This window comes from Vitis vinifera, chromosome 3 (genome assembly GCF_030704535.1).
Source record: "Vitis vinifera cultivar Pinot Noir 40024 chromosome 3, ASM3070453v1".
Lineage (NCBI taxonomy): Eukaryota > Viridiplantae > Streptophyta > Magnoliopsida > Vitales > Vitaceae > Vitis > Vitis vinifera.
The window spans coordinates 14,338,317-14,410,405 of record NC_081807.1 but is presented as its reverse complement, the minus strand read 5'-3'; the positions used below and the strand labels follow the sequence as shown (position 1 = coordinate 14,410,405).

At 41.5% G+C, this 72,089-nt stretch overlaps 1 protein-coding gene and 1 pseudogene across 1 annotated transcript; both read left to right on the top strand.

Annotated features, from left to right (window-relative positions):
- Window positions 1-40,645: 40,645 nt before the first annotated feature.
- LOC109122322 (GPCR-type G protein COLD1-like) lies at window positions 40,646-41,182 on the top strand (annotated as a pseudogene).
- A 10,710-nt stretch (window positions 41,183-51,892) lies between these two features.
- On the top strand, window positions 51,893-52,324 carry LOC100853321 (DNA-directed RNA polymerase II subunit RPB1-like). Its single transcript, XM_010649822.1, has one exon. It carries the CDS (start codon window positions 51,893-51,895, stop codon window positions 52,322-52,324), a length of 432 nt encoding a protein of 143 aa, XP_010648124.1.
- The last annotated feature ends 19,765 nt before the right edge of the window (window positions 52,325-72,089 follow it).

Genomic DNA, 72,089 nt, shown 5'->3' with positions numbered 1-72,089 from the left:
CTCTAGGATCGTTCACTGGGAAGGGTTTTCAACTTACAATTGATAATAATTCAAAGTTGAATTGATGGTTTTTCATTTCAAGGTTAGCTTTAAAAGAAAACATAATCCTTGGTTGAAAAAGGATTGGTTTTAAGCTAACCAAAACTAAGAGTAATTGAAATTACTAATAAAGAAAAGTGTTTCTTGGAGTTTTAGGCTCATTAGGGTCAGGCTCCTCATGCAAAAACAGAGTTCCGGTCACTTGAATCATTTCCTCGCATTAGAGAACTAACATATTGTTATTTCTCTAACCGGTGTTGTACAGATGCTTCCCTTTTATGGATTCAAACACTAAATCCCTCTCACTGATTCATCTTGCAATGGCTCATGCCTCTCACCTAGCATTTGCCATTCAAGGTGATTCTTAACCTTGGATTTCCCTTCTCAAGCTCGCAAGAGATAACTAATGGATTTCTCCTTAGAGTCCAAAAGCTTACCAAGTGTTGGCAATTCTAGTAAATCCTACCTTCAAGTCACCTTCCAAAGGCTTGCAAGAGGTAAACTAGTGCATCTCAATGGACGGAGATCATTTGCCTTACCAAGTGTTGGCCCAGGTGATTTAAAGGCGTTTTAAGTTAACTAAAAACATAGAAACCAATAACGGGTCACACTTTCTCTTCATTAACAGTTGAAACAACAAAACTACCAATTCTTGCACTCGGCACCTTACCCAGCTACCTTAGCTCCAAGAGACAAAAAGCCTAGCCACTCATTCTCTGAGGAAACATCCTCAGAGCTTGTTTGGCTAGTAAGAAAAATACAATCAAAGTAAGTAGGTAAGGCAAAGCAAAGCTCTGTATATTACTTCCTTCAAATCTATACAAAAAGTTGTCTCTGAGAACAAGCTCCTGAGATATGCTGTGTAAAGAAAATTACAAACTATATATAAGAGGTTATTCACCCTTTGTTCTTGCTTATTAAATAAGGAATCCTATGATTGGTGGATTATAAGGAGAAAATGGGGATTTAAACAACAAATATCTGAAGAAAAAATCTAAAAGTGTCGGTCGCAAATATCTGGAAGCACTTAGGAGGATTTCGCAAGCATACAAGGTGGGCTATGAAATTTCACAAGCTGAAGGTCTCCATTTCGTAGCCAAAGGCTTATTTCGTAGCGATCACCTTGTGATTTCGCAGCCAAAGGCTGATTTCGTAGCCTGCGAAATTGGCCTTTAGCTTGGTGTGATTGGCTTCCAATGGCTCTAACTTCTTCATTTCAACTTTGATTCATACACCATTTGAAGTGTTGGATTTCTAACTTCCCGAGCTTCAAAACGACATATAGTATGCATGAAATAGACTCCAAGAAGTGCTCAAAAAGTGTCCAATAGTTTTTGTCCTCTTGAATTTTTCATGTTAGATTTCTCTCTTTGCTTTCCCTCCTTGCATTCATGATTTGCTTATGGCAAAGGACCATAAAGCTTCAAAGCTTAGGTTCTTCATGTTAATGAGCTTCCAATTTCTTTGCCATGGATTCCATAGAACTCTCCTCAATCTTGGATTGCTTTGGTGATCAAAATACTATCAAAAACATCAAAACTTACACAATTTGATTAGAAACGATTGCAAAGGTACTTAATATGCTAATTGAGTTAAAAGGTAATAACTACTACTCAAAAGTGTTTAAAAGAGTTAATTACAAGGTACAAAATAACACTTTTTGAGTAGTAATCAGTTTGTGTTAATTACAGGGATCTTAACAAGGTCAATCCTAAGGATGATTTCCCCCTTCCACACATTGATATGTTGGTTGATAGCACTGCAGGGCATTCTATGTTATCATTTATGGATGGGTTTTCTAGGTATAATCATATTTTAATGGCTCTATAGGATATGGAGAAGACATCTTTCATCACTGAGTCAGGCACTTATTGCTATAGGGTCATGCCGTTTGGGTTGAAGAATGCAGGAGCCACTTATCAAAGTGTCGCCACTACTCTATTCCATGACATGATGCACAAAGATGTTGAGGTATATGTAGACGACATGATAGTGAAATCCTGAGATAGGGCAGATCACTTAACAACCCTATAGAGATTCTTTGAGAGGATCAGACAGTTCAGATTATGGTTAAATCCTAAGAAGTGCACCTTTAGGGTAACTTCTAGGAAGCTGCTAGGACATATAGTCAGCAAATGTGGTATAAAGGTTGATCCAGAGAAGATTAAAGTCATACTTGACATGCCTGCTCCGAGGACAAAGAGAGAGATAAGAGACTTTCTAGGTAGCTTACAACATATCAGTCGTTTCATTGCTAGATTGACAGACATATGCAAGCCTATCTTCCGTATTCTGAGAAAAAACCAACCTGCGATTTGGAATGATGATTGCCAGCACACTTTTGAGAAGATTGAGTGTATCATTTCTCCTCCAGTTTTAGTGCCTCCTACACCGGGGTGCCCTCTACTTCTATATTTGTCAATTTTAGACATGGCTTTAGGGTGCATGTTAGCTCAGCTAGACGACTCAGGGAAGGAGCCAACCATTTACTACCTGAGTAAGAGAATGCTTGAGTATGAGTGCAAATACATTATGATTGAGCGTCTCTTCTTAGCATTGGTTTGGGCCACCAAGAGATTGAGGCACTACATGACAGAGTACTCCATACGCTTGGTCTCGCGATTGGATCCATTGAGATATCTATTTGACAAGCCTATTATGACTGGTAGGCTCATGAGATGGTTGGTACTATTGACAGAGTTTGATATTCAGTACGTCATGTAGAAATCAGTGAAGGGTAGCATTGTCGCAAATCACTTAGCTTCATTATCGGTATCTGATGATAGGCCGATTGATGACGATTTCCCTGATGAGCAGTTTATTTCTATTGCTAGTATTGCAGGGTGGCGCTTGTACTTTGATGGTGCTGCCACTAATCAGTCGGGGTTTGGCATTGGCATCCTATTGATATCACCCCTAGGTGATCATATCCCTAGGTCGATTCGATTAGCATTTTCCAATCATCACTGGTTGACGAATAATGTTGTGGAGTATGAGGCATGCATCATAGTCCTAGAGACTGCACTTGATCTTGGGGTCAGATAGTTGGAGATCCACGGAGACTCCAACTTGGTGATACAGTAGATCCGAGGCATTTGGAGGACTCGAGATGAGAAGTTGAAACCCTACCATGCTTACTTGGACTTGTTGATTGATAGATTTGATGAGTTAAGGTATATATATTTGCCTAGGGTAGAGAATCAATTCACTGATGCATTAGCCACTTTGGCTTCTATGATTAAGATTCCTGTAGGGATGACTATGCGACCATTATTGATTGAGACCAAATTCGCACCAGCTTACTGTTGTTTGATTAGAGATATTGAGAACTAGGCTGAGCTACCATGGTATCACGATATTCACTAGTTTCTAGCATATGACGCTTATCATAAGTTAGCTACAGCCAAGGATAGGAGAGCATTGAGACAGTTGTCCACTAGATTTGTTATTTGTGGGGATGCCCTTTACAGGAGGTCATCAGATGGCGTGTTGTTGTTATGTATAGACCGAGCCACAGTAAATAGAGTGATGAGAGAGGTCCATGCTGGAGTCTGCAAGCCACACATGGGAGGTCACATGCTAGCATGTAAGATCATGAGGGCTGGCTACTTTTGGTTGACTATGGAGACGGATTGCTACCAGTTTGTACAAAGATGTCTAGAATGTCAGATGCACGAAGACTTGATACATGTACCTCCATCTGAGCTACATGCATTTGCATCCCCTTAGCCATTTTCAGCATGGGGTGTTGATGTGATCAGGAAGGTTTCTTCGAAATCCTCTAGTGGTCATGAGTACATCCTAATAGCTATTGATTATTTCACCAAATGGGTGGAGGCCACTTCTTATGCTAGCTTGATAGTGGCAAAGGTGGCCAAGTTCATCAAATCACATATTATCTGTCGATACGGGATTTCTCACAAGTTGATCTCAGATAGAGGGGTACATTTCAGAGGTAAGATGGATACACTAGTTCAGGAATATGGTATCTGGCACCATCGGTTGTCTACGTATGGGCCGTAACTAATGAGATAATTGAGGCCGTCAACAAGAATATCAAGAGGATTCTATGAAAGATGGTCTAGTGATTACTACCCAAAAAGTGCTATTTTACACCTTTAATTCAATATCTTTTAAGCACTTTTGTGTAGTAATTCTCCATCTTTATTCCAATTGGCATGTTAAGGACCTAGCAATGACTTCTAATCATATTTGTGGCTAGTTTTAGTGTTTTGACAGCCTTTTGGATCATTAAGAAAAGCCAAGTAAAGGAGAGAAGCAAAGAGGAAAAGCAAGCAAAGTGAAGAAAAGCAAAGAGGACAGCAGCTACAGTCTTCTTTCGCACTTTTGGAGCACTTTTTTAAGTCTATTTTTTACATGCTATATACCATTTCAAAGCTCAGGAAGTCAAGAATCCAACGCTTCAAACCCTGTACAATTTGGAGCAGAAATGAGGAAGATATGGCCTTCGGAAGACAACTGCTTCAGGCTTGTGCGAAAATTTCGCACGACACCTTGTGTTGTGCGAAATTCAAACAACACCTTCAAAATTCGCACAACCCATGCGTGGTGCGAATTTTGCTCTGTTTTTTCCGACTCCACTTTAGATATTTTCCTATGTATTTTTTGATGTAATTTCCTTTCTTATCCTTGTAACTAACCAATCACAAGCTTTTGCTTTTGTAAAGACTATATAAGGGGTGGAAATCACCTCTTGGAATATATAGAACATGCGTGTTACGTTTTACACTAAGTGATAAAGAGAGCTCTCTTGTTTTTATTTTCTCTTTACTATTTTATTTTCTTGGAAGCCAAACAACCTCTGAGGGCTTTTCCTCAGAGGATGATTGGCTAAAACTTTTAGTTTCTCAAAGTATGGATGTTATGTGATGACTTGGATGCAATCCCATGGAAATTTCTCGCACCTAGAAGGTAAGGTAGACGTTTTTCATTAAAGGTTCATTAAGGCAAAGTTTGGTTTTTTATTTCCTTTGGACAACTTCCAGCGGCCAATACTTGATAATCTTTTGGATTTCTATCCATTAGTTATCTCCTACGAGCTATTTGAAGGTGAGGTTTTCAATTCCAAGTTTTGCATTAATCCGTTAGAACCAATTTCAATGGCCATTGAAAGGTGAGTTTATCACCTGGAATGACTTTGAGTTGCCAATATTTGGTAAGCTTTTGGCTTTAGACCATTAGTTATCTCTTACGAGCCATTCAAAGGAAGTCTAAGGTGAATAACCATTGATGAAATTCACTACCATCTGTTTTGCCATTTTAAAGGATTAAAACTTGATTTGCTAAATCCATACCGGTTCGGGAAGCAAGCATCACCATAGTTGCAACCCCAACGAGATGAGCCTATCCTGAGATTTCCAATTTGCATAAGAGCCAGAGCATAGCTATCCCATCTTTGAGAAACTTGTTTTTACACCCTCTCATTTTAATCTTTAATGTTAGCTTAGATTAGTTTAAATCTTTCTAAAACATTTACATCTTCTTTTAAAGCTAACTTCCATAAGAAAATCACCTATTTTCCTAATTTGAATATCACTTGTGTTTGCGAAAACCCTTCCCAGTGAACAATCCTAGAACCACTATGCTATAGTAGCTTGGCTACTTTAGTAATAGTATTCAAGGTATAAATTTTGTTGATACGCCTTTAAAGCTAAGCTACCATGAGTCGAATCATCTAGACATCTCGAGATTGGTCAGAGAAACTCCTTTTTGCATTATGGGCATATCGCACATCCACAGGGGGTACTCTCTTTTTGTTGGTGTATGACATGGAAGTTGTCCTGCCTATTGAGATAGAGGTGGGTTCATTAAGAGTAGCTTTGGAGCATCAGATTACTGAGACGGATTGGCTACGAGCCAGATACAACCAGTTGAATTTACTTGATGAAAAGAGATTGAGAGTTGTAGATCACATGCATGCTTACCAGAGGAAAATGGCGCGTGCATTCAGGAAGAGGGTCAAGCCCAGAAAATTTAAAAAAGGTGACCTAGTCTTGAAGGTCCTCAAGGGATTGATCAGTGACCCTAGGGGCAAGTTTAGGCCAAGTTGGAATAGGCCTTATCTTATCCGAGAGTTAACTCAAGAGGGAGCTGCTTGGTTGACAGATTTGGACTGAAATTAGTTTTCAGAGCCCGTCAACGTGGATCAGCGGAAGAATTTTTATGCATGAGATCATGGTTGAATGATGGGTGGCCATCGTTATGAGTAGCCATATCCTTTTTGTGTATCCATACATTGATATATCCAGTTGCTAGCCCATTGAACCTCACATGGTACATTACGACCCTTTCGTTCATTTAACCCTGCATACCTTTTCTTGCCCAAGTTTGGAGGCTCTTATGGTGCACTTTATAGTTACTTTCTTGATCGGAGAGTATTGTGAGCACATTGTGTCATTGTTTGTTTGTTCCCTTTTGTAGGTCTTTCATGTTTTTTTTCCCTCCATTTGGCATTTTTGATTTATTAGTTTTTTAGTTAGGTTTTTATCATTTCATCTTGTGCTTCTTTTATTTTCCCATGTGTGATGATGATGCGCTCTCGTCCCAGTATTTCAGGTCAAGCATGTCACTCCCTTCATTCCACCATTAGGTTTTGATCTAAGAGTCTTAGTTTGGGGAAACCATTTGGGTTTGGGGTTTGAGAATCACTTGTTAGATTGTGCTAGTGTAGCCCTTAGCCTACTTGGTTTGCGGCATCATTGCAAAAAAAAAAAAAAAAAAAAAAAAAAATCTTGTTTGTTGTTCACTTCGTTAATGTTTGAGTTAACCTTGTTAGCCTTCAATATCATAGCTCAGTCATCAAATGTCATTTTGCATAAAAGGGATTTTATTTTTCTTCTGAGAGTGGGTGGGAGCATTGTATGATCTATTTCTGCATGAATCTGGGAGATACGTTGGGAATGAGGATTGGGTCCCCTTAGTGCTGGGTCCCCTGGATCATTATCTACATCACCATTCCCGCCTTACAGTGGCCTATTTCGACCTATCATCATTGGGGTGAGTTGTTTGTCGTTCTCATGTGTTATTATGTTTTATGTCCTGGTTGTTTTCACTATTTTCTTGTGCACCCCTTCATCATTCGTCTTGTCCCTTTTTGTTTTCTTCTACCCTCATCAATCGTTGTTTTACTTCTTGATCAGTGTGTCCTCTAGCGTTTATAACCCGTCAGTCGGCATTGTTCATTTGTATATAGGCTGAGTCATTAGGCTCACACGATTCTCCGATATCTGACATTGTGCACTCAGAGGCTTGCTATTATCTTTTGGGTATTTAGGCCTTGTTTCCCCATCGTTTCATTCACCATTTTACCCCCGACCTTCATTACGGTCCAAGTCGTAAGACCACCCTAAGGCCATGAGATCTTGCGTTCACTTCGACATATTTCATTCGGACAGACTCCGTTTATTGGTTGAAGTATAGGATGTTGGCCAACCTCCGTTTCTTGAGGATATCAAGGAATCGCATAATGCTTTCTCCATTCGGTTCCCTCCCTAGGGCCATGATCAGAGACAGATGATGCAAAGAGCTGGGACTATCGAGGACACCTTTACTTGCTACTTAGGCATGTTCATACTGGGGCATACCCCCTACCTTTGCATGATGACGTTAATTCATACATGTATGCATGCGGTCCATTTCACCTTAAGAGGTTTGGCATCGATGTTTGGGATATACTCCACATTCAACGTGGATTCTTCATACAATAGAGTGCTTTTGAGGCTTGCCCGAGATTAGATTCATCCATATTCATTGGCCTAGCAAGAGGGTACACTAGGGCATATCCTATGCATTGTCATGTTTGTGTCTTCTGACGGATGATGGTCTTCGGGTGGCATTTTTATAGTTGGTTCACCAGGACATACATATGTTAGATGTACATACACGGGCGTTCCCCTTAACAACTTTGTGGACACTAGATGTTGTGAAAAATAATGCATGATAGGTTATTGATTCGTGCCCAGCTAGTGTACTCTTATTCAATCCTCAGACGGGAGTTATCAACAAAAATTTATAAGCCTATTTCACCATATACTAGGGTAGCATAGCATAGTGCCTCTAGGATCGTTCACTGGGATAGGTTTTCATTTCACACCTGATATTAGTTTAAAGAATTGGTTTGGTGGTTTTTATTTTCTAAGTTAGCTTTAAAAGAAAACATAAACTTTGGTTTGAAAAGGTTGGTTTTAAGTTAACCAAAAATAGTAACTGATTTTTAATTACAAAGAAAAGGGTCTCTTGGATTTTCAAGTCACTAGGTTCAGGCCCCTTATACAAAAATGAAGATTCCGGATCTTTCCTCTCATTAGGGATTTAACCTATAGTTATCCTCCCAACTGGTGTGTTACAGTTGCTTCCCATTCATGGTTTCAACGCTAATTCCCTCTCACTAATGCATCTTGCAATGGCTCGTGCCTCTCACCTAGCATTTGCCATTCAAGGTGATCCTTAACCTTGGATTACCCTTCACAAGCTCGCAAGAGATAACTAATGGATGTCTCCTTAGAGTCCAAAAGCTTACCAAGTGTTTGCTATTCTAGAAAATCCTACCTTTAAATCACCTACCAGAGGCTCGTAAGAGATAAACTAGTGTAACTCAATGGACGGAGTCCACTTGCCTTACCAAGTGTTGGCCCAGGTGATTTTAAGGCGTTTTAAGTTAACTAAAAATATAAAAACCATTACCGGGTCACAACAAAAAGTCTAGCCACTCATCCTTTGAGAAAACATCTTCAAAGGTTGTTTGGCTAGAATGAAAAATACAATCAAAACGAGTAGGTAAGGCAGAGCAAAGCTCTGTATATTTCTTAGTAAAACATGTACAAGTGATCCCCACTCCATTGTCTTCCCCTCTTCAAAGAGACGAGAGATATGAGAGATGTCTAAGAGATGAGGGATAAAAATTACAAGGTGATAGCTTAGGATATTGATTACTACTCAAAAAGTGCTATTTGATAGCTTGTAATTAACTCTTTTAAACACTTTTGAGTAGTAGTTATTGCCTTTTAACCCAATTAACATGTTAAGGACCCTTGCAATCAATTCTAATCAATTTGTGTTAAGTTTTGGTGTTTTGATAGCTTTTTGATCACCAAAGCAATATGAGATTGAGGAAAGTTATTTGGAATCCATGGAAAAGCAATGGAAAGCTCAAAAACATGAAGAACTAAAGCTTTGAAGCCCTTTGCCATAAGCAAATCCGGAATGCAAGGAGGGGAAGCAAAGAGAAATCTGCCATGAAGCATTCTTGATGACAGTCATGTCAGCCACTTTTGGAGCATTTCCCGAAGTCCATTTTCTACATTCAATATACCATTTCAAAGCTCAGGAAGTCAAAAATCCAATGCTTCAAACAGTACATGATTCGGAGTTGAAACGAAGGAGTTACAGCCATTGCAAGCAGATCACTCCAAGCTGAAGGAAGATTTTTGCACGGCTGCGAAATCAGCCTTTTGTTGCGAGAATTTCGCAGCCATTTTGCACAGTGCACGGGTGTTCTCCTGAAGCTTCCCGATAATTGCGACCGACACTTTTGGATATTTTTCTTCAGATATTTTTGTATAAATTTCCATTCTTCTCCTTGTAACCCACCAACCATAAGATTTCTTAGCTAGGAAGGTTGGAAAAACTTCTCTATATATATTCCCTTGCATCCACTGTAAAAGATATAGATATATCATATATAGAATCAATGAACAGAGCACTTGCTCTGTTTTTCATATATATTCTTGTTTTCTGGTTAGTTTTCTTTCTAGCCAATCATTCTCTGAGGATTTTTCCTCAGAGGATGAGAGGCTAGGCTTTTCGTCTCTTGGAGTGAGGAAATCCGGATAAGTTTCCACATGCATAATTTGGAAGTTTTGTTGTTTTAGTTTTTAATGAAGAGAAAGTGTGACCCGTTAATGGTTTTTATCTTTTTAGTTAACTTAAAACGCCTTTAAATCACCTGGGCCAACACTTGGTAAGGCAAGTGATCTCCATCCATGGAGATTCACTAGTTTACCCCTTGCGAGCCTTTGGGAGGTGGTTTGAAGGTAGGATTTTCTAGAATAGCCAACACTTGGTAAGCTTTTGGACTCCAAGGAGACATCCATTAGTTATCTCTTGCGAGCTTTTGACCGGTAATCCAAGGTTAAAGATCATCTTGAATGGTAAGTGCTAGGTGAGAGGCATGAGCCATTGCAAGGTGCATCAGTGAGAGGGATTTAGTGTTTGAACCCATTAATTGGAAGCATCTATACAGCACCGGTTAGAGAATTAACTATATGTTAGTTCTCTAATACGAGGAAAAGAAACAAGTGATCGGAACTCCCTTTTTGTATGAGGAACCTGAGCCTAGTGATCTAAACTCCAAGAAACACTTTTCTTTGTAAGTAAAATCAGTTACTATTTTTTGTTAGTTTAAAACCAAACTTTTTTTCATTCAAAAATCTTTATGTTTTCTTTTAAAGCTAACCTTGAAATGAAAAGGCACCAATTCAGCTTTGAATTAATATCATTTGTAAAGTGAAAACCCATCCCAGTGAACGATCCTAGAGCCGCTATGCTATAGTAGCTTTTTCTTTGCTACTCTAGTATATGGTGTAATAGGTTATAAATTTTGTTGATTACTCCCTCAATCAAGGAGCACCAGCTAGACACGAATCAGCTGAGACACCAATTGGGCACGAATCAAATGGCGCCGTTGCCGGGGATGGTGCCACTTTATAGTGATATCACATTTTCAGAGTACTTGTGATCTTCATCGCAAGTTTGGTGACTTTTCTTTTCCTTTTACTAGCTCTTTTTATTTCTTTATTGTTCATATTTTAGTATACCTTTTATTTAGTTTTTAGTTTACCTTAATTTTCTTTCTTTGAATTGTTTTTCTTTTGTTTTCTTTTGTGTTCTCTGTTTTTAATTCACAAATTACTAGTTGTGCATGTCATGTTGAGTAAGAGATAGCAGAGGAAGCCATGAACTTCATGAGTTATGTGGCTGAAGTTTCAAGAGGATGGGATGAACCAAATGCTCGAGATATGGGGAGAATGAAGTCTCAACCTAATGCTAAGGGTGAGATGTATATTTTGAATGACAACATAGACAAGAAGGCAAAGATAGCAGCTATAGCAAGGAGATTGGAAGAGCTAGAAATGAAGAAGATGCAAGAAGTGCAAGCCATCTCTCAAACACCATTGCTACCTATGCGTTGTTCCATTTGTCGATCATATGAGCACTTGGTGGATGAGTGTCCTACCATTCCAGCCGAGAGGGAAATGTTTGGTGATTGCAATACCTACAATTCCAATTGGAGGGACCATCCAAATTTCTCTTGGAAACCACAACCACCTCAGTACAAGCAACATGTTCAAGCACTTCCGCAAGCCTCAAGCCTTGAACAAGCTATGGTGAATCTTAGCAAGTTCGTGGGAGACTTTGTTGGAGCTCAGAAATCCATCAATGCTCAACTCAGTCAAAGAATTGATAGTGTAGAGAGTTCATTGATTAAAAGGATGGATGAAGTGCAAAATGATCTATCTCAGAAGATAGATAATCTCCAAGATTCAATCTCAAGGTTTGCCAACCTCAACACAATGCAAGAGAAAGAAAACTCTCCTTCTCAACCTTATCAAAATTCCAAGGGCATCCATGTAGTGGAGGCTCAAGAGGAAGAATCTTCAATGGTGAAGGAAGTTAAAACGGTTATCACTTTGAGTGGTAAAGAGGTTGATCTACCCACATGCAAGCTAGAGCATAAGGTAGAGAGTGAAACAGAGAAAGAAAAGAGGGAGGAAATCAAAGGAAAGAAAAAGGGGAAAAGCATAGAGAATGATGGCTATGATGTTAATGTACAAAGAGAACCACAGAGGATAGTCATCAAGGAAGAATTGATGAAGAAACACATGCCTCCACCTTTTCTCCAAGCTTTGTATGGGAAAATCATACAAACCAAGTCTCAAGTGAAGGATGCAAACTTCAAATGGGATCCGGGCAAGCTAAATCAGGAGCAAATTTTTTGATGGACTTAGTCTTTTTAAAGACTAGCTAGTCCATATATTTTTGTTTTGTTAATTTCTTGTTTTAATTTTGATTTCAATGCTTTAATTCTGATTGTTTTGATGTAATATAGGTTTTTGGATGATCAAAAGCAGGAGGAATTGCAAAGAAATTGAAAGGAAGTCTTTCGGAGCAAAAACGGAGCAAAAACAGGGCAAAAACAGGGGTCTGCGAGATTTCGCAGCCTCTGCGAAATCGGCACTTTGCTGCGAAACCATTTCGCAGCTGCGAAACCAAGTTTGGCACATGAGTGCCACTTCGCAGCACAGGAGCCCCCATTTCGAAGCTGCGAAACGGCTGCGAAGCTCCAAAACATGAAAAACTCCCAATTTCGCAGCCAAAGCTCCATTCCACAGGGAGTTTTGCAGTTGCGAAACCAAATTTTGGCACACGAGTGCCATTTCGCAGCATAGTGACCCTTATTTCGCAGCTACAAAACGGCTGCGAAATGCCAAAGCGTAAAAACTCCCAATTTCGCAGCCAAAGCCCCATTCCGCAGGGAGTTTCTCAACTGCGAAGCCACTTTTTGGCACACGAGTGCCATTTCGCAGCATAGTGACCCTCATTTCGCAGCTGCGAAGCATGAAAAACTCCCAATTTCGCAGCCAAAGCCCCATTTCGCAGGGTGTTTTGTAGCTACGAAATGGCAGCGAAGCATAAAAACTCCCAATTTCGCAGCCAAAGCTCCATTTCGTAGGGTATTTCGCGATTGTGAAACCACTTTTTGGCACACGAGTGCCATTTTGTAGCCCTGTACACTCATTTTAGAGATGCGAAATCACTTTTGAGCAGCGAAATGGCTATGAAATGATCTCTAAGCTTCAAAATGGCTGCGAAATCACCTACAAGCTTCGAAATGGCCTTCAAATTGCGAAATTGACTTGCGAAATGGAGGAAGGTTTGCAAAAACACCTTGCAAAGCCAGGGGAAGTTGCTAAAATGCCAACAGAGCCCCGTGACCATGCATCTGAAGAGGAGAGCCCCGCACACCCTGGGATCACACACACCAAGCCTCTCACTCCATTTCTGACCTCCTTAAACCATCAGAGCCCATATTTCCAGCTGAAGAGACTATGCCAGCTAAGGAGACTACCTGAACAGAGGCCAAAGTTCTGACCCAACCCATTCAAGAGGCCACCACAGACGCATCAGCTCCACAGGACCCTACCATTACTTGATCATCTCTCTATTTTTTTGTCTTTACATATTATATTAGTATAGATAATTCCATATTTTGATGTCTTATATTATGGGATTGGATGTATTACTGATGATGCATCATATATAGACATCATTTTTGTTTAAACTTGGCATTTTTCTATTTTCTCTACTCACTAACTCTTATGTTTTTTTTAAAACATGTGGTTTCTCATATACGACTCAGACTCCATGTCACTCAGGAGGTACCACTTCCTCCCTATTTTTCAATCGTTTTTGTCACATTGAGGACAATGTTCAGCTTGGTTCGGGGGAGAGTTGAGGAAGTAAGTATTGTTAATAATGCTAAGTTATTTTGGTAATTTTGTTGCTTTTTGCTTAATTTAAAAATTTTTGAAAGTTTTTATTCTACTCTCCATGGTTATTAAGGAAAAATTTTCAAACTAAAAAGGGAGAAATTGAATTTTTGTATTTTTACTTGACTTAGAGTTTGTATTATGCTTACTAAAGTTGATGAATTGTTGAAACTTCTATTGAATTCAACATTAGTTCTTCCACTTTAAGCTATTCACACATTGTGCACAAGGCCAATGAGCTGGTACCTTTGACCTCATTTAATAGTGTTAGGACACCTTGTAAAAGGCCAATGAGCTTAAATTTGCATAATGACTTCTCTTTAAGAATTGTGATTAGACAAGTTATTTGATAACTCTTGTTGAAGTTTGAGTTTTATTTCTTTAATGTTCCATGTGAGAGTTAGATCATCATGCCACTTGAGAATTGTTTTTTGATCAGCATGATGTTGTAAATTATAGTATTGTTTATTTTTATTTTTCTCTCCTTCATTGCTAAGGGACTAGCAATATGTCGGTTGGGGGGAGTGATTACTACTCAAAAAGTGCTATTTGATAGCTTGTAATTAACTCTTTTAAACACTATTGATTAGTAGTTATTGCCTTTTAACCCAATTAACATGTTAAGGACCCTTGCAATCAATTCTAATCAATTTGTGTTAAGTTTTGGTGTTTTCATAACTTTTTAATCACCAAAGCAATATGAGATTGAGGAGAGTTATTTGGAATCCATGGCAAAGCAATGGAAAGCTCAAAAACATGAATAACCAAAGCTTTGAAGCCCTTTCCCATAAGCAAATCCGGAATGCAAGGAGGGGAAGCAAAGAGAAATCTGCCATGAAGTATTCTTGATGACAGTCATGTCAACCAATTTTGGAGTACTTCCCGAAGTCCATTTTCTACATTCTATATACCATTTCAAATCTCAGGAAGTTAACAATCCAATGCTTCAAACGGTGCATGATTCGGAGTTGAAACGAAGGAGTTACAGCCATTGCAAGCAGATCACTCCAAGCTGAAGGAAGATTTTTGCATGGCTGCGAAATCAGCCTTTTGTTGCGAGAATTTCGCAGCCATTTTGCACAGTGCACAGGTATTCTCCTGAAGCTTCCCGATAGTTGCGACCGACACTTTTGGATATTTTTCTTCAGATATTTTTGTATAAATTTCCATTCTTCTCCTTATAACCCACCAACCATAAGATTTCTTAGCTAGGAAGGTTGGAAAAACTTCTCTATATATATTCCCTTGCATCCACTGTAAAAGATATAGATATATCATATATAGAATCAATGAACAGAGCACTTGCTCTGTTTTTCATATATATTCTTGTTTTCTGGTTAGTTTTCTTTCTAGCCAATCATTCTCTGAGGATTTTTCCTCAGAGGATGAGAGGCTAGGCTTTTCGTCTCTTGGAGTGAGGAAATCCGGGTAAGTTTCCACATGCATAATTTGGAAGTTTTGTTGTTTTAGTTTTTAATGAAGAGAAAGTGTGACCCGTTAATGTTTTTTATCTTTTGAGTTAACTTAAAACGCATTTAAATCACCTGGGCCAACACTTGGTAAGGCAAGTGATCTCCATCCATGGAGATTCACTAGTTTACCCCTTGCGAGCCTTTGGGAGGTGGTTTGAAGGTAGGATTTTCTAGAATAGCCAACACTTGGTAAGCTTTTGGACTCCAAGGAGACATCCATTAGTTATCTCTTGCGAGCTTTTGACCGGTAATCCAAGGTTAAAGATCATCTTGAATGGTAAGTGCTATGTGAGAGGCATGAGCCATTGCAAGGTGCATCAGTGAGAGGGATTTAGTGTTTAAACCCATTAATTGGAAGCATCTGTACAGCACCGGTTAGAGAATTAACTATATGTTAATTCTCTAATACGAGGAAAAGAAACAAGTGACCGAAACTCCCTTTTTGTATGAGGAACCTGAGCCTAGTGATCTGAACTCCAAGAAACACTTTTCTTTGTAAGTAAAATCAGTTACTATTTTTGGTTAGTTTAAAACCAAACTTTTTTTCATTCAAAAATCTTTATGTTTTCTTTTAAAGCTAACCTTGAAATGAAAAGGCACCAATTCAGCTTTGAATTAATATCATTTGCAAAGTGAAAACCCATCCCAGTGAATGATCCTAGAGCCGCTATGCTATAGTAGCTTTTTCTTTGCTACCCTAGTATATGGTGTAATAGGTTATAAATTTTGTTGATTATTCCCTCAATCAAGGAGCACCAGCTGGACACAAATCAACTGAGACACCAATTGGGCATGAATCAGATATATAAAGAGAGATATTTTCAACCTCTTGATTAGATATCCTGAATATCTTAAAAGATCTTCAACTGATTACAAGGAGAGAATAGATAATTACACGAAATATCCTAAGGTAAAAATCTAATGGAGTCGGTGTAAAATATTTAACTATTATATTTTTGCATTGGAGAAAGTTGATGCGAAAATTTTTGCACTAGGTTTTCAGTGCAAAAATTTTCGCATCAGGGAATGTCAATGCAAAAATTTTCGCATGAGGAAATGTCAATGCGAAATTCCTTTTTAGCTTTGCGCAGTTGCCTTCAATTGGCCATAACTTCTTCATTTCAGCTCCAAATTGCACACCATTTGAAGCGTTAGACTCCTGACTTCCTGAGATTAGAAATGATATATAGAATGTAGACAATGGACTCTAAGAAGTTCTCCAAATTTTCCTTGCAACTGTTGTCCTTTGAATTTCGCATAACATGTGAAGATTTCGCATCACCATGCAAAATTACTTCATGATGGATTTCTTTCTCTGATCCTCTTCCTTGCATCTCTTAATTGGCTTGGAAGCTCATTCCCAAGGGTTGCACAAAATTCTTCCTCATTCTTGGCTTGCTTCAATGATAAAAAATCTACCAAAAACACTAAAACTAGCCAAAAATTGATTAAAATCATTAGCAAGGGTCCTTAATGTGCCAATTGAGTTAAAAGGTATTAATTACTACTCAAAAGTGTTTAAAAGAGTTTATAACAAGCTATAAAAGAGCACTTTTTGAGTAGTAATCACTTCCCCTAATCGACATATTGCTAGTCCCTTAGCAATGAAGGAGAGAAAAAAAAAATTAAGACAATAATATAATTTACAAAATCATGCTGATCACTCCAAAAAATCATAAGTGGCATGATTGTAAAACATACTCTCACATGGAACATTAAAGAATCAAAACTCATCCTTCAACAAGAGGGTATAAAAAATCTTACCTGATCATAATTCATAAAGAGTAGGCATTATGCAAATTTAAGTCATGATAGGATTTCCACTCTCCTAGGCTCAATCAATTCTCTTCCACAAAAATCTAAGTGTTATTTGTTAGCTTCCAAATATAGTACTCTGAACTAATCTCTCCCCCTAACCTAGTTCTTTCACAGACTTTAGCAAACTGACCACTTTCAATAGGCTAAGAACGCACTTCTTTTATTTCACAATTTTTTTTCTTATAGGAGTGCAATGCTAAAGGTATTATTTTCTAAAGTGTCCATGTAACGGGGGTCCATCGATGACTCCCAACCAATCAAGGTTTAGGGCATCAAGCTTTAAGGATCTTTCGACCACTAACTCCTCAAATTTTACCCCGGACTTTTGAGATTGAAATTTAATACCCAAGCACCTACAATATGTTAAACTCCACCTATTCACCCTTGTAATGAGCATTGAGGTCGGTGACTCCCAACCAATAAAGGCTTAGGGCACTGGGTTTTTAAGATTTTCACCATATACCCCTCAGACCTTGCTCGAGTTTTAAAGCAAGTGCAACACTTTGTTCTTTTTCTCTTTTTTTTTTTTTTTTTTTTAAGGCTCATTGGCCTTTTATAAGGTGTCCCAACACTATTAAAATGAGGTCAAAGGTACCAAGTCTAAATTTTCCTAAATTCAGGAGGTGAGATAGTTTATCATCTTATAATCAAAATCTAAAGTGCACAATGTGTGGTAAGATTAAAGTGGAAGAAATAAGGTTGAATTTAGTAGGAGTTTCAATAATTCATTAACCTCAATAAGCATAATACAACTCTACTATTCAAATAAAAAGGCAAGAATTCAATTTCTCTCATTTCATTTTGAGAATTTTTCCTTAATAACCATGTAGAGTAGAGTAAAACTTTTAAAATTAAGAAAAAATTTAAAAAATTTAAAAATTAAGTGAAAAGTACTAAATTAACAAGATAACTTAGCATTATTAACAACTTCCTTCCTTTACTCTCTCCCCAACTAAGATCAACATTGTCCTCAATGTGTCAAGAACGATTATAAATAAAGGGAGGAAGTGGTACCTCCTGAGTGACATGGAGTCTGCGTCGTATAGCAGAAACCACATGATTCAAAAAATAAAAGATTAATGAGTAAAGGAGATAGAAAAGAAAATGCCAAGTATAAACAAAAATGATATGTATATATTACTCTAAGAAAGTAAAATGAAATGATCATGTAATACATCCAATCCCAAAATATATAATATCAACTAATATACTAAGTAAATGCAATATAAATAAATGATCAAGGAATAGGGTTCTCCGGTGGACATGATGGCTCTGAGGCTGTCTCATGAGTTGCTTAGGGTGGAACATTAGTTGTGATGGTCTCCTCAGTTGGAATCATCTCCTCAGTTGGATCTCTCGGCTCTGATGGTCCAGGAATATAAGTCTGAGGTGGTGTAAGACCCAGATGTTGCTGTATTTGACTAAGGATAATAGTATGCTGGTCAAGAATAATAGAATGTTGATCCTGCTGAACTCGGATGTCTCTCATCTTCTGGAATAGAGCATCGTGTGTGGAATTGAGTGTCTTGAATAATAATACCATGCCACGAAACTCTGAGCCAGATATGGTGATAAAGCCTTGTGATGGAATAGGTGCAGTTGGTGGAACAGGTGGTGTAGTTGGAGGATCAGAAGAGGCGGCCTGAGGCATAGATAGTGCAGTAGGGGTAGATGGAATAAACTCTGTGGGATGCTCTTCCTGCTGTGCCTAGTCAGGCTGTGCTGGTACTAGAGGCACTGGCCTAAGTGGGGCTGCTTCAGGTGCTAATTCGGCTGAATTCCTCTCCACTAGCTGTGTCCATTGGTTGAGAGTGAAATGCTCTCGGCAATGGTGGCGGCACTCGAGATGGGGCTCAATAGGGTAGCTCATATGCTCCAATATATGGCAGAGTAGCCTCGAAAATAGTAATGGAATCGCGTCAGCTCGTTGTAGTTTCTTCCTATGTACTTTATCCTCGAAGTATAGGAGAGCGGCCATAATCAAATGGTGTGGCCCAAAATAGAAACCCATATATATCCTGTATAATGCATCCAAAATAGGTCCTCGCCTCTACATTGAATGCTGAAAAGGAAAAATGTTGGACCTCAATAATACATCTACTAGGAGCATCCCAGATGGAAGCTCCTTACGTAGCAGGCATGTATCTCTAGAAGTCCCTCGTGATAGAATGCGGACCATGTTTCTCTGAGATATGGTGGTCTACTGTTTGAACTGCTCTCGATCCTCTAGCTGAAATGGAATATGGAGAGCCTCAGCAATATGCCTAGCCTCTAAGATACCCTGACGTCCGTCTATGCTAAAACGAATGGATGTGGAACTCTGGACGCCCTGAGTAGTCATGGACTGATAGAAATCGGTCGCTACTCTGGGATAGAAAAACTCTCTGGGAGTCATCAGACGCTCGAGATGGTACCACTGGAGCAATCCAAATGAATCCCAAAGGTCCGGCTGTTGTCGCATAGCCTCCATGTTGAAGTAAAGCTCAGAATGAAATGGCTTAGCTCTACAATCTAAATTTCCCGGAATAGGTGGCACAGTAGCCATAGGCCTCTTGATGATGACTTCAGGAGCAATGCCTGAAGGTCTCTGAATATCTCCCAGGGCTTGAGAATTGGCTAGAGCCTAACTAGATGTCTCTCCAGGGCCTGAGGTCTTGGCTCTCTTTGGTGGAACATGGCATATTGATGGCTCTAGGATCGGAGATGTTGGTGGTTTCCGTGTCGAATACCGACGTTGAGGAGGGTTAGAAGGCACTCTATCCTCAGAAGATGGCACGATCAGGGCCTAAGAGGCCTAAGATGGATCCTGAGGAGCGGAGGCACTTAGCCGAGCCTCGCGAAATGCGGACGGGTCTGTATGGCCCCCTCTGGTGTGCACCATAGCTGATATGGACAAGAGGTGGATTGCTCTTCTTCTCCTTGATGGCCGTGGGGTGTGGAATGGTGAGGAATTTGCTTCACAAGGTGGCATTGAGTTCTTCGCAATAGAGGATGGTTGTGCGAAATGGTCAGCTAGAGGTCTTTAAATAGGAAATTTGAATGACTTTTGGCTTCCCTCCTGGCCGTTAGGTGACCATTGGCATTTCGCATGCGTTTCGCATGGCTAGTGGCTAATGCAAAATTTTTTGCATTAATGTTTGGTTGATGCGAAAGGGTGATTGCTGATGCGAAATTGGAATTTCTTATGCGAAATGGTGATGCGAAAATTTTCGCATTGAGAGTTATTGATGCGAAAAATTTTCACATTGAGAATTAGCGGTGCGAAAATTTTTGCAGTGAGAAAAGGTGATGCGAAATTTTTCACATTGAGTTCACACTGAGAATGGGTGATGCGAAATTTTTCACATTGCCTTTTTGTCTTGCGAAGTGCTCTGTTTTGGACTTCCCCTGTTTTTTATCATCAAAAATTAATTTAAGTCATAATAAAATAAAATTAAAGTTAGAAATTCTAATTTAAAAACATATATTAAAAACATATATCAAATCTATAAAACTTGAATTTTAAAAAATTAAAACAAAACAACAAACAAAAATAAAAAAATAAAAAAATATGGACTTAGTGTCTTCCGATAGACTAAGCCTATCTAACCATTTTTCCTTTAGGCTTGATGTGGTTCAAGGAGGTTGATTTCCTCCTTGTCTTTAGAAAATGGCTCCAGGAATGGCTTGAGATGATTACCATTGACTTTGAAAGTCCCGGTACTGCTCAGTAGCTCAACTATTCCAGTTGAATAGACTTCATGGATAGTAAACGAACCTATCCATCTTGATTTCAATTTTCCTGGGAAGATATAGAGCTTAGAGTCATAAGCAAGACTTTTTGTCCCTTCTGAAATTGTTTACGGGAGATTAATTGATCATGCCACCTTTTGCAATCTCTGTTTTGCAATGTTTGAATTGATATAGGCGTCATTTTTCAATTCCTCCATCTCATTAAGGTCTAGAAATCTCTTCACGTCAGCTCTATTCAAGTCCATGTTGAGTGTCTTGATTGCCTACCAAGCTTTGTATTGCACTTCAACTGGGAGATGACACACTTTGCCATAGACTAGGCGATAAGGAGACATTCCAAGAATGGTCTTATAAGCTGTCCTGTAAGCCCATAGTGAATCATGAAGCGTAACAGACCAATCTCTTTTGCTCGTATTCACCACTTTCATCAGTATGTTCTTTATCTCCCGATTGGCTAACTCAACTTGCCCAGAAGTCTAAAGATGGTAAGGTGTAGCTACCTTATGCTTCATCCCATACTTGGCTAAGAGAATTTCAAATGGTTTGTTACAAAAATGAGTACCCCCATCACTGATTATGGCTTTGGGTACTCCAAATCTGGAGAAGATGTTCTCTTTGAGAAATTTGAGAACAACTCTATGGTCATTTTTCTTGCACGGGATTACTTCAACCCATTTAGAAACATAATCCACTCCCACCAAGATATAAGAATAACCAAAGGACATAAGAAAAGGTCCCATGAAGCCAATGCCCCATACATAAAAAAGATCAACTATTAAAATGGGATTCAAAGGCATCATCTACTTACGCGTTAATTTCCCAAGCCTCTGACATCTATCACAGCTTCTACACATGGTGAGGGCATCTTTGAAGAGTGATGGCCAGCAAAAACTTGATTGCAACACTTTCATAGCTATCTTCTGAGAAGCAAAGTGGCCTCCACATGCGTTTTCGTGGCAATGACCGAGGATCCCCTGTTGCTCTTGCTCAGGGACGCACTTTCGGATTATTTGATCCGCACAATATTTAAATAGGAATGGTTTTTCCCAATAGTAAGTGATTCGACTCATGGTAGCTTAGCTTTAAAGGCGTATCAACAAAATTTATACCTTAAATACTATTACTAAAGTAGCCAAGCTACTATAGCATAGTGGTTCTAGGATCGTTCACTGGGAAGGGTTTTCGCAAACACTAGTGATATTCAAATTAGGAAAATAGGTGATTTTCTTATGGATGTTAGCTTTAAAAGAAGATGTAAATGTTTTAGAAAGATTTAAACTAATCTAAGCTAACATTAAAGACTAAAATGAAAGGGTGTAAAAACAAGTTTCTCAAAGATAGGATAGCTATGCTCTGGCTCTTATGCAAATTGGAAATCTCAGGATAGGCTCCTCGCGTTGGGGTTGCAACTATGGTGATGCTTGCTTCCCGAACCGGTATGGATTTAGCAAATCAAGTTTTAATCCTTTAAAATGGCAAAACAGATGGTAGTGAATTTCATCAATGGTTATTCACCTTAGACTTCCTTTGAATGGCTCGTAAGAGATAACTAATGGTCTAAAGCCAAAAGCTTACCAAATATTGGCAACTCAAAGTCATTCCAGGTGATAAACTCACCTTTCAATGGCCATTGAAATTGGTTCTAACGGATTAATGCAAAACTTGGAATTGAAAACCTCACCTTCCAATAGCTCGTAGGAGATAACTAATGGATAGAAATCCAAAAGCTTATCAAGTATTGGCCGTTGGAAGTTGTCTAAAGGAAATAAAAACCAAACTTTGCATTAATGAACCTTTAATGAAAAACGACTACCTTACCTTCCAGGTGCGAGAAATTTCCATGGGATTGCATCCAAGTCATCACATAACATCCATACTTTGAGAAACTAAAAGTTTTAGCCAATCATCCTCTGAGGAAAAGCCCTCAAAGGCTGTTTGGCTACTAAGAAAATAGAAATGGGGAAGAACAGGAGAAGAGAGAAAAATAGAGCAAGGCTCTGTATAGTCTATATATTTATATATTTCACATCTCCATCCGTCTCTCTATATCCGTCTATATATTTTACAATGGATGCATGGGAATATATATAGAGAAGTTTTTCCAACCTTCCTAGCTAAGAAATCTTATGATTGGTGGATTACAAGGAGAAGAAAGGAAATTTATACAAAAATATCTAAAAGAAAATATCTCGCGTGGAGTCGGCGGAACAGAGGAAAATTTGCACCACGCATGGGCTGTGAAAATGTTGTGCGAGTGTTGTGCGAGTTTCGCACAAGCTGAAGGTGTTGTGCGAGTTTCGCACAAGCTTCGCACAAGCTCGCACAAGCTGCGCACAAGCTCGCACAAGCTGAAGGTGTTGTGCGAATTTCGCACAAGCTTGGCGCAGTTGTCTTCCAAAGGCCATATCTTCCTCATTTCAGCTCCAAATCGTACACGGTTTGAAGCGTTGGATTCTTGACTTCCTGAGATTTAAAATGGTATATAGCATGTAGAAAATGGACTTCAGAAAGTGCTCCAAAAGTGTGAAGGAAGACTGCAGCTGCTGTCCTCTGTTTTCTTCATTTTCTCTTTGCTTCTCTTTGATTCTCTTTGCTTCTCTCCTTTTCTTGGCTTGTCTTAATGATCCGAAAAGCTATCAAAACACTAAAACTAGCCACAAATATGATTAGAAGTCATTGCTAGGTCCTTAACATGCCAATTGGAATAAAGATGGAGAATTACTACACAAAAGTGCTTAAAAGATATTGAATTAAAGGTATAAAATAGCACTTTTTGGGTAGTAATCAGTAAGCATGAATTTTTGCAAAGAAGTGCTTCTTATCTTGTGCTTTCCACTCACTTGGAACTTCTCCAATAACTAAATAGTTAGCAATATGAACATACCAAGGAGCGGCTTCTATCAACATGAGTGACTCCTCTGGAAAATCATCATTTATTGGCAAATTGTGGGAAGTATGTGCTATGGCTAGCCTCGACAAATGGTCGGCTACCACATTTTCCACTCCCTTCTTGTCTTTGATCTGAAGATTGAATTCTTGAAGCAAGAGAGTTCATTTGATCAACCTCGCTTTTGCATCTTGTTTAGTCAACAAATATTTCAAGGCTGAATGGTTAGTGAAAACCACAATGAAATACCCTACCAAGTAAGCGCGGAATTTGTCTAAGGCAAAAACTACAGCCAACAATTCTTTCTTTGCGGTTGTGTAGTTTCTTTGCTCTTCATTCAACGTTTTGCTTGCATAGTAGATCACATAGGGCTTTCCATCTTCTATTTTCCCAAGAACAACTCCTATAGCAAAGTCACCGGCATCGCACATCACTTCAAAGGGAAATTACTAGTTGGGAGCTCTCACTATTAGAGCGATTGTCAACAATAACTTCAATTCTTCAAAACTCCGTTGACATCGATCATCCCATACAAATTTAGCATCCTTCACCAATAGCTCACAAAGAGGTCTTGCATGTTTAGAGAAATCTTTAATGAACCTCCTATAAAACCCAACATGGCCAAGGAATTGCCTTACTCCTTTTGATAGTTGTTGGCGATGGCAATTTGAAAATCAGTGCAACTTTTGCTTTATCCACCTCAATGCCTTGGCTGGAGATAATATGCCCAAGGACGATCCCTTGGGGTACCATAAAATGGCATTTCTCCCAATTGAGCACCAAGTCTTTCTCAATGCATCGGTTCAGAACAGCTTCCAAATTGACTAAACATTAGTCAAATGCACTTCCATATACGGTGATATCATCCATAAAGACTTCCATAATACGCTCCACCATATCAATGAAAATGCTTAACATGCATCTTTGGAATGTTGCTGGTGCATTGCATAAGCCGAAAGACATTCGTTTGTATGCATAAATTTCGAATGGACAAGTGAAAGTGGTCTTCTCCTGATCTTCAATAGCTATTTCAATTTGAAAAATACCTGGAGTAGCCATCCAAGAAATAGTAGAATGGATGGCCTGAGACCCTCTCAAACACTTGATCAATAAATGGCAATGGGAAGTGGTCCTTTTTTGTTACAACATTTAATTTTCAATAATCAATACACACCCTTCAACCTGAAGTGAGGCGTGTAGAAACTTCCTCTCCCTTATCATTTTGCACCACTGTGATCCCTGATTTCTTTGGCACGACTTGTGTAGGACTCACCCATGGGCTATCTGATTTGGGGTAAATAATACCGGCTTGAAGTAGCTTATACACCTCAGCTCACAGCACCTCTTGCATGTGAGGATTCAACCTTCGTTAGGGTTGACGAACTGGCTTAGCTTCTTCTTCCATGTATATATGATGAGTACAAACTAAAGGGTTGATCCCTTTCAAATCAGAAATTTTCCACCCTATCGCCTTCTTGCATCTCTTGAGGATTTCAAGTAGACAACCCTCCTGAGTAGTGGGAAGAGATGAAGAAATAACAACAGGGCTTTGCTTATTTTAGTCCAGGTATGCATACTTCAACTATGTGGGTAATGGCTTCAGAATAAGCTTTGGGGGCTCCTCTTTAACGGCTTCTTGTGTCTCCTCCTCATTGAATAAAGGGAGAATTTCTTCCCTCATCTTCAAAGGATGCAGAGTAGCAAGCAAATCTAAGGGTTCAGGTAAACCTTCATCAAGATCCCCAAAATTCTCGTTCAGATCTTCTAGCATCTTCTGATCACAATGCTCCTCCACTAAGTTATCAATCATGCACACCTCTTCTAGTCCTTCTTCTTCTCTTGGATGGAATTATTTAATGCACATATAGAAGATATTGAGTTCCAACGTCATGTTGCCAAATGTAAGCTATATGACTCCATTCCTACAATTGATGATAGCATTTGAAGTAGTTAGGAATGGTCTTCCAAGTATGATAGGAATATAGTTAGTTCCTTTGGTGACCGGATCCATATCAAGAACAAAAAAATCCACTGGATAGTAGAACTTGTCAACTTGAACTAGGACATCTTTAATCATACCTCTTGGAATTTTCACAGATCTATCTACTAGAGATAGAGTGATTGATATTGGATTCAACTCTCCCAGTCCCAATTGCTTATAGACAGAGTAGGGTAGCAAATTCACACTTGCTCCTAAGTCCAACAAAGCTTTCTCCACACACGTCTCTCCAATCATCACTGATATGCTAGGACACCCCGAATCTTTATATTTCACTAGGGACTTACACTGTATAATGGAACTTACTTGCTCAGTTAAGAAGGCTTTCTTACTCACATTCAACCCTCTTTTGATAGTGTATAAGTCCTTCGGGAATTTTGCATAAGTCAGAACTTGTTTGATCACGTCTAGCAAAGGGATATTAACTTTCACTTGCCTCAACACTTAAAGAATTTTTGATGCGTTGTTAATTCCCCTCTTGCCATGCAAAGCTTGTGGAAAAGGTGGAGGCATGTGCTTCTTTATCACTTCTTCTTGATTGATGGTCCTCTCCAGTTTTTCATTCACCTTAGCTTCAAGGTCTGCCTTCTTTGTACTACTCCCTATCTTCTTTCCTTTGTTTTCCTCCCTCTTCTCATTCTCTACTTCAGTCTCTAGTTCTTGCTCTGGTTCTTGCTCTGGCTTTTGCTCTGGCTTGGGTGTATGTAGATCAACCTCTTTACCACTCCTTAGAGTGATCACTGCTTTGAATTCCCTCATCTGAGAAGATTCTCCCTCCTGAGCCTCCACTTCATGGATAGCCTTTGGATTCTGATGAGGTTGAGAAGGAAATTTTCCTTTCTCTTGCACTGTGTTGAGATTAGTAAGCCTTGAGATCTGGTACTGGAGATTATCTATCTTCTGAGATAGATCATTGTGCGTCCTATCCATCCTTCTATCTCGATTGGTCATTTCTTGCATGATAAGAGCATTCACTTTGCCTGAATTGGTCATTGATGGATTTCTGGTCTGCTACAAAGTCTCCCACAACCTTGTTAAGATTCAGAATGGATTGTTCAAGACTTGAGGCTTGCGGGGGTGCTTGGCCAGGTTGCGTGTATTGAGGTGCCCTTGGCTTCCAAGAGAAATTTGGATGGTTCCTCCAATTTGAATTGTAGGTGTTGCTATATGGAGCATTATTATTGGGCTTGAATTTTCCAATAAAATTTGCTTGATCCCCAAACATTTCTCTCACAGCTAGCATCGTAGGACACTCTTCCACCAAGTGCTCAAAAGATTGACAAATTGAACACGGCTTAGTTTGCATTGGTGTGTTTGAAATGACCTGCACTTCAAGTTCCTCCATTCTTCTTATTGCCATAGCTGTAAAGTTTGTTTTCGTATCAGTATCTTCATTCAAAGTATACATCCCAGCCTTAGCATTAGAAGCATTTGGTTGAGAATTCATTCTTCCCACTTCTCTGGCATTAGGCTCATCCCATCCTCTTGAAACTTCGGCTACATAACTCAAGAAATCCATGGCTTCCTCCGGATTCTTACTCATGAAGTCTCCTCCACACAGTGTTCTAAGAGTTGCTTCATTGAGGAAGACATACCATCATAAAAATAGCTCACCAATAGCCATGTATCAAAGCCATGGTGAGGAAAAGCATTGATAGCTTCCATGTATCTTTCCCAATATTCATAGAATTTCTCATTCTCTTTAGCTGAGAAGTTTGAGATTTGCCTTTTCAAGCCGTTGGTCCTATGAGTCGAGAAAAATTTCTTGAGAAATTCAGGTTGCAAATCATTCCAAGATCGGATACTCTTTGGCCTTAAAGAATTAAGCCAGACTTTGGCCTTGTCCTTTAAAGTGAAAGGAAATAACTTAAGTCTCATCAAGTCGATCGAAGCTCCTCCCTCTCGGAAAGTGTTACAAACTTCTTCAAATTCCTTGATATGCTGATAGGGATTCTCACGGTCCATCCCATGAAAAATAGGTAGAAATGGCACAATATGTGGTCGGATCACTAACTACTCTGTAGGTGGCACTATACATGATGGTGTACTCATATAGGGCGGATGCATCTGATCCCTCATGGATCGATATGCGTTGAGATTTTCAGCTAGAGCATGTTGACTATGCTAATCTTCAGGTATAGCTTCCATGACTTCCACTTCCAATTCCAACTCTGTTTCATGAAAATTTTTTATTTTCACAAGTCTTCCCTCACTGTCTTGTATCCAATATAGCATACACAACTAGCAATATCTGAAACAAAAATAAAAACAAAGAAAACACAAGAAAAACAATTCTAGAAAGAAAGAAAATTAAGGTTAAATAAAATCTAATTAAAAAGGTAAACTAAAAAAAAAGATAAATAAAAAGAAATAAAAAGTTAGTAAAAGAAAAGAAAAACTTGTGATGAAGATCACAAGTATTCTAAAAAAGATCATATCACTATGAAGTGGCACCATCCCCGACAATGACGCCATTTTGATTCGTTCCCAGCTAGTGTACTCTGATTCAGTCCTCAGAAGGGAGTTATTAACAAATTTTATAACCTATTTCACGATGTACTAGGATAGCCTCAGCTAGCATAGCATAATGGCTCTAGGATCGTTCACTGGGATGGGTTTTCATTTCACACCTGATATTAGTTTAAAGAATTGGATTGGTGGTTTTTTTTTTCTAAGTTAGCTTTAAAAGAAAACATAAACTTTGGTTTGAAAAGGTTGGTTTTAAAGTAACCAAAAATAGTAACTGATTTTTAATTACAAAGAAAAGGGTCTCTTGGATTTTCAGGTCACTAAGTTCAGGCCCCTTATACAAAAGTGGGATTCCGGATCTTTCCTCGCATTGGGGATTTAACCTATAGTTATCCTCCCAACCGGTGTGTTACAGTTGCTTCCCATTAATGGTTTCAACACTAATTCCCTCTCACTAATGCATCTTGCAATGGCTCGTGCCTCTCACCTAGCATTTGCTTATCAAGTGTTGGCTATTCTAGAAAATCCTACCTTTAAATCACCTACCAGAGGCTCGTAAGAGATAAACTAGTGTAACTCAATGGACGGAGTCCACTTGCCTTACCAAGTGTTGGCCCAGTTGATTTTAAGGTGTTTTAAGTTAACTAAAAATATAAAAACCATTAACGGGTCACAACTTCCTCTTCATTAAAAGTTGAAACAAGGAAAACTCCCACTTTTGTAGTCGGGTCCCTTGATTACTACCAAAAAGTGCTATTTTGTAGACCTAATTATAATGGTTTTAAGCACCTTTGAGTATTAATCATATTCATTTAACCCAATTAATTCATTAAGGTCCTTAGTAATTGGTTTTAACCATTTTGTGGCAAGTTTACATGTTTTTATCAGCTTATGAATCAATTCAAGCATGCCAAATGATGGAGGAGCTACTTGGACAAGTTATGGCAAAGATTTTGGAAGCTCAAATTCATGAAGAACCAAGCTTTGGAGCTCCATAGCCCTTTGCCAAAGTCGTTCAAAGTATGCAAGGAAAGAACAATGGAAAAGAGGAAAAGCAAGCAAAGTGAAGAGAAGCAAAGAGGACAGCAGCTGCAGTCTTATTTTGCACTTTTGGAGCACTTCCAGAAGTCCATTTTTTTCATTCTATATACCATTTCAAAGCTCAGGAAGTCAAGAATCCAACGATTCAAACTGTGTACGATTTGGAGCTGAAATGAGGAAGATATGGCCTTCGGAAGACAACTGTTCTAGGCTTGTGCGAAAATTTCGCACAACACCTTCCAAATTCGCACAGCCCATGCGTGGTGCGAATTTTCCTCTGTTTTTGCCGACTCCACTGTAATTTCCTTTCTTATTCTTGTAACTAACCAATCACAAGCTTTTGCTTTTGTAAAGACTATATAAGGGGTGGAAATCACCTCTTGGAAGATATAGAACATGCGTGTTACGTTTTACAGAGAGCTCTCTCGTCTCTCTTTTCTCTTTACTATTTTATTTTCTTAGTAGCCAAACAGCCTCTGAGGGCTTTTCCTCAGAGGATGATTGGCTAAAACTTTTAGTTTCTCAAAGTATGGATGTTATGTGATGACTTGGATGCAATCCCATGGAAATTTCTCGCACCCGGAAGGTAAGGTAGTCGTTTTTCATTAATGGTTCATTAATGCAAATTTTGGTTTTTATTTCCTTTGGACAACTTCCAATGGCCAATACTTGATAAGCTTTTGGATTTCTATCCATTAGTTATCTCCTACGAGCTATTGGAAGGTGAGGTTTTCAATTCCAAGTTTTGCATTAATCCGTTAGAACCAATTTCAATGGCCATTGAAAGGTGAGTTTATCACCTGGAATGACTTTGAGTTGCCAACATTTGGTAAGCTTTTGGCTTTAGACCATTAGTTATCTCTTACGAGTCATTCAAAGGAAGTCTAAGGTGAATAGCCATAGATGAAATTGACTACCATCTGTTTTGCCATTTTAAAGGATTAAAACTTGATTTGCTAAATCCATACCGGTTCGGGAAGCAAGCATCACCATAGTTGCAACCCCAACGCGAGGAGCCTGTCCTGAGATTTCCAATTTGCATAAGAGCGAGAGCATAGCTATCCTATCTTTGAGAAACTTGTTTTTACACCCTTTCATTTTAGTCTTTAATGTTAGCTTAGATTAGTTTAAATCTTTCTAAAACATTTACATCTTCTTTTAAAGCTAACATCCATAAGAAAATCACCTATTTTCCTAATTTGAATATCACTTGTGTTTGCAAAAACCCTTCCTAGTGAACGATCCTAGAACCACTATGCTATAGTAGCTTGGCTACTTTAGTAATAGTATTCAAGGTATAAATTTTGTTGATACGTCTTTAAAGCTAAGCTACCATGAGTCGAATCAAATGGCGCCGTTGCCGGGGAAGGTGCCACAAGCATAGTGAAGCAAGCATTAAGGGTAACTTGTGATCTTCATCACAAGTTTGGTGTGTTTTCTTATAATTTTTTTTAGTTTAGTTTTTATTTAGTTAAATTTTTTATTCTCTTTTCTTTTATTTTTGTTTAATTTCAATTTGTGCATTCCTTGTTGGATTCGAGACCAAGAGGGAACCCTGGTACAAGTTGAAGAAAAGAGCCTTAGTTGAATATCATTTTTTTTATAAATGGAAATTCCACATGAAGATCAAAGCTCTCATTATGATCATGAGAAGGACAAATTTGCATACTTATCCATGAGGGATCGGATTGAATTAGGGAAAAGGCAAGTTCAACAAAGCCAATGGGGTAGTAAGTATGTTTTGAATGAAGACATGAGCATGAAGGCAAAGCTAGCATCTATGGCTAGAAGGATAGAAGAGTTTGAATTGAGGAATGTGCATACTGAAGCACAACCACAAGCCATGCCAACTTCATTTGAGTATATAAACCATCCCAACTTTACAACCCAACCTCAACCTCAACCATCAATGAGTACATCTTCATTGGAGCAAGCCATTTTAAAGATAAGCAAAGTCATGGAGGACTTTGTAGGTGAGCAACAAAAGATCAACTCTCATTTTAATGAAAAGATTGATAATATGGAGAGTTCAATAAATGTAAGAATGGAGGGGGTTTATAATGATCTATCACTAAGGATAGAAAAAGTTCACGACTCCATTAAGAAGCTCACCAATCTCGACATAGTAAGGGCGAAAAGGAAGCTTCCTCCTCAACCCCACCATAACCTTCAAGGAACCAATGCAAAAAGATCAAGGAAAGTGTTGAAGATCGACACTTTGGTAGGGGATTGCTATGACAACTCTATGGACCAACTTTCCATTGAAAATCATAAGGTTCAAGATGATAAAGGGTTACTTGAACCCTTTAAAGCATCCACTTCTCCAGGGAAGAGAAGAGAAACGAATTCCCTTGGACCAAATGGGAAGGATGCCAATTTTGTTTGGGATCCAGGGGGAATTCAGCATGAAGTGGGTGTGTGAGTGAGGATGAGCTAAATAGTTCATCTTCTTTTTGGGGTACATGCTATCAGCTTCATTTAAATTCTATGCTTTCTTTAAATTTATGCATGTTTTAGTTTGAATTCTTAGCTTTAATTTAGTTTTACTATGTTTTTAAGATGAGTTTTGAAGTGATCATTGCAGGAGGGCTTGCAAAAATGATGAAAGGAAAGGAAGAGAAGAGAGAATTCTGGCCATTGGTTCTATTTCCATTTTGGGACATATTTGGAGCACTTCCTCTAGTCCATTTTATACATACTATATCTTGTTTCGAAGCTTGGGAAGTCAGAATTCCAACTCTTCAAACGGTGTCCAAATCGGAGTTGAAACGAAAAAGTTATGGTCATTGCAAGAAAACTGGACCGAGCTGAGCGGGAATTTCGCACACCTCAATCCAAGGTGCGAAACCACCTCCTGGCACACGAGTGCCATTTCGCACACCTCAAGCCAATTTTCTCACCGTGCGAAACAAGGTGCGAAAATTTCGCACACCACTATTCAAGGTGCAAAATTCATTCCAAGGTGCGAAAATCTCAGTTCAAGGTGCATCAATTTCGCACACCACAATTCAAGGTGCGAAATTCATTCCAAGGTGCGAATTCGAGTGCGAAAATTTCGCTACTGTTGGACACAATTTTGGAGCATTTTCTGGAGCTCAAATTATGTATATGATATGTCGTTTTGAAGCTTGGGAATTCAGGAATCCAGCGCTTCAAATGGTACATGATTTGGATTTGAAACGAAGAAGTTATGGCCGTTTGAAGACGACTATGCAAAGTTGAACGAAATGTTGCAGCCGCACCAAATTTCGCTACTGTTAGACACGTTTTTGGAGCACTTACTGGAGCTCAAATTATGCATACCATATATCATTTTGAAGCTTGGGAAGTCATAAATCCAGTGCTTCAAACGGTGCATGATTTGGATTTGAAACGAAGAAGTTATAGCCGTTTTAAGACAGATGGTGCAAAGTGCGAAAAATCCTTTCCAAGGTGCGAAATTTTTTTTTAAGTGCGAAAATGCTCCAAGCTTCAAGAATGGGCTGCAAAATTCCCATTTTGTTGACAAATGATTTTCCAAACTTCAAAATGGCTACAAAATGATTTCCAAGCTTCAAAATGGGCTGCTAAAATGTTTCTATTTTTCCATGGGATGCAAAAATGTTTTTCTTTTCCCTTTGGCTGCAAGACATGGCCTCCAAGCTATGAAATGGACTCCAAGCTACACTTGCATGGCCTCCAAGCTATGAAATGGCCTCCAAGCTACAAAATGATATGCAAAAACACTTTGCAAAGCCAAGGGAAATTGCAAAAATGCCAACAGAGCCTCACAACCATGCATCTAAAGAAGAGAGCCCTCTCACTGAGATCACACATGAAGTCTCTCATTCCATTTCTTACCTCCTAAAAACCATCAAAGCCCATAGCTCCAACTGAGAGCTCCAGCAGAGGAGACTACGCCACCTAAGGAGACTACCAGAGCAGAGGTCAATGTCCTGACCCTACCCACTCAGAAGGCCACCACAGAGCCAATATCTCCACAGGACCCTACCACTACTTGATCATCTCTTTAATTTTTGTATTTACTTATTATATTAGTATAGATAATTCCATGTTTTGATGTTTTATATTCTGGGATTGGATGTATTGCATGATCATATATTATATTCTATTTTCTCAGATTAATATATAGACATCATTTTTGTTTAAACTTGCCATTTTTCTATTTCCTCTACTCACTGAATATTTTGTTTTTTTGAAACATGTGGTTTCTCCTATACGACTCAGACTCCATGCCACTCAGGAGGTACCACTTCCTCCCTTTATTTTTTTAATCGCTTTTGAAACATTGAGGACAATGTTCAGCTTGGTTGGGGGGAGAGTTGAGGAAGGAAGTATTGTTATTAATGCTAAGTTATTTTGGTAATTTAGTTGGTTTTTGCTTAAATTTTAAAAAATTTCAAGTTTTTATTCTACTCTCCATGGTTATTAAAGAAAAATTCTCAAAAGTAAATGGGAGAAATTAAATTCTTATCTTATTGTCATAGTCTTAGAGTTTGTATTATGCTTACTAAAGTTGATGAATTGTTGAAACTTCTATTGAATTCAAGCTTAGTTCTTCCACTTTAAGCTATCCACACAACGTGCACAATAGGTTCCGATTATAAAATGAAAAACTATTTCCCTCTTGACTTAGGAAAATTTTAGACTTGGTACCTTTGACCTCATTTAATAGTGTTGGGACACCTTGTAAAAGGCCAATGAGCCTTTGGAAAAAGAAAGAAAAAGAAAGAAATTTGCTTGCCTTGAAACCCGAGCAAGGTCTGAGGGGTATATGGTGAAAATCTTTAAAACCTGGTGCCCTAAGCCTTCATTGGTTGGGAGTCACCGACCTCAATGCTCGTTACATGGGTGAATAGGTGGAGTTTAACATACTGTAGGTGCTTGGGTATTTAAAAATTCATTCTCAAAAGTCCGGGGTGAAATCCGAGGAGTTAGTGGTTGAAAAATCCTTAAAGCTTGATGCCCTAAACCTTGATTGGTTGGGAGTCATTGATGGACCCCCGTTACATGGACAATTTAGAAAAGAATGCCTTTAAGCTTTGCACTCCTACAAGAAAAATTTGTGAAAGAAAAGAGGTGCGTTCTTAGCCTATTGGAGGTTGATTAGTTTGCTAAGCTTTGAAAAGAACTAGGTTGAGGGGAGAGATTAGTTTGACATACTATATCCGGAAACTAATAAATAACACATAGATTTTTGTGGAAGAGTAAGGATTGGTCCTTTGGGAGTGGAAATTATTTTGATACTCAAATTTGCATAATGCCCGCTCTTTGCATGTTGTGATAGGTAAGTTATTTGATGACTCTTATTGATGATTGAGTTTTATATCCTTGACTTGCCATGTGAGAGTTTGATCCAATCATGCCACTCATATCATTTTTTGGAGTGATTTGCATGATCCCTTTTATGTATATTATTATAGTTTACTTAGTTTTTATCTCCTCCATTGCTAAGGGACTAGCAATGAGTCGGTTGGGGGGTGTGATTACTACCAAAAAGTGCTATTTTGTAGACCTAATTATAATGGTTTTAAGCACCTTTGAGTAGTAATCATATTCATTTAACCCAATTAATTCATTAAGGTCCTTAGTAATTGGTTTTAACCATTTTGTGGCAAGTTTACATGTTTTTATCAGCTTATGAATCAATTCAAGCATGCCAAATGATGGAGGAGCTACTTGGACAAGTTATGGCAAAGATTTTGGAAGCTCAAATTCATGAAGAACCAAGCTTTGGAGCTCCATAGCCCTTTGCCAAAGTCGTTCAAAGTATGCAAGGAAAGAACAATGGAAAAGAGGAAAAGCAAGCAAAGTGAAGAGAAGCAAAGAGGACAGCAGCTGCAGTCTTCTTTTGCACTTTTGGAGCACTTTCCGAAGTCCATTTTTTTCATTCTATATACCATTTCAAAGATCAGGAAGTCAAGAATCCAACGATTCAAACCGTGTACGATTTGGAGCTGAAATGAGGAAGATATAGCCTTCGGAAGACAACTGCTCTAGGCTTGTGCGAAAATTTCGCACAACACCTTCCAAATTCGCACAGCCCATGCGTGGTGCGAATTTTCCTTTGTTTTTGCCGACTCCACTTTAGATATTTTCCTATGTATTTTTTGATGTAATTTCCTTTCTTATCCTTGTAACTAACCAATCACAAGCTTTTGCTTTTGTAAAGACTATATAAGGGGTGGAAATCACCTCTTGGAAGATATAGAACATGCGTGTTACGTTTTACAGAGAGCTCTCTCGTCTCTCTTTTCTCTTTACTATTTTATTTTCTTAGTAGCCAAACAGCCTCTGAGGGCTTTTCCTCAGAGGATGATTGGCTAAAACTTTTAGTTTCTCAAAGTATGGATGTTATGTGATGACTTGGATGCAATCCCATGGAAATTTCTCGCACCCGGAAGGTAAGGTAGTCGTTTTTCATTAATGGTTCATTAATGCAAATTTTGGTTTTTATTTCCTTTGGACAACTTCCAACGGCCAATACTTGATAAGCTTTTGGATTTCTATCCATTAGTTATCTCCTACGAGCTATTGGAAGGTGAGGTTTTCAATTCCAAGTTTTGCATTAATCCGTTAGAACCAATTTCAATGGCCATTGAAAGGTGAGTTTATCACCTGGAATGACTTTGAGTTGCCAATATTTGGTAAGCTTTTGGCTTTAGACCATTAGTTATCTCTTACGAGTCATTCAAAGGAAGTCTAAGGTGAATAGCCATAGATGAAATTGACTACCATCTGTTTTGCCATTTTAAAGGATTAAAACTTGATTTGCTAAATCCATACCGGTTCGGGAAGCAAGCATCACCATAGTTGCAACCCCAACGCGAGGAGCCTGTCCTGAGATATCCAATTTGCATAAGAGCCAGAGCATAGCTATCCTATCTTTGAGAAACTTGTTTTTACACCCTTTCATTTTAGTCTTTAATGTTAGCTTAGATTAGTTTAAATCTTTCTAAAACATTTACATCTTCTTTTAAAGCTAACATCCATAAGAAAATCACCTATTTTCCTAATTTGAATATCACTTGTGTTTGTGAAAACCCTTCCCAGTGAACAATCCTAGAACCACTATGCTATAGTAGCTTGGCTACTTTAGTAATAGTATTCAAGGTATAAATTTTGTTGATACGTCTTTAAAGCTAAGCTACCATGAGTCGAATCATCCCTTACCTAGCTTCCTTCCGTCGAAGAGACAAAAAGTTTAACCAATCATCTTCTAAGAAAACATCTTCAGAGATTGTTTGGCTAGAATGAAAAATACAATCAAAATGAGTAGGTAAGGCAAAGCAATGCTCTATATATTTTGTACTAAAAACATGTACAAGTGATCCTCTCTCCAATGTCTTCCCCTCTTCAGAGAGACAAGAGATATGAGAGATGTCTGAGAGATATGGGATAGATATTCCAAGGAGATATCTTAGGATATATAAAGAGAGATATTTTCAACCTCTTGATTAGATATCGTAAATATCTTAAAATATCTTCAACTGATTACAAGGAGAGAATTGATAGTTACACAAAATATCTTAAGATAAAAATCTAATAGAGTCGGTGTAAAATATCTAACTATTACATTTTCGCATTGGAGAAATGTGATGCAAAAAATTTCGCATTGGAGAAAGTGAGTGTGAAAATTTTCGCATTGGGAAAAGTCAGTGTGAAAATTTTAGCATCAGGGAATGTCAATGCGAAAATTTTTGCATCAGGAAATGTTAATGCGAAATTCCTTTTCAGCTTTGCGCAATTGCCTTCAATTGGCCATAACTTCTTCGTTTCAGCTCCAAATTGCACACCGTTTGAAGTGTTGGACTTCTAACTTCCCAAGCTTAGAAATGATATATAGAATATAGACAATGACTCCAGGAAGTGCTCCAAATTTTCCTTGCAATTGCTATCCTTTGAATTTCGCATAGCATGTGAAGATTTCGTATCACCATGCAAAATTGCTTCATGATGGATTTCTTTCTCTGATCCTCTTCCTTGCATCTCTTGATTGGCTTGGAAGCTCATTCCCAAGGGTTGCACAAAATTCTTCCTCATTCTTGGCTTGCTTCAATGATAAAAAAGCTACCAAAAACACAAAAACTAGCCAAAAATTGATTAAAATCATTTGCAAGTGTCCTTAATGTGCCATTTGAGTTAAAATGTATTAATTACTACTCAAAAGTGTTTAAAAGAGTTTATAACAAGCTATAAAGTGCACTTTTTGAGTAGTAATCAGTTATGAATGACTATGTGTGATGCTTTCAACTCTTTGATTTTAACTGCATGTGCAGTTATGACTTTGACATGGTACTGATATCCTAGACTGGAGCATCCCTCCTTTCCATCATAGTACTGGTATCCTAGATTGGGGCATACCCCCTTCTTCTATCTTGATATAGGTGTTTAATTTACCAATATCCTAGTGTAGACCCCCATTTTGGGGACCTCACTTTCATGCATTTTTTGCAACTCTTTTTGCCAGGTGTCGCAGCTATGAGTAGCCACGTGTCGATTCCCGTCTGGTTGCTATGGCATCAGATGGTGGAATCAAGGATCGAATACGATGGTGGCACGTGGAGGGGCATTCTAGAAGGTGGTCTTGCAGGCCGTTAGCAGGAGCGGATGAGAGAGAGGAAAAGGAAGGCTGCAGAGTAGTGGTGCAGGGGGGTGGCTGTTGCTACAGAGATTGTTGGAGGGGCAAATCCGGGAGAGAAAAGAGATATGGGCAGAGAGGTTGCTTTAGGGAGGCGTGAGAGAAATCTTTAGAGAGGAAAGAGCTTTTGTTTGGTTTTTTTTTAGAGAGGAGCGGATTCTTTTTGTTAGGTACTGGGGCTGCTGGAGGGTGTCTGGAGGGGGCAGGCGTTTAGAGATATTTTTCGAGAGGAGATTCCAGGAGCAGGGGAGGTAGGCTATGACCTTTAGAGGAGGGGATAGTTTTAAAGAGTATTCCTTGAGCTTGGGTAGCAAGCCAACTGCCGGAAGAGAGGAGGCGGTTTTGAGTTGAAGAGGTTACCAAGAACCAGAGAAAAAGGGCCTCCAGGTTTTTCCCGGGGGTAAGTTTTCCACTATGTTCTTGTTTCTTTCTTTTTCCTCTTCATATATTATTATTGAGATGCATAGTTATTGATATTTGGATGGGTTATGCTCTGTTCTTCATAGTTGACTGCTCCTCTTTTGCTTCTGTTTATGACTGGAAATTGATTTAACTTTGTTTGATCTCCTCTGTGACATTTTAATGAAGAAAGACCTTTTAATTCACTCATCCACAAGCCCACTTACTAAGTGGTGAAGTATAGTTCTTAATGCTTCATCCTATTTGCTTCCTCCATTGCTCTGTTTTTCTATTTTTTTTTCTCTCTGCTTTTGGTGTTTGGACTTTCTTGGATATGGAGCCGTAATAGGGAGTGAAACTGTGAGAAGAGAGGGCTGTGAGTTAGCTTACTGCTCCAGATCCGTGACCCAGTGGACGAGATGTATACATGTGTTGTATTAGTTGATGTTTTGGCTCCCATACTTGAGGTTCCTCTCGCGAACGAAGGTCCCAGAAATGGAGTTTGGCTTCTTGTAATTGCTGAAATAGTTGGAGCCATGCATTGGTTCAAATGAAGCAGGAGTTTGTTAACCAGACTGTGTTCATGGATGCTCTGTTTTGGACCTTAATGAGAATGAAACTGGTTTGATTCTATCCTTGTGGATCTAAAGGTGATTAAAAGGATCTAAGGAGGAGGAGGATGCAGGTGGTGAGTAAGGTTTAAGGTGAAAGGCATGGGGTGAGGTGCCTTGTAAGGCCCAGATTAGTTCCTACTGGCTTCCTTTAAGATCAGGTTTGTTCCAAATGGTGATGCCGGTGTGAAAGAGCTACAAGAGAGTAGCAATGGCTATATGGTAGACGCACCTCCTAAGTTCATAATCATCGATGTTAATTAGAGGAGTCGATCAGTAACAAGAACAAGAATCCCATATGCGATTTCATGAGGCTGCATGCAACTCTAAACCAGTTGGAAGCACTCCTCTCAGCTTCACTACCAAGTCTGTAATCACTGGTTTTCTCGGCTCTAGAAAGACCACCCTCTTGAATCATATTTTAACTTCACAACATGGAAAGCGGATTGCTGTGATAGAGAACGAGTTCAGCGAGGTGGATATTGATGGTTCATTGGCTGCTAGTTATTCTTTAGTGGCTGAAGATGTGTCATGGCTAATAAAGGATGTCTATGTTGTATCGTACGAGGAGATCAAGCGAAAATGCTCTGGGAATTGGTTGAGAAAAAGCGAGATAAATCTGATCATATCGTTATACAAACCATGGACCTTGCTAAACCGGCTCCTGTTATTGAAACATTTTGCACCGCGTGAACAAGAAAGGTGGTGACTCCGACAGGTTCGGTAGTGGCAGCGGCAGTAGCGACGACGGCAGCGGTGGTAGCTATGGAAATCAGAACTCCCATAATCCCATGCAGGACTGTACCCATCCATACCCATTCTCTCTCTTACCATCTAATCATACCACTAAAACACCTTCTTCCCTTATATTCTCATACCCACTACCATGCTATCCTATTCTCCATACCACCCTCCTCATGCATTCCCATTATTCCTATTACTCTTCACACCTACCGAATCCCTCAAACCCATTTCCTCTCATTATCCTTCCATCATCCATACTCATTAAGCCCAGGTTCCTTCACCTGCTATCCGTGTCGTCCCCATCAATCACTCGCACCATTTTTGTCTCGCTTCCATCATCTTTCCCGTGAGTGTAGCCTCATTGAACCCCACACCATCATACTCATAACCCTATGTATTCTATACCCATCTTATACTCCACGCCCACGTTCTCAACCGTCTTCTCACTAACTCGCTCACCATACCCATTTCTCACTGCCCACTCCATTCTGCCACCTTTTCTCTCTCTTCATCCCATCATCCATACTCATTATGCCCAGCCTATTTCACCCAGTTTCTTGGCTAAGACACTCAGCCCACAGTCATCACCACCCGCTCCCTTTGCTAGCTTGCCCATTCCTCCATTTGCATGCATGGCATATTTCAGCATAAGCAGAGATGGGTGGTGACGCTTCAACTGTTGATTCATTCCGAACTGAGAAAGCATCGAAAAGAAAATAGGAGTCTCATGCACATAGCGAGGTGATGTGACCTACTACCTCTCTGTGTTGTAAGTCCCGTTGATAGAAGGGCATCTTCTACTTCATGCGTGAGTCATCCCATTGAGATTGAAATTGCTACTGTTGGTGTGAATGGGACATCCAATGTTAACGATTTATGGTCTCCCGATAGTAGTAAGAAGTCACAGTCAAACTCACCTCTGCCAGTGAGGAAGCTTTTGAAACATGAAAACATCTGGACGAAGAGGATAATTAGCCTGTTGTACCCTCTGTTACAACATCTGCTATCATTCAACATCTCCTTGAAGATCCACAGACACTCCAAACAGCCATGGAGTTAGAGATACGACAAATTTTAAGCGAAAGCCGACAAGCTGACTGTGTGCTCTCTCGAGCCTTTTTAACATCAATGGCACTGTGACCAAGTGGATTTTGGAGAATAGTGCTGAGTCTGAGAACTTGGAGCTGTCTTATTCTTGTTGGCATTTCTCTGTGCTTTCTAGCGAATGGGGATTCATTTTCCTATGCCTTCACCTAATGAAGGATTTTTCATCATTCCTCAACTGATCACCAGAATAGGCGTCATTGGTGTGACAGTCAAGGGTGTCCTATCAGGCTTTGGAATTGTCAATGTCTCATAGCTATCTATCCCTTTTCATCAGAGAGATTAATGAAATGGAAATCAAGGCCTTGGAAAGACAGCTAATGCCACTCATTGAGATTTGTGTCACAAGGAAAAGGAAAACCATTCTTACTCAGATAGAGATGGAGCGAATTCAAGGACTAGAGGGGAGGGGAAGTCAAAGGTTATATTCGTCCTGAAGCAAATTGTTGGAACAGTCGATCTGTGCAAAAGGACCAAAGGGAACAAAATATAAAAAAGCATGGAAGTAGAGGAGCAAGGTTTAAAAGAGCTTTCGAAGCAGCTATTCTTGGAAATCTATGAGCCTTGCTAGGCTAAGGAAGCTGTTGCTTATCCTCAAGTATAGGAGAGTCACATGCAGAATTTACTGGGCTATGCATGCTCAATTTATCGTGTGTAGTGATGATAAGCTTATGACCCACCTTGAAGATGCTATTGAGGTAGATTCTGAACGTCTTGTATTAGTTGAAAAATATTTGGCTGATGCCATTGAGGTCAATGTTGACGCCTTGTTGACTCCGAAGGCAATGTGGTGATTGGTAGTATGATGAAGCATGGGTGTAGAAGAACAAGACTTCCATGTGGTACAGGCAGCTTTAATTTTGATGTTTGAACTCCCGTAGACGGTTGAAGGCTGTTTCAGTGCATAGTTTCCAACTGAAGCCATTGCTCTTGCTTCAGTTACAGCTGTACCCAATTCAGAAGGGTCCTCATTCTCATGTACCAATTCCACAAGCTACCACTGTTTCTGGAACCTTATAGCAGTTATCATCTGGTTCAGTGATAAGTGCAAATTCCTCTTAAGCGTGATATGAGAGATCACAAGCAGTACCTCGGCACCATATTCAGCAGTCCATCAGATTCAAAATTGTAGCAAAAGCTTTTCAATGCCTCTAGAAATCCATGGAAATCTTGCTACATATCACCAGCAGCTCATCATTCAGACTGTCTGCATGGATCCATTAAACTCCCCAGGGATTTAGGATACTAAGTGAGCTGAAGATCAAGCCTACATGGCTGAGACGTTGATGCAAGGGAAGGATGGTCGCTACAGTTTTCCAGCAATATTAGCAGCAGATCGAGCTATTCATGTGTTCATGCTTGGGAAAGGGTATTGGGGACATACAGGAAATTACGAGAGATCCTCTTCATAGGCAGAGATAGAATAATATGCAGTCAGTGCTCCAGGTGCCCCAAGTTTACGCTTCTAGTCTGCATGGCTTGCTTAGTCACTCTTATGCCACGTGTCACCTCCCATTCCATCAATCTTTTGGCTTAGAAAATAATTTTCTGACTCCTTTCTTGCAAATAACTTTTTAAATATCGGTTTTCAAATAATTTCAATATTTTCCATATTTCATCCTTAGGTTTTCTTTAGGTTCCAAAATTCTGTTTTTAATCAAATTTGCTGCCATCTCTCTTCGGCATGCAACTTTCATAACTTCTCTGATTTTAAAACGTTTTAAAATAAGCCAAAAATCAAATTTCATAATTCTCAAGTGATGGGATTTATGGAATTGATTCGTGCAAAATAAACCGGCTTTGGTGGGGGCCCAACACCAAATAAATTTTTCTTTAAAATAAAAATGAATTTTGAGTGAAGTGTCATGCGCGCCTTTGATGATTTTGTACTCGATTTAGTGACATGTGAGTTATGTTTATGCTCTTTATTTTGCACTAACCCTCTCTCTTGATAGCGCATAGTGGCTCGCTGCTCAGGTACACATTCATTCCCACTCTGGTTAGTCTATATGCATTTTCTAACTCCCGTATGTGCACGTTTTGCTCCGAGTATTCATTGATTTTCTCATTGATTGTCATGTTAGCTTTATTTTATTAGTAGAGACCTGACTTTAGGGACTTAGAGGGGTGCTACGGTCTTTACAGTACCTTCCCGATAAGTAACCTGACCCCCGAACCCGATCCGGTTTTTCATGGACCACCTTTTCCAAAATAAGGAGTCACACTTAGGGTTTTTCTTTCTTATTTTGTTTACCCTTTAAAAATAAAACAAAAATAAGTGGCGACTCCAAGTCATTTTCAAATAATCAATAAAAATCAATTTTTCAAAATAAAAATCGAGCTCGCCATCGAGTGGGAAACGCATGAGCCGAAATGCGGGGTCCACACCTAGATTGGGGCATACCCCCCTTTCTGACATGGTACTAATATCCCAGACTAGGGCATACCCCCCTTTCTGACATAGTACTGATGTCTTAGACTGAGGCATCCCCCCTTCTTTCATCTTGATTTAGGTGTTTGATTTGTTGCTTATTTGAGTCATTTATTGGCATTTCCTAGACGCTAGACTAGGGCATACCCCATCTCTTTGAGTTGATTGACTCTTTATCTTTTGGTGGCATCATGCTCAAATCCCCTTTCATTCCGGCGGCTCTTCGACAACGCGCCCAAATCCCTTTTATTTTCGACAGCTCTCCGGCATCATGTCCGGATCCCCTATCTTTTCGACGATTCTCCTGCATCGTGCCCAGATCCCCTATCATTTCAGCGGCTCTCCTACATCGTGTCCAAATCCCTTTTATTTTCGGAGGCTCTCCGGCATCTTGTACGGATCCCCTATCATTTCAACAGTACTCCGACATCATGTCCGGATCCCCTATCTTTTCGGTGGCTCTTCGGCATCGTGTTCGGATCCCTTTTATTTTCGGTCGCTCTCCAGCATCGTGTCTGGATCCCTTATCTTTTCGACGGTTCTCTGACATCATGCCCAGATCTCCTATCTTTTTGGCGATTCTCCAACATTGTGCCCGGATCCCCTATCGTTTCAGCGGCTCTCCGGCATCGTGTCTGAATCCCCTATCGTTTCGGTGGTTCTTCGGCATCGTGTTTGGATCCCCTATCATTTCAGCAGCTCTCTAGTATCGTGTCCGAATCTCTTTTATTTTCGACGGCTCTCCGACATCGTGTCCAAATCCTCTATCTTTTCGACGGTTCTCCGGTATTGTGCCCGAATCCCCTATCTTTTTGGCGGTTCTCCGATATCGTGCCTGAATCCCCTATCATTTCAGCAGCTCTCCAACATCGTGCCCGGATCCCCTTTTCATTCTGAAGACTCTTCAACATCGCGTTCAGATCCATTTTATTTTTTATGGCTCTCTGGCATCTTGACCAGATCTCTTTTACTTTCAACGGTTCTCCGGCATCGTGTCTGCATCCCCTATCGTTTCAGCTGTTCTCTAGCATCGCGGTCGGATCCCTTTTATTTTCGACGGCTCTCTAGCATCATGCCTGGATCCCTTTTTCATTCTGGCGGCGCTCCGACATCGCGCCCAGATCCCTTTTATTTTCAATGGTTCTCCGAGATCGTGTCCGGATCCCCTATCTTTTCAGCGATTCTCCGGTATCGTGTCCTGATCCTCTATCTTTTTGGTAGTTCTTCCAAAGGACCAAACCTTACTCTTCCATAAAAATCTAAGTGTTAGTTGATAGTTTCCGAATATAGTATGCTAAAATAATCTCTTCCCCCAACCTAGTTCTTTTTCAACACTTAGCAAACTTACCAAATTCAATAGGCTAAGAAGGCACCCTTTTGTTTCACCATTTTCTTTCATTGTAGGAGTACAAGGCTTAAAGGTATTCTTTTCTAAATTGTCCATGTAACGGGGGTCCATTGATGACTCCCAACCAATTAAGGTTTAGGGCATCAAGCTTTAAGGATCTTTCAACCACTAACTCCTCGGATTTTACCCCAGACTTTTGAGAATGAATTTTAATACCCAAGCACCTACAGTATGTTAAACTCCACCTATTCACCCTTGTAATGAGCATTGAGGTCGGTGACTCCCAACCAATGAAGGCTTAGGGCACCAGGCTTTAAACATTTTGAACATATATCCCTCAGACGTTGCTCGGGTTTCAAAGCAAGCAAACATTTTTCTCTTTCTTTTTTTTTTTTTTTCAAAGACTCATTGGCCTTTTATAAGGTGTCCCAACACTATTAAAATGAGGTCAAAGGTACCAAGTCTAAATTTCATAAGTCAAGAGGGAAATAGTTTCTCATTTTATAATCGGAATCTATTGTGCATAGTGTATGAATAGCCTAAAGTGGAAGAACTAAGCTTGAATTCAATAGAAGTTTCGACAATTCATCAACTTTAGTAGGCATAATACAAACTCTAAGTCAAGTGAAAAACAAAAATTCAATTTTTCCCATTTCAATTTGAAATTTTTTCCTTAAAAACCATGGAGATTACAATAAAAACTTTAAAAAATTTTAAAATTAAACCAAAAATCAACTTAATTACCAAAATAACTTAGCATAAATAACAAAAAACTTCCTTCCTCAACTCTCCCCCCAACCAAGCTGAACATTGTCCTCAATGTGGCATGAGCGATTGAGATTATAGGGAGGAAGTGGTACCTCCTGAGTGATATTAATTTTGAATATTGATTGGAGAACCACATGTTTCAAAAAGAATAAAAGATATGAGTAGAGGAAATAAGAATAAAATAATGCTAAGAGTGATAAAAAAGTGATAGATTTGTATTACTTTAATTCATGTAAGTACAATATGAAGAACAAGTAATACAAGTAATCCCAGTATATAATATCAAAATGATGGGATTTCATAAAGGACATACATAAACGAAATACATAATCGAAATATATACAAAAGAAACTATCAAAATGATCAGTTGGTGGGTGGAGGATGTTGTGGTGATGATGGCTCAACTGTCTCTGCCTCTCCTGTAGGAGGCTCCTCAGGAGGCATAGTCTCATATATGAAAGGAGGGGCCTGTTATGGCTCTGGTGGGCTGGGAATGGCGTGCTCAGGAGCTGATATAATGCCGAGATGATGCTAAATCTACCTCAAGATGGCAGTATGCTAGGCCTGAGTAGCAACAATCTACTCTTGATGAGCACGAAGAGTTGCCATCTGCTGAGTGAGGATTCTCTAAGAAGTGGCCAATGCCTGGAAAGTGTGGCATAGGCCTCTATACTCGATAATGGGTATAGCTATCCTTGGCTCAACTGAAGGAGATGGCTTTGATGTGGGTGGAATAACAGGGGGAGGCTATGGTGTGGCTTGAGGAGCGAGGGTGGAACCTCTAGTGTAGGCTCACTAGAGGCCACTGCAGGGGCAGATGGCTGAGTGTCAGCAAGTATGTCAACTGGCTGCTCTGAATGCTCTGGTCCAGTTGGTGCTCCCTAGTTTGCACCACCATAAGCTGTCATACTGGTCCATTTTTCGAGAGTGAAAATATCTCGACAAATACATCTACGCTCATGCTGAGGCTCTATTGGGTATTCCAGATGCTCCAATATCTGACATAATAGTTTGGAAAAGATGAGTGGAATGGCATCTGCTCGGAGCAGCTTATTTCAATGCACCTTCTCTTCAAAATACAGGAGAGCGACCATGATGAGATGGTGAGGGCCAAAGAAGTATCCCTCAAAGATCCTAAACAATGCCTCAAGCAAAACTCCTCTCCTCTGTACCCAATGCTGAAGTGGGAAAATGTTATGGCGGAGGAGTGCATCAATGAAGACCATGTTGGGAGGAAGCTCCTTCCTCAGGATATAATGGCATGAGGATGCCCCTCTAGATAGAGTATGAACGATGTCACTCTATGAAGGATGAGTCCAGGCTCGAAAATCCTCTGGACATGCTGGCTCATAGGGGATATGGAGTGCCTCTGCTATATGTCGAGCTCCCAAAATACCATGTCGTCCGTTTATGGTAAAATGGATGACTGTAGGATCTTGGACCTGGTTTGTGGTCATGGACTGATAGAAGTCCAATGCCACACGGGGATAGAAAAAATCCCTAGGAGTCAGCAAATGCTCCCTATGATACCTCTGTAGCAGACGAAAGGACTCCCTGAGCTCAGGATGAATTCTGAAAGTAGTTATGTCAAAACAAAGCTCGGAGTGGAATGGCCTTGCTTTGCAATCCAGATTTCCTTCAATTGGTGGTTGTGTCACCATGGGGCATCTGATAGCTACCTCAGGAGTCATGCCTGAGGGAATTTGAGATTCTCTTGCTGGTGTCTGAGATGGCTGAGGCTTCTTGGCAGGTGGATGAGACCTTTTGGTAGGCGGTGGAGATGGCGTAGGCTCTGATTCAGGCTCTGAAGATGAATCTGTCAGATCTATTGGCTCAGAGACCTTGGATTTCTTCTTTGGGGGACCGGTACCTGATTTCTGGCTTCTGAAAGAGCTTGCTCCGGCGATGGTAAGTGATCTCCTTGTGTTATAGCGCCTGAGCGGAGGACTGATGGGCGTGTCCTCGACCGGAGGTGGGACGAGGTGAGGCCGTGGCGGCTCGGAGGTGGGACCTTGGATAGGCATGTCTCTTAGGATTCTCAGGCGAGTCGATGGGGACGAAGACTTAGCTCCTCGTGTTTTGGCCATGGCGGTGTCAGCGAAAACGACCGGAGATGCGCTCGGCTTGCTCAGGCGAAGGAGGCAGAGAAGAGGGTGCTCTGGCTTGGCTCCTCTTGGTACCTTTTTGAAGTTCAAATGATCGTTTAGAATAGGTAAAAAGGAATTTATACCGTTTAAAAGGGACACCAAGGGTCATTGTTCCTTTTCGCAGTAGACGGGCGTTTTCACAGCGAGGGGAATTTTGGCATCATTTTCGCAGCCCATTTCGCAGTTGTGAAACGGGCGTACGGTGCTGCGAAGTGGCACTCGTGTGCCAAAGGGTGGTTTCGCAGCTGCAAAACACCCTTCGAAATGGCGTCTCGGTTGCGAAGTGGAGGATATCAAGGCGTGGAGATTTCGCAACCATTTCACAGTTGCGAAATGGGTGTACTTGGCTGCGAAATGGCACTCGTGTGCCAAGGGGTCTCTTCGTAGCTGCAAAAATTTTTGCAGAGGGCGCTAGGCGACTACGAAATGGTTTCGCAGTGGAAGGTGATTTTCGCAGCGACTCCTGAGGGTTGCAAAAAAATTTCGCAGTGAGAGGCGATTTTCGCAGTGGCCCACTTTAGGCTACGAAATTTCACAAACCATGCTTTCTCCTTGTTTTTGAGCTTCTCTTGATTCCTAGCTTCCTTCTTTCAATTATCTTGCAATTCCTCCTGATTTTGATCATTCAAAAAGATTAAGTTACATATAATTAACACAATTTAAGACCAAAATTAAAATCAAAACAATTTACAAAGCTTATAAATTAACATAATTAAACAAAAATATGGACTTTGGTGAAACCCATTTGGCAGGCTCATGAGATGGTTGGTGCTGCTTACAGAGTTTGATATTCGATATGTCACGCAGAAATCAGTGAAGGGAAGTATTGTTGCAGATCATTTGGCTTCTTTGCCAGTATTCGATGACAGACCGATCGACAACGATTTCCCAAATGAGCAGTTTATTTCAGTGACTAGTATTGCAAAATGGCGGTTGTACTTTGATGGTGTCGCCAATCAATTAGGGTTTGGCATTGGTATCCTATTGATATCACCACAAGGCGATCATATTCCCAGATCAGTTTGGTTGACGTTTTCTGATCATCGCCGACTGACGAATAATATTGTTGAGTATGAGGCATGCATTATAGGTCTAGAGACTGCACTAGATCTTGGAGTTAGACAGTTGGAGATCCATGGGGATTCCAACTTGGTTATTCAGCAGACTCAGGGTATTTAGAGGATTCGAGATGAGAAGCTAAAGCCTTATCATGCATATCTGGATTTATTGGTTGATAGGTTTGATGAGTTGAGGTATATACACCTCCCTAGAGCAGAGAATCAGTTTGCTGATGCTTTAGCCACCTTGGCTTTTATGATTGAGATCCCTATAGGCGTGACTGTGCGACCATTGCTGATTGAGACTAGGTCTACACCAGCTTACTGTTGTCTGATTGGAGATATTGAGGATCATGATGAGCTACCTTGGTATCATGACATTTATTAGTTTCTGGCATGTGGCACACATCCTGAGGCTTCTACAGCCAAGGATAGGAGAGCATTGAGGCAGTTGGCCACCAGATTTGTCATTTGCGTGGATGCACTTTATAGGAGATTACCCGATGGCCTATTATTATTATGTCTAGACAACGCCTCTGCAGATAGAGTGATGAGAGAGATCCATGCAGGAGTCTGTGGCCCACACATGGGAGGACACATGCTAGCTTGCAAGATTATGAGGACTGGCTACTTTTGGTTGACCATGGAGACAGATTGTTGGCAGTTTGTATAGAGATGTCCAGAGTGTCAGATGCACGGTGATCTCATTCATGTGCCACCTTCGGAGTTGCATGCACTCACATCCCCTTGGCCATTTTCAGTATGGGGTATTGATATTATTGGGAAGATCTCGCCCAAGTCCTCCAGTGGTCATGAGTACATCTTAGTTGCCATTGATTATTTCACCAAGTGGGTTGAAGCTACTTCTTATGCTAGATTGACAGCGGCCAAAGTGGCCAAATTCATCAGATCGCACATTATATGCCGATATGGGGTCCCCCATGAGCTGATTTTCTGACAGAGGGGTGCATTTCAGGGGTGAGGTGGATACATTGATTCAAGAGTATGGCATTCAGCATCATAGATCGTCTGCGTATAGGCCGCAGACTAATGGGGCAGTTGAGGCCGCGAACAAGAATATCAAAAGGATTTTGAGAAAGATGGTCGAGACTTCTCGGGATTGGTCAAAGAAGCTCCCCTTCGCATTATGGGCTTATCGTACATCTTTTTGTACTTCTACTGGGGCTACCCCGTATTCTTTGGTGTATGGTATGGAGGCAGTGTTGCCTGTTGAGATTGAGATGTGATCCTTGAGAGTAGCACTAGAGCAGCAGATATCTGAGGCCTGGTGGGCCTAGTCTCGTTTTGATCAGTTTAGCCTTTTTGATGAGAGGAGATTGAGGGCAACATATCATGTTTAGGCCTATCAGAGGAAGATGGCCCAGCGCATTCAGAAGGAGGGTCAAGCCTAGGAAATTTTAGAAATGCGATCTAGTCTTGAGAGCCCTCAGGGGACTGATCATCGACCCTAGAGGCAAGTTTAGACCTACTTGGAGCGGGCTGTATGTTATTTGAGATTTGACTCGAGAAAGAGCAGTCTGGCTGACAAACCTGGACGAAAATCAGTTTACGGAGCTTGTCAATGTGGATCAGCTGAAGAAGTTTTATGCGTAAGATCATGGTCAAAGGATGGGTGGCCGTCATTTCGAGTAACCATATTCCCTACTACGCACCCATATATTGATATATCCTATTGCTAGCCCATTGAGCTTCACGTGATTCATTTTGGGTCTTTTCTTTCATTTAGCCTTGCATACCTCTTCTCACCTAGGTTGGGGGCCTTCCCCTATGCGCTTTGCATTTATTGATTGGATTTGTGAGTATTGTGAGCACATTATGTATTTGTTCGCTTATTTCTCTTCCATAGGTCATTCATGGTCTTTTCTTCCTCCATTTTACACTTTCACACCATCTGCCTTCGAGTCCAGTTTCTATCATCTCTATTCATTTCACTTCTATCTCCTATTATGTGATGATGACATGCTCTTGTCCCGGAGCTACAGGTCAAGCCTATCACACCCTTCATTCCACCTGTAGGCTTTGATATAGGATTCTTAGGTTGAGAGGGGACCACTTTGGGTTTTGGGTTTGAGGTTCATCTTGTTGGATTGTGTTGGTATGGCATTTATCTTGCTTTGTTGGTTGTTCGGCACAAAAAAAAAAAAAATGCTTGATTGATATTTGTTGATACAGCTTGATCATCAGAGGCCATTTGGGGTTTGAGAGACTTATTTTTGCTCTGAGAGTCGGGTGAGAACATTGTATGATCTTTCTCCATGGATCTGGGTAACACATTGGGAGTAAGGTTCGGGTCTCTTTGATACTAGGTACCCTGGATCATTGTCTACTTCACTATTCTCATCTTACAGTGACTTGCTTCGGTCTGGCGTTCTTGGGAGGAGTTATTCGTCATTGTCACGCATAGCTACATTTTTATTCCAACTAGTTTTTCTATTTTCTTCTCCATCCGTTCATCACTTGTCTTATCTCTTTTCATCTTCTTCTTCCATCCTTGTCGATCGTCATCTTGCTTCTTGAACGACATGTCCTTAGTATACACCACTTGTCATTTTGACATTATTCATTCGGGTGTTGGTTGAGTCACATTACTCACATGATTCTCCGATATTTGGCATTGCGCGCATAAGGGCCTGACATTATCTATTGGGTATTTGGGCTTTTGTTTCCCGTCATTTCATTCACCTTTTTACCCCTGGCCTACATTACGGTCCGAGTCATAAGACCACCCTAAGGCCATGAGATCTCGTGTTGGCTTCGACGCATCTTATATAGACAGGCTCTGTCTACTGATTGAGTACGGGATGTCGACGAGTCTCCGTTCTTAGGGATATCGAGGGTGACATATTACCTTTCCATTCAGCTACTTGCCTCAGGTCCATGATTAGAGACAGATGATATAGAGAGTTGGACCGTTGAGGGCACCTTTGCTTGATGCTTTGACATATTCATACAGGGGCATACCCCCATCCTTGCATGCTGGCTTTGGCTCTTACACATGTACGTAGGCAGTCTGTTTTGCCTAGAGATGTTTTGGATATCAGAGTTTGAGTAAGCTCCATATTCAGCTTGGTTTCTTCATACAGTAGAGTGTTTTTTAGAGCTGACTCGGAATCCGATTCACGGTATTCATTGACCTAGCGGGTGTGCACACTGGGGCATACCCTAGACGTTGTTCGATTCACTTGTTCATATGATTGGGTCTTTAGAGATGTATTTCAGAGTTTTTATTGGGATATTTGAGCTTCAGATGTACACACTGAGGCATACCCCCTATCAGTTTTTCTGTGGATATTGGATGTTATGGATTAGAGTGGAGGGTTTTTCCAAAGGGATGGATGTTTGTGATATTTCCAGCTTTTTGACTTTGATTCTATGTGCACTTGTGGGTTTCTAACATGGTATTGATGCCTTAGACTGGGGCATAGACCCTTCTTTGCGCCTTTGGTCACGTTTGTGAGTTGTCATACAGGGGCATTTTCTGCCCTTTCTTTCCATATTTTTGGTTAGGTTATTCATTTCTTGTTTGTTGGCATTTTCTGATCTCACACTGGGGCATACCCCCTTCAATCCCTCTTGTTTTGGGTTCTCCAGCATCATGCCCGAATTCGATCCTTTTTGTTTTGGGTTCTCCGGCATCGTGCCCGGATTCGATCCTTTTTGCTTCGGGTTCTCCGGCATCGTGCCCAAATTCGATCCCTCTTGTTTCGGGTTCTCCAGCATCGTGCCTGGATTTGATCCCTCTTGTTTTGGGTTCTCCAACATCGCATCCGAATTCGATCCCTCTTGTTTAGGGTTCTCCGGCATCATGCCCGAATTCGATCCCTCTTGTTTCGGGTTCTCCGGCATCGTGCCCAGATTCGATCCCTCTAGTTTTGGGTTCTCTGGCATCATGCCCGGATTTGATCCCTTCTATTTTGGGTTCTCCGACATCGTGTCCGGATTCGATCCTTTCTGTTATGGGTTCTCCGGCATCGTGCCCGAATTCGATCCCGTTGTTTTAGGTTCTCTGGTACTCGCTCGAATTTGATCCCTCATATCTCGTAGACTTCGGTACTCACCTGGCTACGACTCTTTTTTCGGTACTTGCTTGGATCCCACACTTTTCCCGGACTCGCCCGGATTCTACCTTTTCGATACTCACCCGGATTTGACTCATTTTCTGGTACTCACCCGAATTCATTCTCTTGTATTTCGTATTCTTCGGTACTCGCTTGGATATGATCCTTCATTTTGACTTCTCTGGTACTTGCCCAGGCCTTTTTCTAGTACTTTCCCAACCCTTTTTTCTATACTTTCCCGAATTCGTTTTCCTATTCTCTCTGCCATTGCGTCTGGATCTCCTTTGTTATCTCCAGCAGCGTGTCGGGATCTCCTTTGCTTTTCCGGCATCGTGCTCGGGTCCCTTATCTTCTCCGGCATCGCGTCCGATTTTCTCCTACCTTCTCCGGCATCGTGTCCGATTTTCTCCTATCTTCTCTAGCATCATGTCCAGATTCCTTTAGCTTTCTTCGGCAGTGTGCCTGGGTCCTTTAGTCCTTTGATCATCATGGCTCATTCCCTTAGCCTCTTTATAGTGGTGTCGGGACAAAATTGTTGGTCATTTGAATTCTTCACTAGAGTTCATTTCACTCTTGCATCGCTTGCACTTCGCACTCGTGAATCACTTGTTCATTCACTCTACTGAAGAGAGGCATATTTGTTGACCCTCAATTTTGTCTCTTGACACTTGCATTTATCCTATGAGTGTCACATGCACCCATGTTTTCATATGGCACCACTAGGGCCTCCTTTTGAGCTTAGTCGGTTTTTTTAAGCCTTGTTTAGGTTTGTATGTGGTTCATTGTGGTGTGAGTATGGTTCATTTTGGAGTGCCATCGTGGCCATTTTCCTAGTTGTTGGCATCATGTCATAGGAAGGAAGTGGGGTCATCCGGAAGTTTTACCTCAGTTGGAGTTTATCGGAGTGTGTCTGAGCTCGGAGCACTTGGGCCTATTTTGGCCATATCTCCCTCATCCGACCTCGCAATCATGTACCATTTTTTTCATGGACTCCTTATTCTTCAGGAAAAAATCTGTCAAAATTTCATTATTTTTCTCAACCAGTTCGATCAGTCCCTAAAGTTTCAATTTAGGCAGAATGCATGGGAGCAAGTCCGAATTCGGAGCACTTGGGCTTGTTTTGGCCATATCTCCCTCATCTGACCTTGCAATTGTGCACTGTTTTTTTCATGGACTCCTTATTCTTCAGGGAAAATTCTTTCAAAATTTCATAATTTTTCTCAATCGGCTCGACCGGTCCCCAAAGTTTCAGTCTAGGCAAAATGCAAGGGGAGCAAGTCTGAATTCAGAGCACTCGAGCTTGTTTTGGCCATATCTCCCTCATCCGACCTCGGAATTGCACACCATTTTTTTTCATGGACTCCTTATTCTTTAGGAAACATTCCGTCAAAATTTCATAATTTTTCTCAACGGGTTCGACTGGTTGGCGTCTGGTTCAACTGGTTCATCGAGCTAGCTTGTATGGAGCACTTGTTTTGATGATCTTGAAGCCCAATTCCTACATGGCTTGGGCCCATAAGCTCCAGATCGGTCTTGGGCTATATTGTGGGTCCATTTTGGGCCTTGGTTTGGGTTCTTTACAGCCCACCATGAATCCATATGGATCCTTGGTGGTGAAGCAAGCTAAAACCTTAAAGGAGTCAGCTTGCATGGGGAATTGGTGAGAAGAGTTATTGGGGAGTGTGGTTTCGAGGTTGAAGGGTTGTTTTCCAGACCTGAATGCATGGGAAAATGAATGGAAGCTGGAGGAACAAAGGGGTCTGATATAAAAGCCAAAAGAGGGGAAGAAAAGGGGGACTTCTCTTTGGATTCTAGGAGGAAACTCTGTTAAAATGGTGAAAGCCAAAGGAGAAGAGGGTGAGAGCTTAAAAAAAAAAAAAAAGAGTGGAGGAAGAGTTCTGGACCTGAGAAATTTCTATGTGTTGGGAGAGAAAAGAAAAGAAAGAAGAGAGGAAAAAAAACATAGAAAAAATAAACAGAGGAAAGAGTGAAGAAGACGGAGGTTTTAAGAGATTTTCTGGTTGTAGAGGGAGTAGTTTCTTGTTCATGCTGTTGAAGAGGAAGGCCTTGATTTTTGGAAGCGGAACTTTGACGTTTGCTACCCCAGTGACTTCATTTCTACCTCGGCATCTTCAACGCATGCATAGGTAACTCTTTGATCCTGCTTTCTGTTATTTTATATTCTCATTCTTTCTGAGGTTTGTTGTAATAATCTATTTAGACAAGAAAATGAGGGCCTTTGCTGATTAGTCTTTGGGTCAAGTTTGTAAGTTGTCTGAGACTATCCATGTCTGATTCAACTGAGAGGGAGTCTGTTATTTTTTTAGCATTCAAAACGGTCATTGGAAGTATATGAAAGATAAGGCTGGGATCCTTGCATTTTCGTTATTGCATGCCTAAGCTCCCATGTATGGTGTGATTTGTTTTGTGAACAAAGCAAGTATTTCTCTCATTAGCAACTAGTTTTAATTTTCTTTGAGTAAGCAAAGGTCTCTGGTGCTCAGATTAAGGTTTGGAATGAGGGTTCCTTAGCCCACAATTTAGGTTTGTTTTGCTTCCTTCATAAGGCCTTCGTGGTTCCCCTTATCATTGCATCTAGAGGACCTTTGGGGTTTTGGTGCCCATTTATGGGTAAGGTTCTGGGTTTTAGAATTAAACTGATCTCTTGTGTGATTTGGTTGCTACTGGAGATCCTCTGTTTTTTCCTTTATTTTTTTATTTCTTTTTTTCTGCTATTATTTTCTCCTATTGTTACTTGTGTGTGGTTTTCTTGGCTAACTGATCATTGATTAGGTTTCAAAGGCTGTCCAAGTTTTTTTTTTTATATTGGTCCCTGAGGCCTTGACCTTAGTAGTTTGCAAATAAAAAGGGGGCATTGGTTGACTATTTGATACATTCCTTTGTTTTAAGCCTGAATGTGGAAAGATAATTAATAGTCCTAATGGCTTATAAGGCAACTATTTAAAGCTTTGGTCATATCTGATTGCTTATGAAGGTAAGGCTTTTGTGCTCATTAAATGGCATTCTTTGGGATCTTGGTTGCATGTATGTTTGGGGTAAGGACTTCATTGTTTGGTTGCATAGTGAGGGAGGAATTTGCATTCTGCTTGTGGCATTCAAGTAAGGTCCTTGCTGCCTTATTGGTTTCAGGTTTGGAAGTGCAGTCAATTTTTTTTTTTTTTGGGTTGTCATTAGGCTTTCATGCTAGGTTCCAAAATACCAAAAAGGGGCTTGCACCTTTAGTTTAGGGAACCATTCCCTTTAGTTTTGATTTGAGAAAAAGTCTATTTGGACTTTTTTGTTTGGAATTTGGGGTAGTTTTCATTTTTTCAATTAGGATTAGAGGTTATGGCAATTGGATGAGCCACTGCGCTCATCATTCAGCCATTGGGGCCTCGTTGGTCCTAGATTTGGCAAGGGAGGGGACATGGTGTTCATTTCCTTTGATTGTAGGAAATATGGTTAATTTGTTTGGGAAGTAGGCCCTTTCATTTGTGGCCTTGCCCTTTTAGGCATGCATGCTAAAGGCTTATGGAAAAATTGCATCTACTAAAGCATTGGCGTAAGTGGCAAATTTTAAAGAAAACAATGTATTTTGGCTGGCTCGGGTTTGGCCTTTTATGGAACACATCGCATTGTTTCAGCCGGTTCTCCCTCATCCAGGCTCGGAATTGAGTGCCCTTTGTTTTGTTGGATTCCTTATTCTCTGAGAAATATTCTGGTAAATTTTAAAATTTTTTCTCAATCAGATGAAACAGTTGGGAACCGGTTCAACAAGTGGCTTGGTGGCAGCCCTGTTTTATAAATGCTTTGCATTGTTTCGGCTGGTTCTCCCTCATCCTGGCTCAGAATTGAGTGCTGTTTATTTTTTTGGATTACTTATTCTCTAAGAAATATTCTGGTAAAGTTTCAAATTTTTTATCAACCGGTTGAGCCAGTTGGGAACCAGTTCAACCGGTTCAACCGATTTTGCTAGGTAGTTCCAGTTTCAGCTTGTTTTGACCCCCATTCTGTTATGGTTTGGGCACCTAGGATCCAAGGCACTTGTAGGTCACCTTTAGGGTCTAAATCCAGATTTGGTTTGAATTAATATGGGCCCACCTATGAGTTAAGGATATTATTGGCTAGGAAGGTCGGGGAGGTTTATTGTGAATGTTTGGCTTGGGCACATTTTGATGTTTGTTTAAAAAATGCTTGCCACGTGTTGACTAACCCCTCATTGCAGCACTTGGCTAGGGACCGGTACATACTTTGACCCATGGTTTGAGCTCATTTATGGGCCTTGGTATCTAGTGATTAATGTTTTGACATGTGATTGCCATCCATGCTTGTTGAGTATTTATTCCTATTGGCTAATCATTTATGCAACGCATGGCTAGGGACCACAGGTATGTGTTTGATTGTTGGCTTTTGTGTTAGTATGCCCACATGGCATTTTGATTGCAATGCTTGTTGTGCATTGATGCTTATTGACTGATCTTTTCTGCAACGCATGGCTAGGGACCTCAGGTATGCCATTTGTTGATTTATTGAGTGCCTATGCATGCTAGATATCAAGTAGGTTTGTGTGATTCGTGTTGTCTATGATTAGCCTAAGAGGCTATTTGATCCTTGACCCATATACTCCCACATGCCCAATTCAATAGTAGAGACTGAGTTTCGAGCCTAGAGGGGTGCTACCTCACATGAGGTACCTTCCCGATAGGTAACCTAATCCCCGGACCGAGACTCAAGTTTCGTAGACCACTTTTTCCATACTGGAGTTATCAGGGGCTTTTGTTCTTACTTAATTTTTTCCTTTTAAAAAATAAAAATAAGAAGTAAGTGGCGACTCTAAACAAAACTGTTCCTCATCGGGGACAGATTTTTCAAAACTCAAAAACCACTTTTCCATTCCATTCCACACTACTTTTTTTTTTTGAAAAAAAAGATAGCGGGTCGCGCCATCCGAGTGGATCGTGTGAGGGTCCACAGGCTCTCAATGGTATGAACAACTCTCAACTATGGTTAACATGAATGACTCTAGGTTGTGAGCTCAATGCTCTAGATGCTATGAACAACTGAGAGTCGTGAATGACATCAACTACTCTACATCATCAGATCAAGGCTCTAGATATTATGAACAACTTTGGGCTATGGTTGACATGAACAACTCTGGTTGTAAGCTTGAGCCTCTAGATATGACGCACAATGTAAGGTTGTGCTTGACATGAACAAGTCCGGGTTGTGAGCTCAAGGCTTTAGATGCTATGAAAAACTTAGGATTGTGGATGACATGAGCTACTCTGAGTCATGAGCTCATAGCTCTAGATGTTATGAACAGCTCTAGGTTGTGGATGACATGAGCTACTCTAGGTCATGAGCTCAGGGTGTTAGATGTTATAACAACTCTAGGTTATGGTTAACATGAATGACTATGGGTCATGAGGTGATGGCACTAGATGCTATAACTAGGTCTAGGTTATTGATAACATGAAAGAATCAGGGTCATGAGCATATGGCTTAAGATGGTATGAACAACTCACGACTATGGATGACATGAATGATTTGAGGTCATGGGCTCAGAGCTCTAGATGTTATGAACAACTCAAGGCTAGGGATGTGTAGACCCCTATTTAGGGGCTCATGTTTATCACATTTTGCTGTAAGTTTTTTTCTTGCAGGTGGAAGGCTCTCAAGGAGCCACGTGTCTCTTCCAGATTGGCTAGTAAAGAATCAAGTTAGTGGTTTTGATGGCCAATGGAAGCTTGACACGTGGAGATATATTCAGCAGAAAAGCTGAAAACCGTTAAGCTGCATGGCAGGGTGTCGTCTGGTAGTTGGAGTGAGTGGGGAGAGGAGGTTGCTTTTAGGAGGCTGCAGGAGGGTGGTCTGCAGGAGAGCCGTTGGAGATATTTTTAGAGGGGGCAAAAGAGGAAAGTGGGCAGAGATCTTTAGAGGAGAAGGGGTTTTTGTTTGGTGACTTTGGGTAGAGAGGAGGCCAGCAGCAGTGAAGAGGGGGGTGTCGTCTGGGTAGCTGCAGGTTTTGCTTTTAGGGAAGAACCAGAGGGAGAACCGGGAGCTTTGGGGAGGAGAAGAAGTTTTCTGGAGTTAGAGAAGGTGCTTTTCAGAGAGAGAGAGGGGGAGCTTCCTGGGGAGGTTTCTTTGGATCTTTCAGAGACTGATTTTTTAGGGAGAATCCTGGAGCTTAGGGAAGGTGAGAGAAGGGGGAGCAGCGGTTACAGAGAGGAAGAGAAACTGAGAGAAAACAGAGGAAGAAGAGGGGTATTTCCAGGTATGTTTCTTATCCATCTCTATTATTTCTCTTGCTATTCGCTCTCCTCTGTTGATTGCTGGGTATTATTTAGCTATTTGTGTGTGGATATCATATGGTTACTTTTGTTGATTTCTAAGCATCCACTGGGCTTGATATGGCTATATATCCATCTGTTGTTTCTACGTTTATGTTGAAAGAAATAATATGAATTCGGTCCAGTTTTGTCGTGTGTTGTCTGAACGTCACTCTCCCATCATTTCATCTTAAATCTATTCTCTCTCCCACTAGCTAGTAAGCCTGTTGATGATTCGTGAGACTCGGCTTTGATTAATAAACTCTCATTGCATCTATTCCTGCTCTGTTTTATCAATTTTCTTCTTTATACTTCTGCATTTGGTGTCTGTCTGTGGTGTGCTTTGGTTGGTGCACTCCATCTGAGAGTGCAAATCTAGGGGGTGGAAACTGTGATTGCAGATGCTTAGTCTCTATGGAGTACCTGAAGAGCATTTTGAGTGGCCTGAGTCTGGTTTAGTATCTGATGTCAGAGTTGGAGATAATAACTTATTAGCTATGCTTCGGAATATCACAGAGTCTTTAAGGTGTGGTCTACAGAGGGTTTCGAAAGATGCATCAAGGCTGTTTCATCTGTTTTACGCCATCCGTTCATCATATGCTGCATCATTATTCCCCTGTACTGGAACATCCTCTAGAATAAAAGATCAGCTCAATGGTTGAGATGCTACTTGAGAAACACGGAGTATTGTATATTGTTTGGCTATTTCTGGTTCTTCTTGACACTTGTATGGTAGTTAGAGATGGCTTGCTTACTCCAACCATTTCTGTTTTTCTCTGCCATGCCTGAACTCGAGTTGTCCATGCCCCAAGAACGCCATGTCCAACTGACCTGGACCATTCAGAAGATATATTTGAGAAGGATGCAAAATTTTGGATGCCTTATTCGCTGCTGCAGGAGAATCCCATCTGGATTGATTTCAAGGTGATGGGCAACTGTGGTTTTTGGCGAAGCACCTGCTCTTTGCATCCAAGAGCAGCATCTACATCATAGATTGGCATCCCAGAACTTGTATACGTCCATTGAAGATCGCAATTTAGTCTCTGGCAGGAACTTGAGTTCTGAAGATGATAGTCCAAGACAATTGAAGCACATGCATGCTAATAACCTAAGAGAAATCCCTGGAAAAAGCATGGATTCCTAAACCATTCCCGAACGTGCATGTAAGAACAAATGATAAGGCAAGTTTACAAGCTCCTGACGTCAGAAGGTGGATCACGTGCACACAGACGACAGGGAATTTTGGTGATTCGAATTTTGACAGTAAGGTGGTGCCGACGTTGTTGATGACTCACCCAGATGCCGCGATCTTGTCCTTGGTCTTGGGGCCTTGATTCCATGGCTAGCCCAGTTGAATGAGCATGCCAAACTTTCAATGTTAAGCAACACCACATGGACTTTATCAAACTTCTACAGAGGCAAGCTTCAGCCACCATTTGATCAGGTGAGGCCGACATTTCCAGCCCAAGAGCGTCTTGTTCATTCCAGTGATGAAGAAGTTCTGACGGATGCATGTTGGGCACTCTCATATATCTCTTATGGTACAAAGACAAAGTTCAAGCAGTGATCTAGGCAGGTGTCTGCCCCAGACTTGTTGAGCTCCTCCTACACCCATCTCTATCAGTGCTCATTACTGTCCTTTGCACAGTTGGAAACATTGTGACAGGAGACTATATCCAGACTCAGTCTATAATTAATTCCACAAGAAGAGCATCCATTTAGAATACGGAAGACTCCACGAGAAGTTATTTATGAAGCTGAACACCTGAAGATCAATGACAATATGGTGCCTCAGTTGAAGGAAAGTGTTTATGAGCGATTTCTTGAAGCTGTCATATCATTAGCTGCATGGGGACTTTCGTCAATGGTAAAAGACTGTGGTGGAAATCATTCCAGGCTTGGGTACCCTATTCCAGAGAAATAAAGCAGAGGATGCCACATCGGGTGTTTTGAATGAAGTGCCAGAAAAGTCAACCCAAGGATGTAATATTTGAAGTTCATATCCAATACCCAACTATGGCAACCTAGACCCACCCTTCTCTATGATTTGCATGGCCACCTTTGGCATGCAACCCTTGACCATGGGATTTTCTACATTTTATCATTATTATTTTTTATTATTGCTATTTTAAAGATAATTTCCTAACCTCATTTTCAAATGTTTTTCCAAACCCCAAATTCTCAAACTATCCCAACTTCCCCATTTTTCATCCTTAAAATGTTTAGATTCCAAAAATCCTCCCATTCTTAATAAAATCTTGCTGCCATTTTTCTTTCTGGCAAGCAATCGTCACACCTTCTCTATTTTTAAAATGTTTTAAAATAAGCAAAGAAATCAATCTTCATAATTCCAAATAATGGAATTTTATGAGATTAATTCATGCAAAAATGAACGGGCTTTGGTGGGGGCCCCACATACTTGACTTCATGATTGATTGACTAATTGATTGATTTATTTGCCATGCATGATTGGTTTACTCTATTCCTAGATATGCGCTTAATTATATCTGTTCATTGTTCACTAACCATGTTTCACGATAGCGCATTTGTGATTGCCGCCCAGGTATGCATCTATTCATATTTTGCTCATCCTTTATATATATTCTGATACTCATATGTGCATGATTGATTCGATTATTCATTGATTTTACTCATTGATTGCCATGTCAGCTTCATCTTATTAGTAGAGACCCGACTTTAGGGACTTAGAGGGGTGCTACGGTCTTTACCGTACCTTCCCAATAAGTAACCTGACCCCCGAACCCGATCCGGTTTTTTTTTTCACAGACCGCCTTTTCCAAAATAAGGAGTCACACTTAGGGTTTTTCTTTCTTATTTTGTTTACCCTTTAAAAATAAAACAAAAATAAGTGGCGACTCCAAGTCATTTTTCTTAATCAATAAAAATCAATTTTTCAAATAAAAATCGAGCTCGCCATCGAGTGGGAAACGCATTCGAGCCATCGAAATGCGGGGTCCACAAAATGGCGACTCCACTGGGGATTTTAGAGGGTCAAGCTTGAACTTAAGATGAAGCAAATGTGGCTTTTGATGAGTCGATTAGTGGATACTCACTTCTTGATTGCACATTGAGGGTTCCCGAGTTTTCACTTGGGACATTGACATGATTGATTATCTTGATCGGAGATTCTGACACAGTGATTTTCTTTATGCTTCATTGATATATTTGTTTGAGATATTTGACATGCTGATTATGATGATTGATTCATATTGATAGAGGATTCCGAGATAGCTATTTTCTCTGTGCTTCATTGATATTCATTTGAGATTTTGACATGCTGATTATATTGATTGATCATTTCGTATTGCTTAGCGCATTGATCCTGATTTTGCCATGATTATTCTGATCACTTCACATCCATACACTCACCGCTGTACATCACTCAGCTGGGTATGTTGTTTTCTCTGACTGGCATATTATCTTGATCGTCTTTTGAGCATGATGTTCATATCACTATTCATCTTGATAGTTATAACTTTTTGTGTGGACATGAGTGATATATCCTGTACTTTGCTTGACTGTATGACGCGTGACTGCCTTCCTTCTGCATGATTGCATGTTGCTTGTCCATGTGGGCCGCACTTATATCCCCTTACCTCCAACTCTCTTGGTTTCGGTCATTCCTTTCATCCCGGTTCTCACTATTGCAAGTGTGAGACCTTCTGTGTGTTTGCTCTTTGACCGAGCCGGAGATTAGGAGTAGGGTCTAGCGACGGGCTATATCGATGCACGAGAGCATTCTGGAGGAGAGCGACACTTTGGTGTCGATTGGAGTCCGATCATTGAAGACCTGTATAGCCCGGAGCTAGGTTTCATGGATATTTGTGTGGCCAGTGTGTTTCATATCCTGCTTTAGTTTCTTAGGGTTTCGGATGCACCCACACCATCACTGTGCACGCTAGTAGACTATTGAGTGTTGAGAGTTTGAGAGGTTTCACCACAGGAAACCCCCTGGGATGCGAGGTAGTGCATGTGTGGAGGTGATGATCACCTTGCATGGAAGCGCCCCGTCTCTTCGGAGGCGTGCAGAGGGTTGCGTACCGCCGGAGGGTATGATCGCTTCTGCTAGGGATATTTTAAAGTCCACCCTTATCCATTTAGAGCCACCTTGACCTTGTAGGTTGAGCCGTAGATCCTTCGATTAGGATTCCCTCCCTACACGTGGGTGCATCTGAGGGCTTTCCGTGCCTCTGTAGCCGCAGTTTTGGATCCGATTTTCCATCTGTTTAGTCTCCAGTTGAGAGTGCACTGAGATCATGACGAGTTTGAGTACGGTCGGACCGCTCATCTTCACTTGGACGCTTTGCTTGTTCCTGTTCAGATTATCTTTTCTTCTATACATTCCCCGAGCCATATCCTTATTCCGTTCTTCGTGCTTTGTAGGATCAGACCTTTGTTTCTTGTCTTGATATACCTTTGTGGATCAGAGCAGAGGAGGAGTACTTTCAGGATCAGGATTTTTACTCTCAGTTTGGGTATAGTTTCGTGGATCAGAGTAGAGGGCAGATTAGTTCGGGTTTCAGATACACCAGATATGGATCAGCAGGTTGTCACGGTTGATCAGTTCACGACCGCCATGGCTTCTATCCAGGAGGCTTTGGCTAGCCTCAGGCAGGAGATCGGTGGTCAGCAGGGTAGACCATCGACAGTTCAGGATGAGACGCCATATGACTCACATCCACCTCCACCACCCCCACCCATTCCTTCAGTGCATCAGACATCGCCATATGTATTACACGGGCATTCTGAGATCGCTCCACCCGTAGTCGCCCAGGCCGTTGTCGCTGATGACACGCATGCGCGCATGGACCGCATCGAGCAGTGTATGAGACAGATGAGAGTGTCAGATGGATCCGTCGTTTGGGATGATTTTGGGGGTATGCCGGTAGCCAGTTTGCCGGCTAAGTTCAGGATGCCAGATATTGAGAGGTACACTGGTATTGGTTGTCCGCGCCTCCACCTCAGACTTTATAGCACCGTGATGAGGGCTCATGGACTGGACGAGCCTCAGATGATCACTCTTTTCCCCCTATCTCTGAGTGGGGCGGCTCAGCGCTGGTTTGCGTCTCTGGAGTCCTCGAGACGCCGTACATGGGATGACTTGGCCCAGGAGTTCCTACGACAGTTTTCGTTTAACACTGTTGTAGACGTATCGAGGAGAGAGCTCGAGGCTCTGAGGCAGAGGACAGAGGAGTCCGTTTCTTCTTTCATTTCCCGCTGGCGCGGGAAGATAGCTGAGGTAGTGGATAGACCATCAGAGAGAGACCAGATTCAGATGGTTTTGAGGAGCCTACAGTCGAGGATCGCCAGACATGTGGTCGGGGTCCCGTTCACGGATTTTGGGTCTCTGGTTATGGCTTTATATGATGTCGAGGACGGCATCACGAGAGGTTTATGGGCAGATTCTTCCCCTAGTGATGTTAAGGGGAAGAAACCATTCATAGGACCGAGACCGACAGAGGTTGGCACTATCAGTTCACCTAGTCAGAGGCCTCTCAGACGCCATCAGCCGATCCCACAGTTTTCCGAGCCTCATTCTTCCTATGCATCTCATCAGTACAGGCCACGGGCACCTCGTCCGACTTTTGATCAGATGTATCAGACTCAAACATTGGTTTTACCTTCTTATGTCACTCAGGGCATTGAGAGACCCACGGTCTCCTACACACCCACTGGACAGCCATGCTACGCTGCACAGTTCACTCCGAGACCTGCGGCGCCTTATCCCCGGCCTGGAGCCCAGCAGACCTCTGCACCCTTTGCTTTGAGGACGCAGAGACAGTTTTCACAGATAGGCATGCCGTTGAGCCAGGCTCTTCGGAAGCTTACAGAGGCTGGTTTATTGACTGCTCTCACCCCTCGGCCACTACCTCAGCCGATTCCAGCTCAATTCAGGATGGATTTACACTGTGCTTATCATCAGGGGCCTGGACATGAGACCGATCGATGCACCGCTCTGAGGCACGCTATTCAGGATCTGATAGACCAGGGTTTGGTACACTTGGGCCAGCCGAGTGTGACCACAAACCCGTTGCCGACCCACACCACACATGCAGTTCCTCCACCAGCTGGTGGTATCCATTTCTTGGACTTCGATGAGATTGATGATCATGTCCATATGTTGAGTTGGGATGATCCAGACCCAGAGCCTATCATGCCAGTTGGGATTTACGAGGCGAGTGGGGTGACTCTAGAGCCACAGATGCCTGCTCCATTCCGATTGGTTCCTGAGGCAGCATTTGTACAGGCGGCCACTTCCGAGCCTCTGACATTCACACGCTATAGCGTTCAGGCGCCGTACATTCTGATCCCAGATGTTGAGGAGGTTCGAGCTCCACATGTTGATATTTCTTAGACTCCGGACGTTCAGTATATCCTCCGGGGAGGGAGAGTAGTGAGACAGCCCCCTCCAGCCGCGGCAGCTAGGCCAGTTGAGGGTACATCTGCTTCCCAGGAGGAGGTCAGAGCAGAGGATGACGATATTTTGAGGCAGTTGCAGAGCACTCAGGCTCGTATTTCTATCTGGAGCCTTTTAGCGTCTTCCAGTACTCATCGGGATGCACTGACTCGAGCTCTGAGCCAGATCAGAGTTGATACCACGACCACTCCCGAGGGACTCATTCATATGATGACGGCTGGCAGAGCCACTTGTATTGTCTTTTCCGATGATGACTTGCCACCGGAGGGCTCAGACCACACTCGCCCGCTCTACATATCTGTTGGCTGTTCAGGCCGTCGAGTCCCATCGGTCCTCTTGGACAATGGTTCGGCCCTGAACGTATGTCCTCTTGCCACTGCCATCGCCCTTGGATACGCTCCTTCTGATTTCGGTCCCTCCACTCAGACCGTTCGCGCATATGACAGCACCCGTAGAGAGGTCATGGGTACATTGGAGATCGAGTTGCTGATCGGTCCGGCCGCTTTTGTCGCTGTATTCCAGGTTTTGAGGATTCCTACATCCTTTAACCTGCTTCTGGGCCGACCGTGGATCCATAGAGCCGGGGCCATTCCTTCTTCCCTTCATCAGAAGGTGAAGTTTATTCACGATGGTCAGGTCGTCGTGGTGCAGTCTGTGGGAGACATGTTCATTGCTGCCGAGCCTGTGCTCGAGATTAGTCACACTGATGACGATCTTTTTCTGACTGGATTCACCTTCGATGAGGTGCAGACTGTGGAGATAGAGGATTTCTGCCGGGATTTTGTGGCTATGTCCTTTGACCGACATGGGAGCACAGTGGTGCTCGATATTATGCGGAGCATGTCCTATCTACCCGGCATGGGGTTGGGTCGACGTCAGCATGGACCGAGCGAGTTCATAGCCATCCCTGATCACGACGTACCGTTCGGACTCGGGTTCATCCCCACTGAGGCCGATTATCTCTACATGGCGCGTTTGCGCAAGGAGAGAGTGAGGGCTCGACTGACCCACACACCCTTCTACTATCCTCTTCGTCCATACACCAGGAGCTTAGCAGATTACTTTGTGAGGGCATCGGAGCCGCACGCACCATCTGATGGGATCGTCGGAGGACTTAGCACCACCCAGGAGGCCGAGCTTCAGCGCCTTGTCCAACAGTTACGATTGAGAGATGGAGCCCCGGGTCCTTCGACTTCTGTGTTGATTGCTCCTTCTTCTCCGGATCGCACGAGCCTTATGACGCTTTGTTTCCCTGGTGAGACTGATGAGCATGGGACCTTCGCCGAGGTCAGCGACATAGTGGACGGAGCTGCCCCACACGACGAGTACATCGACGAGATGCTCGCCCTGAGCCTGAGCCCGATCGAGGAGAGAGTTCATCCTGGGCTCACTTCACCATTCGATCTTTTCGGGGTGTCTTTCATCGAGATTGCCGAGGAGAGCCTGACTGCCCCTGCTCTGGAGATTGCTGAGGATGCTATAGTTTTTGATGATTTGATTGATAGCCATGTTGGCATTGTTGAGGGAGCGTCCGACTTTGTGGACCCACCTCTTTCATTTGACGTTCTGTCGGGGTTCGTCTCCCGTTCTGACTATGTTTCCGATGTTTCATCTATGGATTTGAGCATTTTTGAGTATTTGCCTGTCTCTTGTGATATTGATTTATCTGCACCATCTTCACCCACATCACAGATTTTTGATATTGATGATGAGATTGCACAGCATGACTCAGATGATGACTCATCTTCTGTTTCCGATTCGGATCCCGTTGATCAGAGGGTTTCACCTGCTGTAGGTGACACAGAGATTGTTGATTTTGGCACTATAGATCAGCCTAGGGAGTTGAAGATCGGGTCAGATCTATCTACAGATGAGAGGGACAGCCTCATCCAGTTGCTCAGAGCATATTTGGACGTCTTTGCATGGTCCTATGAGGACATGCCGGGCCTTGATCCATCTATCGTCCAGCATCGTTTGCCACTTCTGCCCCATGCCAGACCGGTTAAGCAGAAGTTGAGACGATTGCACCCTCGTTGGAGCTTGCAGGTGAAAGAGGAGATTCAGAAGCAACTCAGTATGGGATTTCTATCAGTGGTCGAGTACCCGGAGTGGCTGGCCAATGTCGTCCCTGTTCCCAAAAAGGACGGCAAAGTGAGAGTTTGTGTTGATTTCCGAGATCTCAACAAGGCCAGTCCTAAGGATGATTTTCCTCTCCCACACATCGACATGTTAGTTGACAGTACAGCAGGTCACTCGATGTTGTCCTTTATGGACGGATTTTCCGGGTACAGTCAGATCTTGATGGCTCCAAAGGACATGGAGAAGACGTCCTTCATTACCGAGTGGGGTACTTATTGCTATAGAGTCATGCCATTCGGATTGAAGAACGCAGGAGCCACATATCAGAGAGCAGCGACCACCCTCTTCCATGACATGATGCATCGGGATGTCGAGGTTTATGTAGACGACATGATAGTGAAATCCCGAGGTAGATCAGATCACTTAGCAGCCTTGGAGAGGTTCTTTGAGAGGATCCGATAGTTCAGATTGAGACTGAATCCCAAGAAGTGCACTTTCGGAGTGACTTCTGGGAAACTCTTGGGATACATGGTCAGTGAGCGAGGCATAGAGGTAGATCCGGACAAGATTAGAGCCATCCTTGACATGCCTGCACCGAGGACCGAGAGGGAGGTCAGAGGCTTCCTGGGCAGACTTCAGTACATCAGCAGATTCATTGCCAGATTGACAGACATTTGTGAGCCCATTTTCCGACTCTTGAGGAAGAGTCAACCTACTGTTTGGGATGATCAGTGTCAGCGCGCATTTGAGAGGATCCGAGAGTACTTGTTGTCGCCTCCAGTTTTGGCTCCGCCTACACTAGGCCGTCCTCTACTCCTATACCTATCAGTTTCGGACATGGCTTTGGGACGCATGTTGGCTCAGCTCGATGATTCGGGCAAGGATCGAGCCATTTATTATCTGAGTAAGAGGATGCTAGATTACGAGACGAGATACGTCACGATTGAGCACTACTGCTTGGCATTGGTTTGGGCCACTCGCCGATTGAGACATTACATGACCGAGTATTCAGTGCGTTTGATATCTCGTCTTGATCCTCTGAGATATTTGTTTGACAGACCCGCCCTAGTTGGTCGCCTCATGAGATGGCTGGTACTTCTGACTGAGTTTGACATCCATTATGTCACTCAGAAGTCCATCAGAGGGAGCATTGTCGCAGATCACTTAGCCTCATTACCAGTTTCTGATGCTAGAGCTATTGACGATGATTTTCCAGACGAGGATGTCGCAGTTGTGACTAGTCTGTCGGGTTGGTGCATGTACTTTGATGGTGCAGTCAACCATTCTGGATACGGGATAGGCGTTTTGTTGATATCCCCTCATGGTGATCACATTCCCAGATCTGTTCGTTTGGCATTCTCGGATCGACATCCGGCCACGAACAACATTGTTGAGTATGAGACATGTATCTTGGGGTTAGAGACAGCCCTCGAGCTTGGGATTAGACAGATGGAGGTGTTTGGTGACTCCAATCTGGTATTGAGAAAGATTCAGGGCGAGTGGAAGACTAGAGATGTGAAGCTTAGGCCTTATCATGCGTATTTGGAGCTACTGGTCAGGAGGTTCGATGATTTGAGATATACACATCTGCCTAGAGCGCAGAACCAGTTTGCTGATGCTTTAGCTACTCTAGCTTCCATGATCGACATTCCCGCTGATGCCACTGTTCGCCCTTTGTTGATTGAGTCGAGATCTGCTCCTGCGTATTGTTGTTTGATTGATGATATGGAGATAGACGATGGTTTGCCCTGGTATCATGACATATATCACTTTTTGAGACTCGGCGTATATCCTGAGGCCGCCACGGCCAAGGATAGGAGGGCATTGAGACAGTTGGCCACCCGATTCGTGATTTGTGGTGAGACGCTATATAGGCGATCAGCTGACGGGATGCTATTATTGTGTTTAGACCGCGCCTCTACCGATCGAGTGATGAGGGAGGTTCATGCGGGAGTTTGCGGACCACATATGGGAGGACATATGTTGGCCCGTAAGATCATGAGGACCGACTATTTCTGGTTGATTATGGAGACGGATTGTTGCCAGTTCGTCCAGAGATGTCCTGAGTGTCAGATACACGGAGATCTCATTCACGTGCCGCCCTCCGAGTTGCACGCACTGACTTCACCATGGCCATTTTCTGTGTGGGGCATCGACATCATCGGGAAGATTTTGCCGAAATCTTCTAGTGGTCATGACTTTATCCTTGTTGCTATTGATTACTTCACCAAGTGGGTGGAGGCTGCCTCGTATGCGAGATTGACATCATCTGGAGTTGCCAGTTTCATTAGATCGCACATCATTTGTCGCTATGGAGTCCCTCATGAGCTTATTTCAGACAGAGGGGTGCATTTTAGAGCAGAGGTTGACACCTTGGTGCAGAGATATGGTATCCGGCATCATAGATCGACTGCGTACAGGCCGCAGACGAACGGGGCAGTAGAGGCCGCGAATAAGAATATTAAGAGGATATTGCGGAAGATGGTTGAGACTTCTCGGGATTGGTCCGAGAAGCTTCCTTTCGCACTATGGGCTTACAGGACTTCTTTTCGCACCTCTACAGGAGCCACACCATACTCATTGGTATATGGCATGGAGGCAGTGCTACCCGTTGAGATTGAGATGGGATCATTGAGAGTAGCATTAGAGCAGCAGATTCCAGAGACAGATTGGGCTCAGGCTCGGTTTGATCAGCTCAATCTCCTAGATGAGAGGAGATTGAGAGCAGCAGACCACGTTCGTGCATATCAGAGGAAGATGGCCCGCGCTTTCAAAAAGCGGGTCAAGCCGAGACCACTGCATGTAGGTGACTTAGTTTTGAGAGTCATCAGAGGACTGATCAGAGATCCTAGAGGGAAGTTCAGACCCAGTTGGAGCGGACCTTATTTCATCAGAGAGTTGTCCCCAGAGGGCGCCGCATGGCTGATGGATTTAGATGGAAACCAGTTCTCAGAGCCGACTAATGTGGATCAGCTAAAGAGGTACTATGTTTGAGACCATGGTCGCGGGATGGGTGGCCATCATTTCGGTTAGCCATATCCCTTTGTCCCTCTTCTAATATATATAGTCCATTGCTAGCCCATTTGAGCCTCGCACGCGCATTATAGTCTTTCTTTCTTATTGCCTTGCTCACACTTTCTCACCGGGATAGGGGCTCTCTAGTGTATGCATGCATTGTTTAGGAGTTTCATGAGCCTTGTACCTAGGGGTGCATTCTCCTCATTATATTCTCTATATGTTTGCATCACTGCATTTTCATCTCACCTCATCGGTTGTGTTATTCGTCTCATCTTATTTATCCTGTCTACTGCTCATTCACGTCATCTTCTTTCACCTCGAGGGGTGATCCTCCTCATTTCATCACATGGAGGGTAGTCATGTCATTTCCACTATTTATCCCACGGACGCTGATCCAGGGATCCTCAGTTTGAGAAGGTCACCTCATCAGATTGAGTTTGTGATATATTGATATTTGAGGGCATGTTTATTCATTTTTGATCCCATCTTCGGGTCTTCTTTGTATGCGTTCAGATCATGTACAGTTCATTTATATGTTGTAAAAAAAAAAAAAAAGGAAAAAGAAATAAAAACCAGGTGTGTATTGTTATCCATCACTGAATGTATGTATTGATATTCGAGGGTCACTTGATCAAGTATGTTTGTTGAAGGGAGTTCGTAGGTGAGCTTCCCGGGATCCCTCAGGCTTTATATTCATTTTGTTGCATGTTTTGTGAGCGAGATGAGTGACTTTCTCTTAGGAGCTTTGGGTTATTGTCCGTTCCATCATTATGTTCGTAATTGATGTGACTTCACTCCATGTCTGATCTGAGTTGATCATCACTCCTTTTGATGTTATTTGCTTCATTATCATCGCCCTCATTTTCGCTTCTGATTCATCATTCTCACTTCACCTCTTATTTCTTTCTTTACCACGACCCATCTCGGGTTTGATATTCTCTTCACATCACCATTATACATCTCATTATCAGTTTGATCTATTTCATTTGTCTCCTCATCGACACTATGTTCACATTAGGCACCATTGGGTCCATGGCTCACGGGATTTACTATACTCGCTGCATTTCATACATGAGGGCATAGGTTTTGATCATCGGGTATTTGAGCTTAGTTTCCCTTCGTTTCTATCACCCTATCACCCTAGCCTACGTTACGTCCCGTGTCTTAAGACCACCCTGAGGCCATGGAATCGGATATCGTCTTCTACAGCTTCTATGTGGACAGGTGTTTGAGATTCGGTTGACATTTAGATATTTGCCATGCATCTTCTTCTGAGAGACACTTCTACGATGTTATGATTCGTTTCAGCCGTGTTTGGATTACCGGGATCACATGTTTGATGAGAGATGATTTGATGTCACCTATATTTCCTGATTTGTCGCACGTCAGATGCCATACTAGGGCATATTCCGTTTCGGAGGATCTTTATGGATTTTCGCAGAGGTCACATGTTCTAGGATAGATGCTTCCATGCTATCTGATCTCCGACCTATCCTACATCTCGATGCCATACAGGGGCATATTTCCGTTCGGAGGAGATTTACAGATCATGAGGGAGTTGCGTGCTTATCCTTATTTGCGAGATGTATGCAGGGATGATGATATATTCGCTATCCTCGCGATGATTCCTTAGTGGAGCCTATCGAGAGCCATCTAGCCAGTTGCAGGCATAGATGATTTGAGTTCATCTGATTTTTCAACATGTTACATTTTCGATGCCACACTGGGGCATATTCCCCATCTTGATTGAGATTTATAGATCCCCACTGGTTTACATGATCATCCACGACTATGAGATACATGCCAGGTTGATGATTGATTTCATTTTGTCCTGATACTCCGAGGAGCCTCTCTTGACTCGTTCAGCCA

Bases quoted from the DNA above. Each gene is read 5' to 3' on its own strand.
- LOC100853321 (XM_010649822.1), top strand. From the start codon at position 51,893: ATGCCCGAATTCGATCCTTTTTGTTTTGGGTTCTCCGGCATCGTGCCC.